The sequence below is a fragment of the Ailuropoda melanoleuca genome, chromosome 16 (assembly GCF_002007445.2).
Source record: "Ailuropoda melanoleuca isolate Jingjing chromosome 16, ASM200744v2, whole genome shotgun sequence".
In the NCBI taxonomy this organism is placed as follows: Eukaryota; Metazoa; Chordata; class Mammalia; order Carnivora; family Ursidae; genus Ailuropoda; species Ailuropoda melanoleuca.
In genome coordinates this window covers 11962471-12034065 of record NC_048233.1, presented here as the reverse complement: position 1 = coordinate 12034065, position 71595 = coordinate 11962471, and the positions used below count along the sequence as shown (strand labels likewise).

The 71595-nt window shown below is 42.4% G+C and overlaps 3 protein-coding genes across 6 annotated transcripts in view; 1 reads left to right on the top strand and 2 right to left on the bottom strand.

The window, feature by feature from the left end:
• The window catches only part of CDKN1B (cyclin dependent kinase inhibitor 1B), a 5072-nt gene extending 2955 nt beyond the window's left edge, over positions 1-2117 (bottom strand). Inside the window, exons 1-2 of one of the 2 annotated variants that reach the window (XM_019798305.2) lie at positions 1173-2117; positions 496-653 (exon numbers count right to left, since the gene is read on the bottom strand). In XM_019798305.2, the coding sequence (XP_019653864.1) occupies positions 526-653; positions 1173-1647 (603 nt within the window). In that variant the 5' untranslated portion in view covers positions 1648-2117 and the 3' untranslated portion in view covers positions 496-525. The remainder of the gene's footprint in view (positions 1-495; positions 654-1172) is intronic. The other variant, XM_002917979.4, reaches the window with a different exon arrangement.
• Positions 2118-19373: 17256 nt separating this feature from the next.
• Positions 19374-55831, top strand: GPR19 (G protein-coupled receptor 19). Of its 3 annotated transcripts, XM_011223369.3 has the most exons (4): positions 19374-19753; positions 20102-20187; positions 31406-31562; positions 54500-55831. In XM_011223369.3, exon 4 carries the CDS (start codon positions 54522-54524, stop codon positions 55767-55769), a length of 1248 nt encoding a protein of 415 aa, XP_011221671.1. In that variant the 5' UTR covers positions 19374-19753; positions 20102-20187; positions 31406-31562; positions 54500-54521; the 3' UTR covers positions 55770-55831. The 3 variants fall into 3 exon arrangements, with proteins under 3 accessions (XP_011221671.1, XP_019653867.1, XP_019653868.1); XM_019798308.2 differs by lacking the exon at positions 31406-31562; XM_019798309.2 differs by lacking the exons at positions 19374-19753; positions 20102-20187; positions 31406-31562 and adding an exon at positions 53294-53387.
• Positions 55832-65575: 9744 nt separating this feature from the next.
• Positions 65576-71595, bottom strand: part of CREBL2 (cAMP responsive element binding protein like 2) — a 26065-nt gene continuing 20045 nt past the window's right edge. The window contains exons 3-4 of the mRNA XM_034645611.1: positions 71548-71595; positions 65576-68736 (exon numbers count right to left, since the gene is read on the bottom strand). The exon at positions 71548-71595 is cut by the window's right edge and continues 97 nt beyond it. Of these exons, the coding sequence (XP_034501502.1) occupies positions 68732-68736; positions 71548-71595 (53 nt within the window). The 3' untranslated portion in view covers positions 65576-68731. The remainder of the gene's footprint in view (positions 68737-71547) is intronic.

Genomic DNA, 71595 nt, shown 5'->3' with positions numbered 1-71595 from the left:
GATTAACCAAATATGACCTATCTGTACCTAACTTTTCCCTCAAATTTTAAATTTAATCACTTACATGCCATTTTCCCATGTATGGCTCAAAATCTGTTACTGACTTGACTTGAACCTCTGGGAAATGAGTTCTCATGAAGTGGGACTGTGGCATATCCCAGTTCTTGTTCAGATGGGGGAAAGAACCTATTGTTCCCAACAAGTTTTGGTGGGATTCACTGGGAACTGACCTTCCTACTCATCAGGGCCTCGGTCACAAGTACTTGGCTAGGACGCTTGCTCTGGTTATTCCGTGTTTCAAGGAAAAAATGATCGCAGGACGTAGAAAGTGTGAAAAAGTTACAGTATCCCCACCAGTGATTCCCAGCCTTCCCATTCCTACTTTTTGACCTCAGGAAATATAAACAAAACAAAAACCCACAAGCTGTAGTCTGCCAGCCACCACTAAGATCGGGTATCTCGGGGTTTGAAAGCCCGATTCGGGGTGTCAGTTACCTGCTCCTAGTAATCAACCCACCGAGCAGTTTACGTTTGACGTCTTCGGAGGCCCGGCTTCTTGGGCGTCTGCTCCACTGAACCCGCGTTCGCGTTCGGGGAACCGTCTGAGACATTTTCTTCTGTTCTGTTGGCTCTTTTGTTTTGAGGAGAGGAATCTAAGGGCAAGAGGGAATTTTAAAAAGAACACACACAACCTTTATTAGAAAAACAATGGCTGACAGAAGTTGGCACAATAGTCAGGGGATGAAAAACCCACACCTCCACCCACAGTCCTGAATCCGTCATTCCCGGTGGCCTTTAGGGCACAAAATGAGGTTGTTTTCACATAACAGAAAGTGTATTCTACGCCCCAAAGCTCTCTCTCCATTGCAAAGAGGGAGGCCGTTGATAAACACCCTAACGCAGTCACAGACCTGACCGCTGGCCAGCGGGGAGGAACTGCGATGTTTTCGGTTGGAGAAATTATCAGATAATACCACCTCGGGCTCCTGACTTAAAAATCATCAACAGACAGGCAGGCGGCCGGACAGCATTTAAAACCTAAGATTAGGGCAGTTGGCTCCCCCAGAGCTGAATCGAAATGCAGTGAAAAGAGCGGGGAGGTTAAGACCCTCCAGCGGGCCAAAGCGGTGCCCCGGACTGACCGAGATTTTTGCTTGGGGAAGGGTCCTTACCGTCTGTGGCAGGTCGCTTCCTTATCCCAGTGCACTGCTCCGCTAACCCGGTCTGGTTGTCCGGCGTATCAGTCTTTTGGTCTACCAAATGTGTGTCCTCTGAGTTTGCCTGAGACCCAATTAAAGGCACCGCCTGGCGGTTCCCGCTGACGTCCTGGCTCTCCTGCGCCGGCACCTTGCAGACGCCTTTGGGTGGCCGCGGGGGTCTGTAGTAGAACTCGGGCAAGCTGCCCTTCTCCACCTCCTGCCACTCGTATTTGCCCTCCAGGGGCTTGTGATTCTGGAAGTCAAAATTCCACTTGCGCTGGCTTGCCTCTTCCATGTCTCTGCAGTGCTTCTCCAAGTCCCGGGTCAACTCTTCGTGGTTGACCGGGCCGAAGAGGTTTCTGCAGGCGGAGGGCTTGGGGTACTCCGCCTGTCTGGCATCCATCCGCTCTAGGCTCGGGCTCCCGTTAGACACTCGCACGTTTGACATCTTCCTCCCCGGTCTTCACGACCGCCTCGCGCGCGCGCTCCGAAAACAAAACTGAACAAAACAAAACGCCCCGACCCAGCCCGAACCCCTCTTATAAGCCCTGCGACCGCGCTCGGAGCCAAGAGAAACAAACACGGACAAGTAACTGCCCGAGCGTCAGGGGCGCGCTGGCTTTGGGGGAGGGGTGAGGGGAAGCCCCGGCCAGGCAGCCGAGAGCCGCCGCCGATCAAGTGTACCGGCGAGCGGGAGGGCGGGGAGGGGAGGGGAGAGGAGAGAGGAGGGGGTGGCAAAGCCAGTCCAAGTCCGGGCTGCTGCGAGCCCGCGGGTCCCGCCAACCGAGCGGCTCTCCAAACCTTGCCGGCGTCGGAGTCGCGGAGCGGCGAGGCAGTGGGGAGAGGGGAGGGGGAAAAAAACACCCCGAAAAGACGAGCCCCCTTTTTTTAGTTGCCCAATATGGCGGTGGAAGGGAGGCTGACGAAGAAGAAAATGATTGACACCGCAAGTCTATTTAAACAGAGGAGGAGATCCATTGGTTGCGGCGCCGGGAGCCGCCCCGCCGAGGCTGGCGAGCGCGGCCTTAAGGTGGCCCAGGCGGCTGCGGCGCCTCCCCGCCTGCCCGCGCGCGCCCAGTCCGACAGCGCCGCCCGGAGATTGGCTGGTCGCGTGACTGCCGGAGGTGTGCCGCTGCCAGCAAACCTGCTCCGGCTGGCCTCGGAGAAATTAAAAACGAGACAAACAAACTCGCCAAACGGCCGGGAAGCCGGGGAGGGGCGGGGGCGGCGGGGCCTCGGGTTCAGGTCCCGGCGCTGCGTTGCCTGGCGCGCCCGCTCCTCGCCCGGGGAACGGAGGGGCAGGATCAGATGATCACCAGGGTGGCTGGCGGCTGCTTTTACGCCTCGGTGGCGATCTTGTTTTCCCGGCACTCGCCGAGCCTGGGGTGCGGGCCGCTGGGGGCGGAGGCAGGCGGTGGGAGCTCTAACCCCAGCTGGGCTCTCGCCGGTGGCCCCCACCTCTGGCACTGCGGGGAGGCAGGGTGGCCTGCGCGGAGGGGCTGGGAGCCCCCCTGCCTGGGTGCCTCAGCTGGGGGTGAGCAGTGGTTAGCTCACTCTTAACCTAGAAGTCTCTGCTGTTCTAGGGGAGGCGGGGAGCTTTGGGAAGAAGCCAAGGCGAACATAGGCTCAGCACTTACAGTGTATTCTGAACCCAGGCTCTCCCTCAATAAAAATAAGGATTTCAAGATCAAAAACTCCACTGGTCTCCCAAGTCCCTAATAAACTCTGTAGCTGTCTCAGACACACTTAGGTTTCAAAAGCGAGGTTACACCCCTGACCCAGGTTCTGGCTTCCTGAGCACAGTTAAAGCCGTGGACATGGGCTGCGTGTGGGAACTCGTCTCCTCTTTTTATTTTTCAATTCTTTCCCGGGTTGTAGCCGTTTCCTCCACCTGACTCCACCGCCAAATACAACAGCTCTTTCCTTCCTCCACCTTTCTCTCCCCCCAGATTCACTGCTCCAACCCTCCCAGAACAAAATTTAGATGCGAGTGAATGCCTTTACAGGGCTACAAGTCGTCGAAGGGTGAAAGTAATCTGCAAGTCCACATGATGAAATGATTCATAAAACCCACCACAACTCTATCCTCACGTCTGACATTATTACTTGGGCGTTTCTCTACTCCCCCTTGCAACTTGACCTACCAGTATGATCCTGAGCAGGAAGGTGGGACTGAAAACAGTTTGGTGGGGGCTGTCATATCTGACACAGAGCTCCAAGGGTCTTTTCCTGTCTCCTCACTGCACCCCACCCCACCCCCATACGTATAATCTTGGTTTGGGCCAAAGTCAGTACATTTTACTGGAAACTAATCTCCTTCAGTTCTAATCATGCACAGCAGCAATGTTTTCTTACGCATCTCTGCTACAGATGAGTTTGATTTTTAACTTGTTTTCTTAACCACATATTGTTCGTGTGGTGCCTGCCTCACCTCAGCACTCCAGAATGTAAGAGCTGGCGGGCCCTGCAGAACTCCCTGTGGCTCAGCCCTCTCTTTTTACCACTGAGGAAATTGAGAGCAGGAGAGGTTTCCTGTCCAGGGACACGTATCCAGTTGATAGCAGAGCTGGGGGCTGGAGGCAGGTCTCCTAACTCTCTGGCTGGTTCCTTTTCTCTTTCTTCCCTTCCTAATGGTTCAGGTTTTGTCTGGATTAGCCTGTCCCGTAGTCTGCAGGTCCTCCTCTCTTACAAGGGATTCAAAATGGCTCCTGCTCATTCCCTGGGCTGCCTGCAGATGTTTTCTTGATGTGGCCTGTGGTCACTGATATTTACATGCAGCTGTCACTGGCCTTTCCTATCACTATGCACGAGTTCAACTAAAATGCAGATTCCAGAAGGACAAGGGTGATCCCCAGAGAGCAGTGAGAGGAGAGAGGCAGTGCCCTAAACTTGTTTCAAAGTCAGGCCTTCCTACCTGACTGACAGAAAACATTTCACCTGAGATCCAAGTAAGAGGTCTCATCTTAATTTTTCCAAATCAAATGCGCTACTTAATTTATTGGATTGGAGAAGGGGGCGGGGGGAGAAGGATAGGAAAATGAGGGTAGGCCTCCATACCGTAATTTATACCCTATTCCTTAAAGTAGGTCATTGTTGACATTTTTACATAATTGCTAGACTACACAGGAATTCTATAATATATATAAGGATAAATTCATGTATAAATACACAAACTACCACACATATGTAAATGGAGATATTCTGGAGCATTACAACATACCACAAGAGTTTGATTTTATTAACGGAATTAATATCTTACATAAGAGTAGAAAATCATTGTTCCCATCCCCTACACACCCAGAGTCTGTCTTCAAGTAATATGTAGGAGCACCATTTTGTTGCTTTGTTAATCTTGGAAAGTAAATGAGTCACGGTCACGCCACCTTAAGACGACTGGCTGCCAGCCGAAAGGCTGTGCTTACATCGACCTTGCTACGATCTAAAGTGTTTTGTTTACAGTCCAGGCACCGGAGATCGGTATGGCAAATAATGAGAAGGCAGGCGTCTGCTGTAGTAGCGATGGAGCATGAAAAAAAAATACTATGGAGTCCCCAAGGGAAGAGGGAACGTGGAGATCAGAGCGCCATCCTCCCGCGGATAAGCCAGGGAGAAAAATTCCAGAAAAACAGTGTGAAGGCGGAGCTTGGGTAGAAGGCAGAAAGTTCCACTCGCACTGCTCTAAAATGGGCTATGCTTCCCCAAGACCCAGAATCGAGTCCTGAGTGGTGTTTTTGTTGTCGTTTTCACTCCGGATAGTTTCCTTCTTAGAACTGAGCAGTGTCATGTAAGCCAGCCCAGATTTCCGTGTCCTTCACAAACCGAGAGAGGCAGACCCCAGAATAACTTCAAACACCTGTGTGGTAGTCAAGTGACCAAATGGGGAGGTAGGGCGAGCTGGCATCCCAGATGCGGTCCTCTCAGGGGGAAGTTAAGCAGCCCCCACTGTTTCTGCGAAGGTACTAGTTTCCTGGCCCAGCGGCCCCTCCCACCACAAGTACCCAATTTTAATCCTTCCTCGAGGATGTTTATGAGGCAGCTTTCGCTCAATTTCACTATTCTCCTAAACTCACATACTTTTAGAGTTTGAAATTTTCACAGTGCACTGTTTCTGAGATTTTCATTCAAAGCAACAAAAATCTACTGGGCACCTTCTAATTTGCTTATCCTTTTTTTCTCTCAACAAATATGTGTTAACTGCCTTCGATATATCAGGCATTATCCTAGGCACTGGGGATACAGAAGGAAAAATCAGATTTAGACTAGGGTGAAGCTTACGTTCTAGTAGGGGGTGGGGAGACAGAAAAGAAACACAAAAACACAGGAGAGAAAGATATACTATGTAAGGAAGTGATACATACTCTGGAGAAAGGATAAGCGGGGGCAAGGAAAAGAGAGGGCTGTGAGGTCCCAAAGTGACCAGAGTGGCAGAGAAATGCCTCACTGAGGAAGTGGCCTTGGAGAGAAGTCCTGGGGACTTGAGAAAGCAAGTCATGCAGAGATCTGGGGAAAGGGTATCCCAATAAAGGGAACAGCAAATGCAAACCCTCTGATGTGTTTCAGGAACAGCAAGGAGCAAGAAGAGTGGTAGCAGGAACTCAGACCATACGAGACCATCTAGGCCTATGTGGAGTTTTTGTCACGGACTGAGTGATATGGGAAGCCACTAGGACATTGGGAGGTTTTAAGCAGTGGAATGATGTGCTCTTACCATGTGTCAGGTATTCCCCACAGCACCGTTCTCAGCAGCATGGGGCTTAAAAGGATGATTTAAATTACAATCCCTGCCTTTAGGGAGTATACGTCAGGTGTGTGGGAGGCCTCCATGTCCACAAGAAACTGCAGAGGTAAAGCAGTACGTGGAAGAACAGGGTACAGAGATGGACTACAAAGGAGGGAGAAGGAGGAAGCCTTCAAGGAAGTGATATATGAGTACCTATCTTCAGATCTTGAAGAAGGAGAAAAATGTCAGGATTATAAGGATGTATTGGTAAGGGTGGTAATTGGGGGATGGGATCAGGCAGTTGGCAGGCCATGGATGGCATGCTAAAAAAAAAAAATCTTTTATTCAATAAGCAATGGGAACTGATGGAGCTTTTGGTGAAGTGAATAACATGATCACTGTCTAGGTTTGTCTCTTGGACAAGGGCAAGCCTGGGCCCTGAGAGACAGTGTCCAGAGACAGAGCTAAGTGGAAAGCTAGGTAGACAGTCCCATTAGGTGTTAATCCAAAAGAAGCTGGTTGTTGGGCAAAGTATAGGCGTGAGGCAAGAGGGTGGAAGCATGGGTCATGAGACCAGGGTGAGAAGGTTTGGAACAGAGGGTGGGTGGCAATCTGGCAGGATCACCTGAGCTCTAAAGCCATAGCTGCAGATGCTTTGCATGTGGTGATAACAGCCTCAACGGTAGGTGGAGAGGTAACAGCTAAGGGGCCCAAACTGTCTTGGACAACCAGATCCGTGTAGTAGGAAGTGGCATCTGACAACAGAGTAAAAGATGGGTATGAGCCTGAAGAGGCTGACTTAGGGAGGTAATTCTGGTAATTTTGGAGGCTGAGTGCAGTGGTTCCAGCAAGGGATACAACAGCATGAAGCAGTGCTGTGGAGGAGGGAATGAAAAGCACAGAACAAATGTAGGATTGCTTAGGTGGTTAGAAGAGCGAAGGGGGTTGGGGAAAGAGAGAAAGGGAGGACGACTGGAGGGACTTACGCTTGGTTAATTCAGAGAGTAATGCATTAATGAAAAGCAGTGACACAGAGGGAGGGTGTAACAGAGACGGCTACAATTTGGATCCCCCCAAATCCATTCTTGCTTCCTCGCTTTGTCTCAGAATTATAATTGGGCTTACAGCTGCCCAGCCACACTATATTTCCCAACCCCTGTGCAGATAGATGTGACCTTGTGATTAGGTATTTTCCAACAGAATGTAAGGAAAAGTTATGTGTCTTCCAGGTCTGGTGCATGAAACCTGTCACATCAACCTCCTGCTTCTGCCTCTCTCTTCCCCCCCTTCCCATGGGCTATAACGGTGACTACTACTGCAACTTTGGAAGCCACATGTTTTTCATTTTGCTTTTGTTTTAAGTAAGCTCTACACCCAATGTGGGGCTTGAACTCACGCTCCCAAGATCAAGAGTCGCATGCTCTGCTGATGAAGCCAGGGAGGTGCCCCTGGAAACCACGTGTTGAAGGGGATAGAGCCACATCGACCTGGGTCCCAGACTTGACTTGAAAAAAAAAAACAAACAAATTTCTATTTCAATGAACTGCTATATTTGGGGTCTATTTGTTGTAGCATCTTGCAGTCAATTCTAATTAATATAGAAGGGGAAGTTGGGGAGATAAGAAACAGGGAAGATTAAGAATTTGATACAGTCGGTATATGCACTGAAACTGGATCCTCAAGAAAAGAGAGAGAGGCTACGTTTGTTAAGAAGGCAACAGAGATAGTGTTAGAAACATTAATCTGAACCATGATGTGAAGGGAAGTCATGGTTTGTGAGGCTCTGTGAGACCTGTCCATATTTACAAATGTGCCATTCATCATATGGCCACATCAGAAACTTAGTAGATTAAAAGTTACAAAGTTATGGGAATAAGGATGTACGAGGTGTTCTCAATCCCTTATGTTTTTATCACACTGGAAGTATGTAACATTCATTGTTTCTTCACTGTCTCATGCTCTTTTCTCAGACAGTCTGTTCCTTTAACCTCTTCTGCTGAGGGACAGCGGATTACATGACACTGTTCCCGTTCTGCTCCTGAAGTTGACCAGAGGAGGGAAGAGGAGGCGTCCTACCTGACCTAAACTTGGGCAACCAAATTCTCTCTCCTAAAAATTTGGAACCAGGCCTCAGAAACTTCAGTTAATAAATTGTAAGTTAGAGGTTAATACGGTAATGCAGATTTGGAATTGAAAGAGCTGTTTTAAGAAAGGTATCTTGGACCCTTATATGCTGGATATGCAGATAAAGATTGCCTATAGCATGTCAGAAGAAAGAAACAGACTTGCCAAGAGGGGCAGAGAAGAGAGACCATGGGTTTTAGAAAGACAGAAAACTCGTAGCAACCAGACTCCCCAGTTTCTGGATCCTGCAGCTCATGAGGTCTCACTCCCTGGATTTAAGTTTTGTGGGGCAGCCCTGTGTTTATAAAACAATTTCCCCCCTTTGTTTCCCCCCAAGCTTCTTTGTTAATGGGTTTCTGTTAGTTGAACCCAAGATGTTCCTGATGAATACAATAGTTTACATATTTGAAAGCAGCTTTTCTGGTGTCATCACATTTGGCCCTCATGAGACCGCAGTTATGAGACGAATGCTATTATGCTCTCTCGCAGATGAAGCCCTGAGACAGAAGGCTGAGTGTTCCAAAGCCACAGAAGAGAGCAGAAAAGGCAGGAAGACAAGTGTGCCTGCTCTTGTGAAGCAGAGTCCAGAGTGCATGGTGAAGACACTTGTAGAAGATGCAATGACGTGGTAGGTTTGTGAATTTTATGACTGAGGCATCATTGCCTAAACTTACCTACAATGCACTATTGATAAAAAGAAGTTTCTGGGGAGGAGGACGCCTGGGTGGCTCAGTCAGTTAAGCCTCCAACTCTTGGTTTTGGCTCAGGTCATAATCTTGTGTGTCTTGCGATCCAGCCCCAGGCTGGTCCCTGCGTGTTCAGCAGCTCAGTGAGGAGACTGCTTGAAATTCTCTCCTTTTGCCCCTCCCCCCACCACACATGTGCACACTCTCTCTCTCAAATAAATAAATAAATAAATCTTTAAAAAAAAAAGAAGAAGTTTCTGGGGGAAATGAGAATTAAATTCTTGGAAAGAAAAGTAGCACCTTTGAAAGAAACTGGATACAAGAAGGGCTTCAAATTGATAAGTGGGGTCATGCTTTAAAGAAAAAATACCTCAAGCATTTCTACTTAGAGACAAATTGTCATTTTCAAGTAAAAGTAAGCAAATGCAGATTTACTAGCATTGCTGGTTTCGTAAGTATGGGAAATAAATTTTAAAAAACCTGGATTCGTGACCACACACCTGTTTTATGTGATTTATTTACCGGATTTATTCAGTTTCCAAAATTGAAATGTAAGTGGACAACTTCTGTGACTAGAGTATGGAATTTGGGACAATAAACATGTCACTACCAACTCACTATTTTCAACTACATTCTATTCTTTAAATTAAGAAAACATGAAGGAGAAAACGTCCCTCGATTATGATCTCAGTCTTCAGTTTATGCACACTTAAACCTAAAAAAGAGAGAGGAGAGAAAGTGCTCATTTTCTACTCCTGACCACTCTCTGAATAATTGTTCACATGAATATTTGTTTATTCCTTCATTCATTAAATTTTTAATGAGCCCTTACCAGATGCCAGGCTTTCTGGGGACACAGTAGAAAACAAAGATAGTCAAAGTCCTGCTTTCATGGAATAGAGCTTACACTCAAGTGTGGAAGGCAGACAATACACAAACAAATAAGCATAGTGTGTCATGTTGTTACAAGTGCTAGAAAGAAAAATAAACTACTTCAGGGTACAGAGAGTAATGACAGCAGATGCTATATTAACAGGAAAGGATTCGTTGATAAAGTGACATTTGAATAGAGACCTCAATGAAATGAGGGCATTGACTATGTAATTTTCTATGTTCCAGGCAGAGGAAATAGCAAATCCCAGGGCCCTGAGGTAGGAATGTGCCTGGAATGGCTGAAGAACAGTAAGGGAACTAGTAAGCCAGAAATAAAGTAGGGGCTGGGAGGTAGGAAATGAAATCAGACAGTAAGTAGGGGCCCCAATGATGTATATTTTATAAGCCATGCTAAAGACTTTGGATTTTATTCCAATCAAGATAAGCTGCCTTTGAGCAGAGAGTTTTGATGGGACTTTGGCTAACTTTGATCACTTTGCTGAGTGGGAAGTACTTCAAAGAAGCAAGAGAGAAGCAGAAAGACCAGTTACCAGACCATTGCAATAATCCAAAAGGAGGTCATGTCGGCTCAGACCAGGATGGTAGTAGTGTAAGCAGAAAAAGGATAGAATTGATAGAGGTGTTTTTAAAGACATAGCCAATGGATTTGCTAAAAGGTTGGAAATGTGTGTATCAGAGAGAGGAGTCCATAATGACTGCAAAGCTTTTTGGCCTAAGCAGCTGAAGAAAAGTTTGGCCATTTGCTTTAATGGGGCTGGCTGAGAGATGGACAAATTTTGCTTTGAATGTGTTAAGCCTGAGATATCCATAGACATCCAAATGGAGATGTTGAGTAAGCAGATGTATATATGAGTCTGGAATTCAGGGGAGAGAGGTTGGTGCTGGAGATACAAATTTGGAAATTTTCAGCATTTAGGTGATGGGGCTAGAAGCCATGGGACCAGGTAAGTTCACCAAGAAAGTAAATTTAGAGGAGAAAAGAGGACTGAGAAGTAAGCCTTATTGTATTACAACTTTTAGAAATCAAGAAGATGGGAAGGATCTAGGCAAAGGAGACTGGAAAGGAGCCACTGATTGGATTGGAAGAGAGCCTAGAGAGAAGTGACCCGGAGACCAAGTTAAAGAATGTGTTTCAAGGAGAAAAATCAAACGGTTCAAGTGCTGCTGATAAGAAGTATGAAGACTTGGGGCGCCTGGGTGGCACAGCGGTTAAGCGTCTGCCTTCGGCTCAGGGCGTGATCCCGGCGTTATGGGATCGAGCCCCACATCAGGCTCCTCCGCTATGAGCCTGCTTCTTCCTCTCCCACTCCCCCTGCTTGTGTTCCCTCTCTTGCTGGCTGTCTCTCTCTCTCTCTGTCAAATAAATAAATAAAATTAAAAAAAAAAAAAAAAAAGAAGTATGAAGACTGAAGACCTACCATTGGATTCTGCCATGGAGGTCACTGGTGATCTTGGTAAGAGTAGTTTTGGTAGACTGGAAGATATGAAAGCCTGACTGCTATATACCCACATGAATAAAATATGCACACCTATACCTAGTGTAAGCAGAGGGTAACTAGGTTCTAATATCAGTTAACCAGTCTGGAAGCATTGGCAGATGGGGAGTAAACACATTATAAAAGTGCCTCCCATTGACTATCTTCTGTACTTGTTTCTTTGTATGGTTTCACGATGCTTCTTTCAATATCTTTTCTGAATTTTCCTAAAAATTGTCATGTCGACAAACTTCCTTAAACCTCTTTGAAAGGAATCATTTTGGAGAATGTGCTAAGAGAATTAGCACAGAATTAGCTTTGCTTGTAAGTCTCATATTTCAACTAGCTAATGTTCTGCTTAGAAATTCATTGTAGAACAGCATCTTCTGTTCCCACCATAATAGACTGTCTTATTTACCAAAGAAACAGTGTAAGGCTCTATTTTAAATTCTTAGCATATTAAGAGGGCAATGAGTTGCATTTTTATTTATTCCTGACAAAAAGCCTTTCGTCACTCTGTCATAATGGTATTCTCCTACAAACCTCAAACATCTGCTTAGGATCTTCCTATATCAGCGGACCAATTATATCTCCAGTGTCAAATGCAATTTGTTGCCTTTTTCCTTAACACGGGATTAGATTTTCTGGCCTAGAATGTTTTAGAGTAGTTTTCCATCTCTTTACTGAAGAAAACAGGAACATCCAAAATAGTTAGGCCCTCTGTGGCCACATGAGGACAGAAGAGGGTAAGTAATAAGATAGAATTCCCCCCCAGAGCATTCATCAGGCAGGAATGTGACTGACCTGCTGCGCTGTTTAAACAGCACAGGAGGGCAGCACAAGGCCAGAACTGTCAGCCCTAATCCTGCCACTATCTCAAGCCTCAACCATATTTGTAATCTACTTTTTTTAAAAAAGATTTTATTTATTTATTTATTTATTTATTTGACAGAGATAGAGACAGCCAACGAGAGAGGTAACACAAGCAGGGGGAGTGGGAGAGGAAGAAGCAGGCTCATAGCGGAGGAGCCTGATGTGGGGCTCGATCCCGTAACGCAGGGATCACACCCTGAGCCGAAGGCAGAAGCTTAACGACTGCGTCACCCAGGCGCCCCTGTAATCTACTTTTTAAAATGCATACACAAGAGTTTTAATGCCCACCAGATTTCATTGAACTCTAAATCTGCATAGATTCTACCTATGAAACATTTTCAGATTGTCTTATACATTAATGATACGTACATTACTCACATACTGATCTGAATTTAACATTTATTTGCTCATAGCAGAGTGTTTTAATAACTGTGTAGTCTGTCAAGGTAAGTATTGTAACCCTTAACAAGTGAGGAAGCAGAAATAAAGATAAAAGGTGACTTGTCTATGGTCACACACAATTAGGTGTAAGGTCAAGGTAACAACATAAATCTGATCCTTTTCTACTGAACTTAGCTCTTTCAGAAAGACAGCCCCCTAACACACACAAACACATATACTGCCTCCATGACATAATCGCCTTGACTTTGGATATAAATCTACATTCTTTAATCTTTCGTATCTCCAATTCTAACCCTATAAACAAATAAATGCAAAGTACGTAGCACCCAATAGTGGCCAATACACACGTTCCAGGATAGCTCAAAGAGATAACTCCCATTGCATTCTTTTTTTAAAAATATTTTATTTATTTATTTATTTGAGAGAGGGAGAGAGTGAGAGACAGCATGAGCAGGGGGAGAAGCAGAGGGAGAAGTAGACTCCCCACTCAGCAGGGAGCCTGAGGTGGGGCTCGATCTCAGGACCTTGGGACCATGACCTGAGCCAAAGCCACCCGGGAGCCTCCCTCTCATTGCATTCTATTAGGTGGTCTTAGAAATTGCAGTCATGGAACCCATCAAGTCTACGGGCCCTTTCGAGAGAAAGTACCCCACCTACATGCTATGGCATGGGCTCCTGACCAAGAGCTGTGATTTATGATGGGGCCTAATACAGAGAACTCCGCCCAAAAGCAAGATGGTAATTAGCTAATTCAATCTTACACTCTGACTCAAGATTTAGAACTGGGAAGTATAGTAAGAATCAGAAGGTCATGGTGAAAAGAGAACAGACAGCTATGGAGAGAAGACATGCAGAGACCCTGCAGTCACTATATGTTGGAATGACCGGCCATGGACTTCCATGGCAAAGGCATCAAGAATTCCCATCATCCCAAAGGAACTTCTGATTCCTGTGTACATTGGACCCTTTCAAGGCCCCATAGTTTGACTTTCTATTTTCTAAGGACTTGGCAGTATGGCTAAGATTCCTATAATACATGGGAAGACGCACACACATATTGCACACATTAGTCAGGGCAACAAATGAGACTGTTCCTTACAACCGTCACCCACAGATAAGTTCCATAACCAGTATAAACACACATTTTAATCCCAGCCAAGCTCACATGGAACCGTATGCTTATATGATCAAAGCTGTACTTCATTCACTCAGTATCTATTAATTACTTATCACATATCAGGCATTACATGGGTTCTGGAGTTACAGAGACAAATGAGCAACACCGACAAATAAGCCAAGCTCTCTGTACTTGTGGGGCTCCCAGCTCAGCAGGAAAGGCCTGGGAACATTATACAAGAAAAAAATTAAACAAAATTTAGGAAAACTATACACTGATTGCCTAAATGGTAGATTCTCTTTTGCTTGTAAGTCATTAGGCTAGAGCTCTTCTACCGGATTCCAGTTTATCAGTCAACATGAGATTTGTGTCAACATACTGTGTATCCAAAGTGAAAAGATGAGAGCAGAATTAAATCATCATTCTTGAGTGCCTTGATCACTGGGATGTAGAATGGTATAATTAGATGGACAGGGTTAATAATTACTCATTTCATCATGACCATTATTTAACATGAATGCTGGCTTCTCAGGATTTTAAATGTGGTTATGGTATTTTAGATTTAAGAGTTAGCAAACCCTTGCTGATTTCTTATTTTGCGTGATTATCAAATTAGAGAAGTAAAGAAAACACAGGGAGTTTAAAGAGGAGGAAGGGGAAAAGGCACCGAGGAAAGGGAGAAGAAGGGAGATCAGAAAACTAGAATCTTTTCAAACATGAGTCATCACTATATTGATGGATCCAGATTTATCATAGGCCTATATTTACTGTGGTTTAGTCATATAATCACTTAAAATAATTAAAAAAAAATCCACCAGTACATCCTCTAACATGTTTAGTTTGATTTTCTTAAAAAAATACTATTCTCCCTGGTCAAAATAAATAATATTCTCTGCAGAGGTTTCTATTGTACTTTTTTTTTTTTTTTACTAGAGATGTGAGTCAAATACCAATTCATACTTTAAATTTTAAAAATATTCTATTATTTAAATAACCATAGGATATGGCACAATTAAATTCAACAAATACTTAAGTGTGCATAATTTGTATGACCAGTCACTAGAGGAATTTCGAAAAGCGAGTAAAATACAATCACTGTCTTCGGGGGGGGGCTTATTCTATATATAAAAATTAAACGAAGAGACAATAGCATTAATGCAAGGCCAAATATGTGTGCTTTAAAAAATAGTATAAGCAAAGTGTTATGAAGTTTTTAGAGGTGAGATCAGGGAAGGCTTCAGAGGTTGCTTTTGAAATGGGTCTTAAAAACTCAATGGATTTTTACTGGGTGGGGGGGTGGTAATTGAGCTAATCAAATGGGACAATTTACTAAATGTTAACTTGGTAACCAGAAGAGTCATCTTAGGGGCGCCTGGGTGGCTCAGTGGGTTAAGCGTCTGCCTTCCGCTCAGGTTGTGATCTGATCTCTGGGTCTGGGATTGAGCCCGGAGTCGGGCTCCCTGATCAGCAAGGGAGTCTGCTTCTCCCTCTCCCACTTCCCCTGCTTGTGCTTTCTTTCTCTCTCTGTGTCAGATAAATAAATAAAATATTTTTTTTAAAAGTCACCTTATTCCCCTGTTGTTGTTCACTGGCACTGTTCAAGATAGCCCATGATCATATACCAATCCTCTAAAAATATAAGATTGAAATTCTCTCTCCCTTTTGCCTACTAGCAATTCTATCTCCCACCATAAAAGCTTTACATGCCAGATATAGTCATTATTAGTGCATATGCAATTGGTAAATGGGGGAAATAATGTCTATGTAACTCAGAAATTACATTGATTCATTCATCATTTTTCCTGACATACTTAACATTTTGAAGTGATCAGGGGCAAGCCTCTTCAAAATTAAGTAGAAAACCATAGCAATATAAAGACGTTAGGAAAAAAGCAGACAATCCCTCAGGAATGCCTTTCTTTAGTGCAAATAGACGCTTGTTTGGATCTTCAAGAACCTTTAAACTTTTCACAACAATAACTTTTATGGTGAAGATGCACAGTGTAAATGAAAGGTTCTCCTATGTGTATGTGGGGGCACTGATTGAGAGGGCTAAATCTTGGATCATATTTTTAATTTTGATGAAACTGTTTTTAATTGGAAGCAAATGCCCTTCAGGACCTATATGTATAAGAAGGAAGCACGTGTTCCAGGGTTAAAGGTTCTAAAGCAGTGCTATCCAATAGAAATATGAGACATGTAAACAATTTTAAGTTTTCTAGTAGCCACATTTTTAAAGAGTAAAAAGGAAGAGGTGAAATATTTCAACACGTAATCGATATAAAAACTATTAATGAACTATTTTACATTCTTTTTTTCTTACTAAGTCTTTGAAATCTGTTGTATATTTTACATTTATAGCACGTCTCAGTTTGGATTAGCATATTTAAATGCCCAAGAGCCACACGTGGCTAATGGATACCATATTGGGCAGCACAGCTCTAGAGGATGACTGTGAAGTTGAACACAAATGCCAGTGGAGATTTAATTGGTATTATTTTTTATTAGCATAGTAACTTTTATTGTCCTCAAGTAACAAAGTTGCATAGGTTTTGAGGGCCTGCTTCTAAGCCTATATTTTCTGTAAGTCCTGTCATTTTTAGCACACCATTTTCAAGAACACTTGTTTTTCCTGTACATGGTTTCTCAGCCTTCCTCTCAGCTATGGGTAGTCATATGATATAGTTCAGAGCAATGTAAATGGAAGTCTGTGAAGTCATATGGGAAAATTTTTCACCCTGATAAGAAGAGAGAGGCCACAAGGAGAAAGCTTAGCAGCCCCCCACCCCATCCCTTTCTTTCTGTTTGAAACATTTGATATAAGAGCATGATGTCTGAAACTATGGCCACCATCTCGTGACCATGATAGAAGACTCTTTAATTATGTTGAGGATGGCAGAACAGAAAGGCATCTTTGCTTATCAGAGATGAAAATGCAGTGAAGCAGCTAGCCATGCAAATATGGGGGTGGGAGAGAGGCTGAGGCAGAGTTCCCTAGCAGAAGGAAGAGTGCTTTAGCAGAGAAGATGTCCTCAGTGGGCTTTGCTTAATATTCACAACTGAGGTTTACCCTTTTTTCTTCCATCCCTCTCTCCTTTGCTAACTGATGAGAACATTCTTTCTTTAGGTATGACAAGAGTGCTGGAATTACTCCCAAAACTTAAAAGAGTGCAGAGTTAGAAGCAGCAGCAAAATTTCCTTGAGGTCCCTTATTGTTAAGGTTTCATGCACAAACACTGCACTTTGGCTGTTACATATATATTTAATACTTCTAAAAATGTTTAAAGTTATCTATCCTGAAAAAAAATTTCCATGACTCAGTTAATACGATTATATTGTGTTGATTCAACCAATTTTGAGTAATTGATAATGCATATCAGATTCATTGTTCAGCAATTTCTTGTCTCTGGGTCACAGTAATTCAAGAACGCAGATTCACATAAATATGTGGATAAAAATGGCGACAGTTTTTTTTTTTTTTTTTTTTTACTGCTTTATAGTGTCAGGATAACAGGACAGTGTGCCCAGAATGCTGCTAAAAAAATGGTATGGGTCACTTTTTCAGCTACCGATTGTAGAAATTTGGGTAAGCATATTTCCTGCTGAGTCATATGACAGACTAAATAGGTAACCAGTCCATTCGCGAGTTTCTTTAACTCATCAAAGGATTTTTTTTTTCAGTAAACAAAGATGAAGTTTTATTTGACCACTTACCAGTCTTACACTAACATTTTTATCACATGTAAACGAACCAGGCGTCTCAAAGGATTCACAGTTCTTTATCAATTCTTCATCCAATTCCCATACTTAATTTTCATTAGAGTCATCTCATCCAGTGCAATAAAAGTATTCAGTTTGTTTTACAGTTGTTGATTGCCTTAACAAAGTAAGCCAGCCGTCTTTATGAGTCAGTCGTAATCATTAAGGTGAACAAAGAATCAATTCACCTTATCTACATTTCTTTTCCTTCATGAAGAAAATGTCAATTCAATCCTGGCTTAGAAAACTGGTTATCACCTTCCTCAACCAAATGAGTGTACTTCTCGATAACAGAGCAGGATTTTAAAATCACTTCTGATTTTGGTATAAATACGCCTTACAAGGTAAGTATCCGAACCGCCAGATTTACTAAATTTTACTATCATATCGAACATTGCAAGAATATTCCAGAGGCTTATTTGTGTGTGTGTGAGAGAGAGAGAGAGTGCGCGCAAGCACCCATGAGAGCAGGGATTGGGGGGGAGGAGCAGAGGGAGAAAGAGAAAGAGAATCCGGAGCAGACTCCAGTGCCCAGTGTGGTCCTACCCCGCCAGACCCCATGGCCCCAAGATCACCACCCCAGTCACTCTGAACCAACTGAGCCACCCAGGCGCCTCCAGAGGCTATTTTTTTTTAAGGTGAAGGCTCTATGTGAACCATATAGCAAATATCCAAAGCCTTCAAAATTTGGCCCCACCTGCACACGTCCATATATTTTCTCTACTGAATTTCATGCTACCTAAAAATCTCACCTTCTTTTGTAGAAATTTTCTTCTATCCCAAATCCAAGCCTTCATCATTTAAAGCTTAACAAGTAGAGTGCAATAAAATTGCCAAATTGCTAACATCTATGCTTTTATTCAATTCTAAGGTATTCAGATTTAGCTGAATTTACCAGTTGTTTGTTTCTGGGCACATTAAAATGCCTCATTAGAAATTCTTCCATAAAGATACTTTAAAATCAGCTTGCCTGCCTTTTTGTGTGTGTTTTCAAACAGATTCAGTTATAAATCTATAACACTAAGTTCTACCAGATCTTCTCCTTTTCTAAGTACCTTAGACTTCTAAACTATCTGAAACGGATTCCGAAGGGAATTTAAAACAATCTCTTAAAATTTGCTTGTTGCGCTGTGCTTTTAATGGCTATTGCTTCTACAGTTACGTCTCTTTTTAGTTTCAAAATTTGCATGGCTGCCCTTTTGACTCTGCTTCAAGAGTCAGTCTTAATCATGCAGGTACTGCTCAGGGTTTGCTAGAGCAAGATGGCTTTCGGGCTAGGCTTATTTGCATCTTTTTCATAACAGAGTGCTTATTTTAAATAGGTACCTAAATACTGCCCGCGCTCTGGGGTTTACTGCTGGGGCTTGTCACTTCTTAGTAATGGTCACAGTGGTGCTATCACCTTCGTCACGTTCATTATAAAGCTGTCCCACGGCAGGTCTGACAAGGCAACGATTTCTGAATATATATTCCGGGCTTTCATTACCGTTCGTATTTTCACTAGTTTCGGACTGAACACGTCAAATGTCCTGTTCTTAACTTCCAGTCCGTGTTCCTGACTGAAAGCAGGACTTTCATTATGAATTACCCATCAAGATAGAAAACGCCGGCGCCGGGTAGCGGGACCGAACCCAGCGGGCGCCCGAGTTGGTAAACAAACTCCGCGCAGGCGCAATGACAGCAGGAGGCTAAACCGGTGGGTTGGTAGCCACCGGGGGATTTTTCGTAAAGCTTAAAGTGGAAAAACAAAACAAAACAAAACGCCGCTTCTTAAGGGGATAGAGTGCGTGGCTTTTTCTATTTTTACTTATTTCTGTCTTTTGTTTCTGAGGAACACGCGCGGCCTTCAGGGCCTTGCAGAGAAGTCTACAGAATTCCTCGTCCCCGAAGAACTGCGGCTAGCGTGTGGGCTGGTTATACCAGCCTCAATCGTCCTCGCCGCGGAGCCCTGCTTTCCTTTATTTGTTTACAGCACAAATCCACCCGGGTTGGGGGGTTGGGGGGTGGGGCAAGGCCGCACAACGCCACAAAAAATTTCCCAGCCTTGAGGCTTCCCCAAACCACGCGAGATCTGCCCGAGCAGAAAGCGGAACCTCGGAGGGTACGTGTGCGCATGCCCCTGACTAAGCCTTTTTAGCGCGAAAAAGTTTTGAAACTTTCTGTGGTGTTAATAGTAGACCAAACCTGGCACTCCAGAAAGGTCTGAGGGATTCAAGCACACAACACTACATTCTTCGAGACTTTGCAGTCACAACTGCATGACTTCATGGTCGTCCCTTCTTTCCGTTCATATATATTGACCGTGAATTCTGTGTGAGAGGAAGTTTCAGAGAATCCAGCAGTAAAGGAGTGGGGGTGGGAGAGCGAATCCGGGTTTTAAAATGAGGATGATGACTTTGAAGTGTTTGGAGAGATAACTCGGGGAGCGACTTAAAGAAATAAATCTGAGGGGGCCATGATTTTTTTTTCTCACTGGAGACTCAGGGAGACTGTGCTGAACTAAGGTAATGCGGTGGGAAGGAGAAGGTAGGATAATTTGAGAGATAAATGAAGGCAGTAACTACAGCACACGGGAGAGGTGAGACTAGAAAGACAACCGTTGGCAATAGAAAAAGTTCCTTAAAATAGTGTGAACCTATGCATGCTTGTAAACAGAAAGGTAGAAATGATTAGGCCATGATTTGTAAGGTGAAAATTGGGAAGTCCCTGCATGAGGGGAACAAGGAGGATTCTAGAAGCCGTAGTCCTGAACAAGGGCTGAGGTTAGGATTAGAAAAAATGGTTTAAGGTCACAGAAGTCAGGAATTTGGGAACTGTCTTGAGAGAAATGACTAATCTTATCTCTTTTGCAGGATACATGGGACACCTGCACAAGCATTGGATTTTGTCCTGCAACATCTGAAAGGTACCACTCAGACACCTGAAGTGCTCTCTCCCAGTAAGTCCCCTGGTTCCTGCCACCTCCTGCCCGCCCTATACCTCAGCCAGAATGAAACGTGGATTTTGTGGCGTGAAATGGTGGAATTCAAATGTGGATTTCGTGGCGTGAAATGGTGGAATTTAGCTACGAAGTCCCTTAGACATACCACTGGTGCATTATAAAAAACATACTTCTAGTTCTAGCTTCCCAGTTCACTAGGTATTAGAGTCCATCTTGATACTGGCAGCAGTGTTATGCAGCTTAGCCACTATATGTTGATTCTTTGTGTACCGTCTGGAGTACAAGGCAGAAGAGGGATGGAGTACATAATTTTACTAGCCCACCAAAGCAGTGGATTGTAGGTAAGTAGTATAGCTTCATCTGTAAGAAAAACTAAATATAGAAAGCCACAGGATTTAAGTTAGCAATGATGGACAAAGGATCCAGGTATGAATTATAAAATGGCAGTACTTCAATAAAGACTTGGTAGTCCCCTATCAAAAGTTCTCCCTTGGAGCATTTTAGCAGCCTAAAGTACAGCCTAGTAGCTGGGCTCTGTGTGTGCCATTAATGGGAAAATGTTCCAGAAAAAAAATTCGTGGATGCAATAGAATAGGATTTCTGGGATAAAGCCTGCATGTCTTGTTTTAGGAAGTGGGATCATCTAGCTGTAGATGACATCTCAATATGGTGTCACAGAAGGTGTGTGGAATTGGGAATCAGACCTTGGGTTTGCCTTGGTTGGTTATGCCAGTTAACTCTGTGTGACTTCCCTGTGCCTCAGTTTCCCTCTTTGTAAAATAAGGATAACAGTGCCTACCTCATAGGATGATTGTAAAGATGAAATGAGGTACTGTTTAGAAGGCTGCATGAGTTACTACATAGAACTTGATGTATAATTTATGATCAACAAATGAAAGTTTCTTCCCTGAGTCTCCCACATTTCTGCATGCCAACTACCCCTCAGATATGGAAGCTCTGTGTAGCATAGAGCCACCTGTGTTTAAGACAGGTTCTCTACCTTACCTTCACATTAGAATTACCTGGGAAGGTTTTGAAAAATGCCCAGGCTTCCCCCTAGATCAGTTAAGTCAGAATCTCTGACAGTGGAGCCTGGACGTCCGTATTTTTTAAAGCTCTTCATTTTGCTACTGAAGTTAGAACCACTGCTTTAAGAGTTCCCTCTAGCATGCCAAGGTGGCTCAGTCGGTTAAGCGTCTGCCTTTAGCTCAGGTCATGATCCCAGGGCCCCAGGGAGCCTCTCCCCACCCCTGCTTGTGCTTGCTCGCTATCTTTCTCTCTCTTAAAAAAGATTTTATTTATTTGAGAGAGACAGAGAGTACAAGCAGGCAGACTGACAGAGGCAGTGGGAGAAGCATACTCCCCGCTGAGCAGGGACTCTGATGTGGGACTCAGTCCTAGGACCCTGAGATCATGACCTGAGCTGAACACAGACGCAGAACCAACTGAGTCACCCAGGCGCCCCTAAATAAAATCTTTAAAAAAAAATGAGTTCCCCTAGAAGATGGAGAAGAAAATTAGATCTGTGGTTTAAGACCGTCTGTATAGTTATATATTTGAAAAATTCCTAGAGGAATGAAGGCTAGTGGTTGAGATGGGCAGATGAGTAGGGCATAGTGAGCTATATTCAGGAAAAGAGACCATTATGATAAGAATGTGGTAAGCATCCGGATTTGGGAAAGGCAAGTGATGAGGTCATTAATACAGGCCCCAGGAGTATAAGGGCCTTACTGTAGAGATGGAGGACTTTGAGCCTCCCAAGTTGATCCTTTGAGCTAGCAGGCAACACAGATGATGATGTCTTTATTGCTTTACCATGTGGTGAATCTTGGTCTGATGTCCGTAGAGGGGTGCGGCAACCTTTTACAACTGGCTCTGCTCTGTTGATTGGGGAGGGGCATCATGGCATCACTGAAGTGTATGTATGTGGGTGTTCCTCTCTAGTGGGAAGGTGCTTGTGGGAAAGCATGTGCAGCAGGCCATTGACAATGAAATCTATCAGGGTTGTTGTGGCTGCCTGAGGTTCTATGACAAGAAATACCACAAACAGACCGCTGTGTAGGACTCTTGCAGTTTATAGGAGGGTGAGAACTGATTAGACTATTCTTGAACTCTCACCCATGTCAAGGGCATAAAAAGTAAAGATGAAGACTGGTAAAGGGGTCTCACAGAGGATATCTGAATGGAGTTACTGGAGTGCTGTTAGACAAACAAGTCAGAAAAGTGGCCACACTTTTTCCCTAAATGTAAGCTTCCCTCTGTAGCAGGCACAAACTGGGAGGAGGGGGAAAGCCTTTCAGTTAGGCTTTTGTCAGCAAACTGTGACTATTATACAGAACTGGATATTTTAGTTACTCACTTTTCTTAACTAAAGTGACCAGAAACAGGAATGGGACTGCCCAAGTTTTCATTCAGGGATGGGAGAAGAACCAACCCCTACAGAGTGTTTTCACAGGGACAGTGGAAAGTAAAAATTAAGTTGCCTTAAGTTAGTCCCCAAAATCCAGTTTATTCCGTATGCTGGAACATTACTGTTGAGCACCTTCTTTGTTTTTTTTAATCCTAGAGGTATAAGGATGAACTGGATGACATTCTTCCTATAAGAATTTATGAACACAATGCAATATAATATATATAACCACAGAAGTAATGTGTGAGAATTAAAGAAGTATTATAGTAAAAAGGAAGATATGAGTAACTTATTTTGGAGGGGGAGAGGGTAAAGGAGCAGAGAACCACACACAAGATGAAACCCAGCAGGATTTGAGAGAGGAATAGATGTTCCCAAGGTGGACAGGGCAGAGGACACCGTGTGTCAAGTCTCAGCTATGGAAACAGCATAGTGTATGTGTGGGAGAGCTGCAAGCAGAATGAAGGGTGTGCATAGCCAGGTGGGTGATTAAAATAGAGGTGAGCTGGAGGCCACAGGTATTATGAGTTTAGAGTGGGGTGTTGGGTTCACCCATGGAAAGTTAATGGAATTGTAAAAACACATACACACACACTGAGATGCCAGTCATTTCCTCTATCAATCATTTCCTCCCTTTCCTTGCCCTGTCCTTTTATAAAATTTGCCAGTCAGAGAGTGCTGAGAGGGTAGTATGGGAGCTCCTTTCCACCCCGCTGCCTACAACTGATTGGATCCAGCTGTGTATCTGACTTAGGCTGAGTCAAACAGACTCTGCCTCCTAAGAATATAGATCAGAGCATTGAGAGACTGGGTCAGGTATTTGTCCCCAGCTTTACTGAAATATGATTGACAAATAAAAATTGTATATATTTAAGGTGTACAGTGTGGTGTTTTGATATGCATATACATTGTGAAATTATTACCATTATCAAGCAAATTAGTATATCCATATCACATAGTTACATTTGTGTGTGTGTGGTAAGAACACATGAACTCTATCTTAGCAAATTTCAAATATGCAATACATTATTGTTAACTATGGTCACCATGCTGTGTATCAGGTTCCAGAACTTCTATATCTTATAAAGAAAGTTTGTTCCCTTTGACCAGAATCTCCCTATTTCCTCCTACCCCCAGGCCCAGTAACCACTGTTTTACTCACAGTTATGATGAATTTGACTTGTTTAGATTCCACATATAAGTGAGATCTTGCAGGATTTGTCTTTCTATTTGGCTTATTTCACTTAGTATAATGTCCTCCAGGTTCATCCATGTTGTCACAAATGGAAGGATTTCCTTCTTTTTAAAGGCTGAATAATATTTGTCTCTATGTGTGTATCATATTTCCTTTATCCATTCATCTTTTAACAGTAAGTGTTTGTTAAGTGACTATTTCCATATCTTGGCTACTGTGAATGATGCGATGAACATGGGATGCAGATATCTCTTCAAGCTATTGATTTTATTTCCTTTAGAGATATTCCCAGGAATGGGATTGCTGGATCATATGGTGGTTCAGTTTTTAATTGAGATTGGGTTACTGTGGTAGGAGCATTGAAGTTGTCAGCTCATGTACGTTTCAGAGCTAACTCGGCCTGTTGGGGTCAGCCTTTGGGGGCCAGTAATGCAGTGTAAAGCAGGATAAGCTGATATCAAAAGAGAAGCAGGTGAATGTAGCTGATGAAGAGGGATTAGGAGACAATAGGCATTGTAGCCTCATAGAGAAAGAGACAGAGTCAGTGGCTGGCTTGGCTCCCACAGCTTTCTGGTCCCTTATTTCAGCCCTATCTTAGGTCCATCTTCCTGTTCTAGAGTTCTGTACAGTTCTTCTGAGTCTTTATAATCTTCTTCTACCTACTAAGCTTTCTTCCCCCCAGACAACGCTATCGAGTGGCTAATTGTGTTCTCCCCTTTGTAATGTCTGGCCTCATGAAACCACATACCTTCCACATAAGGAACACACATATTTACCAGGGACACTTATTTCACTTATTACAGCTCAACTACGCCTAGAAAGAGTGGGTGTCTTGTTTTTTTTTCCTAGAGTTTTCACCTGTGTATTAGTTATCTATTACTGCATAACAGAATAACCTAAAACTGGGGTGCCTGGGTGGCTCAGTTGGTTTAGCGTCTGCCTTCGGTTCAGGTCATGATCCCAGGGTCCTGGGATCGAGTCCCACGTTGCGTTCTCTGCTCAGTGGGGAGTCTGCTGCTCCCTCTCCATCGGCCCCCACCCCTCATGCTCTGTCTCTCAGATAAATAAAATGTATTAAAAAAAAAAACCGCGAAGTACCCTAACACTTACTAACTTAAAACAATAATAAACATTATCTCATGATTTCGTGTGTCAGGAATATGGGAGCAGCTTAGCTGGCAGTTCTGACTTAGGGTCTGGCAACATAGTTGCAGTTCTGATGTTGACAAGGGCTGTAGTCACCTGATAAGGGCTGGAGGATCTGCTGCCATGGTGACTCACTCAGCTGGTTGCTCTTTGGTGCTGGTTGGTGAGAGGCCTGTTTTCCATATGTGGGCCCCTTCACAAGATGGCTTGAATGTCCTTCTGACATGGTGGCTGGCTTCTCCCAGAATGAGTAATCCAAGATGTTAGAGAGCCAGGCAGAAACTATCCTTATTATGATCTGGCACACAGAATCCCTTCTGCCACATTTTCTTCACTGGAAATAGGCTACTAAGTAAGGCCCACATTCAAGGAGAGTGGTATTATATATCACTATTTGAAGGGAGGCATATCAAAGGATTTGTGGACATATTTTAAAACCACCACTACACACACATACACACAAACACACACACACAAAACCCCACCACAATTATTAGGTTACAGGAAAAAAACCCAAAACTAAGTGTCTAATTCAGTTTTGAATATAGTTCAATTTCATTATTTAAACAATTCCTTTAAGTAGTATAGTCTCCTTTGGATAAAAATGTTTCATGTTTCATAATGCCTCCCAAGGAGGTCCGGCATCTTCTCTAAAGATAACATCCATTTATATGGGGGGTGGAGAGCAATAATGTACACATCGTTGTGGAATTCCTGAGAGATATGGTATCCCCTGGCTTCATTCTGGACCTAGAGTATGTAGTGGCAGTTTTCTGGCAAGATACCCCTTGTTGGCCTGATTGCTGGGGAGCTTGCTGGTCTGTGATGCTGAAGCCTGCAGTTGGAGAATTCATGGCCCGTTTTTGGCTGTAGGCAAATCTTCCAGGGAGTATTGGCTCCTTCCTCTTGCAGACTCAGCTTCCCCTTGGTCCCTGCTGTGGAGTCACCTCACCTAGCCATGGCAGCCCCCCTGGTGTTAGCACCCATGCCATCCATGCTTGAAGGGAACAGGAACAGCTTAGGATAGTTGACTGCGCTCTCTCTCTCTCTCTGACTACACTGTTGGAAACTTGCCATTGGCCCAGACAGCCATGGAAAGTGCAGAGTGAGGTATGAGGGGCCTGGGCAGTCATCCCAAAAGAGGAGCAAAGGCAGAGATCCTCTCAACATGGAGGTAACTCACTGGCATGCAGAATAAGGGCCCCGTAGTGATATCCAAGTCCCAATCCCTGGAACCCATGAATATGTTACCTTACAAAATAAAAGGGACTTTGTAGGGACTTTGTAGATATGATTAAGTTAAGGGCCTTGAGAGGGGAAATTACCCTGGATTATCTGGGTGGGCACAATCTAATGACATGGGTCCTTGAAAGAACCTTTCTAGTCTGAGGCCAGAGTCAAAGGCAGATGTGACTATGGAGTAATGGTTAGAGAGGTACAAAGCTGTTGGTTTTAAAGATGGAGTAAGGGGACTATGAGCCAAGGAATATGGGTGGCTGGAAAAGGCAAGGAAGTAAATCTCTGTAGCTTCCAGAAAGGAATGCAGCCATGCCATCACCATGATTTTAGCCCAGTGAGACCCATGTCGGATTTCTAACCTACAAAACTGTAAGATGATACATTTGTGTTGTTTTAAGCCACTAAGTTTGTGGTAATTTGTTATAGCCACGGTAGAAAATGAATACATTCAAATCCAACTTTGGCCTAGAAGGGGGTCAGGCCTGGTTTTCTGACAGCTTTAGTCTCCTTTATCTCTCTTTCTCGTTAAACCAGAGCTGGAAAGGGACAGACTCCCTGTGCCATGTCCTTGTTCTACCATAGGGCAGTATTTATTACTTTTTCATTCAGCTGACAATGTTTAAAGATGAGTACAATAAGCACCCATACACTTTTCACCTAGATTCACCAGTTGTTAATGTTTTGGCATACTTACTTGCCCTTTCTGTATATGTACATACATGTATTTTCTTGTTGTTGAATGGTTTGAGGGCAACTTGCATTTGTCTTGACACTTCATCCTGAATATGTCAGCATTTCCTAAGAACAAGAAAATTCTCCCATAAACCACAATTCCTTTCTCCCACCTAATTTAAATAACAATTCTGTGGTATCATCTAATATCCATTTCACAATGCAAATTTCCTAAATTGTCCCAAAAATATTTTTCTTCTTTTTTTAAAATTTTATTTATTTATTTATTTTTAAAAAGATTTTATTTATTTATTTGACGGAGAGAGACAGCCAGTGAGAGAGGGAACACAAGCAGGGGGAGTGGGAGAGGAAGAAGCAGGCTCTCAGCAGAGGAGCCTGATGTGGGGCTCGATCCTGTAACGCCGGGATCACTCCCTGAGCCGAAGGCAGACACTTAATGACTGAGCCACGCAGGTGCCCCTGTCCCAAAAATATTTTGTAGCTACTTTATATCCATTCTCTCTCCCTCCCCAGTCAGCATCTCAGCAAATCCTATGTTGTGGTCTTTCATCTCCTTGAATCTGTAACAGCACACGTTGCAAACAGCACACCTTTTAAATTTTTATTTCATGACATTGACTTATTATTATTATTTATTGTTTTAGAGAGAGCATGTGAGCCGTGAGGGGGGTGGACAGAGGGAAAGGGAGAGAGAATCTTAAGCAGGCTCCATGCCCAGTGTGGAGCCTGACATGGGGCTTGATCTCATGACCCTGAGATCATGACCTGAGCTGAAATCAAGAGTCAGACACTTAACCAACAGAGCCACCTAGGTGCCCCATGACATTGACTTTTTGATAAGTCCAGACGAGTCCTCTTGTAGAATAGTCTGTATTCTCAATTTGGCTGATTATTTCCTCATAATGTCTTATAACTTTTTCTCCAACCCCTGCTCTTTTAAGAAAAACTAGACATTATGCGTAGAGGTTTGATTAGACTCAGGTTAAACATTTTTTAGAAAGAATACTTGATTAGTAGTGTTGGGTAGGTCACATGGTTTCACGTTTGGCACATGATTTCAGGTTGTCTCACTACTGGTGATGCTAAAATTTGGTCACCTGGTTAAGATGGTGGCTCCTACCCCTTTCCAGTCTCACCATGGAAAAGGATACATTTCCCTTTGCAGTTTGCAAATACTCTACAAACAACTTGTTCTCAACAACTTTTCATTTGAGAGTTTGAATACCCATTTTAGCCCTTGTCTGAATAGGTTATTTCATTGGGGGCTACAAAATGGTGCCCTAGCTATTATACTGTGCATTCATTAGCTGGTATTCTTCTGTAGAAAGAGCTTTCTTTTAAGAAAACTATTTTAATGACTTTCTTGGTAGCCAGTTGGGTAGTGGTTTGCTTTCAATTTTGTTGAAAGCAATCAGAAAACTCATGATTTTTAAAAGAATTTGTTAATTATTGAGGCTGGTCACTAGTACCTCAAGAGCATCCCCAATATTTCTAGTTGTTCCTTCAGTTCCCAGGAGCTTTTTAAATTCAGGCAGTGCACCACTGTAGGGTTTGAGGTAAAGGTGGGTGAGAGTTCACCGTTCTATGGTAAAATGGAAGGAAAACTAGTAGGTGAGAACCGAGAATCCGTATGACATCCTGACTACACAGGTTTTCAGGAAGATCAGCTTTAGAAAGCGTACTTGTGGAAGTTGAGGATCTAGAAATTAGTTCCCATAAAACTGTCTGCATGCTCTTGGACCTCTTGGAAAGTTTTTGTCTGCCCCAGTCTGAAGACCTCTCTAGAGCACCAAACACTAAGCAAATTCTCCCATGTTTGGTTGATGACAAGTAAGGGCATAAATAAAGGAATTTCAAGAATGACTTTCAAAAGAACAGCCTGGATTTCAAGGCTTTTGTCTTGCTGCACACTCCTGTTTTGAATTTCAGAAGCTGAATATATTAATTCATTCTTTCTTTCCACTCCTTTTGTAACTTGAAACAGTGCCACACTCCCTATTTCCAAGGCAAATTGATTCCCAGGCAAAGGAGGGAAAAAAAATCACATAAATCATTTTCAAAATATTACCCCAATTACAAGTATTGTGGAGTTTTAGGAGTTTGGATGGAAGACACTGTCCTTTTCTTTTCTTCCAAATGACCAGGAACAAGTTGGGTGATTACAAATTTAAGATTTTTTAAGCAGAATTAGTATATTACACCACATGTTTTATAAAAATCCTTAATAATATTCTGGATTATGATTCCTAGAAGAATTATTACTATTTAATCATTAAGCTATGATGTACACATGCAGTCATCCTAAAAGGAATGAATAATTTGGTTTTTTTTTTTTTTTTTTTTTGGTCTCAAGTAATTTGAAGCAATCTTTTTGATTTCTCCTGTCGGAGGCCCTGAGTAGTGAATCACATCACATTACATTTGACAAGTTATTTTAGCCTAGTCCATTATTCACGATGCAGAATAGTGTAGTATAGTGTGCCTGCTCTGGAATCAGATTAAATAGTTCCAAAGCCTTGTTCCCACACTAGCTCTGCAGTTCGGAGCACATTCCTTATCCTCTGGAAGCCTCAGTCTCATCTATAAAACAGGAGAGTTTGTTATAGTACCCAGCAAGTATCAGAATTAGCAGAGTTGAAATTCTCTGTGAGTCTGATATAGAAAAACTGGAATTAACCTGATTCTTCTAAAATAAAGGAAGTAAATATGTCTCGAGCTGTGAATATTGAGCCAGGAAGGAACTTTGATTTCTTGAAATTATACTGCAGCTCCCCTGTGCAACCTCTTTTATTTTATTTTTTTTTTACAGAATTTGCATTCCTGCACGTGGAAAGTATTTCTGTCCCCCAGAATAAATATTTAGAATTGCCATGGTAAGGACTCTGAGTTAGAAACAATCAGTTCTATGGCAGCCTAATGAGACAAACGCAGAACTAGCTTAAATTCCTGATTTGGGGTAGTCCAACTTCTGTTCCAAAGGATTGACCTTAAACTAGTCAAATTTATTTTTATTCAAAATAATCCAGCAACTCACATTAACACGTTTGTCCTCTCTCCCATAACATTGTAAAGAGTCACAAATTATTCCTTGTGTCAGCAGTCTGAAGTATCTCCCAATTAAGGCTGTTGGGATTTGGATGAATGGCTTCATAAAAGTCAGAAGCCCCAACGTGAAGAGAAATCGGTTCCTGTGTCCTTCCCCCCTACTCTGGGATGGCACTCCACAGTCATTCTGTGAAGCTGGCATTTTCATTCAGTTGCACCTAATTAGATTTTTAGGGGAAAGAAGCAGTGGAATATAGAGGGAGTGACCATTGCAGTGTCCATACTAATTTCCAGAATCCTTTTAAGATTTAGGGTCAGCAACAATTCAGTAAGGAAAGGACCCATTAGGTAAATTTGGCTCTGAAAGTGCTAATTGAAAGTCCTCCTCAGCAATTCAGTCCTTTTCCCTCTCCCTTTCTTTAGTCAGCAGGGTCCCATGGTGACCGGTTCTGAAAGAAATCATCCCCTTCAGTAGTTACCTAGCACCATGGCAACAGGGACGTCAGCAAAGCAGGATAGACCCTGCACAAAACAGCTTCTACCAGTCTCCCTCCCTGCCTCTCTAATTCAGCCCTGCCTGAGGCCTAGGAATGGGGCTAAGCACATCTTGGACACACACACACACAAATCCTATGTGTTTCTGTGTTTTGGTTTTTGTCCATAAGCATAGATATATGGGCATATAGTAAACTATGTTATGAGAATTTCCCCTCCCCCCAAAACATGGAGCATATCTGAGGGGTGGGGATGGGTGGTAGGATGGGGGCTGGGTGGTAGGTAGGCATGGTATGGTCTTTGGGTTTAATGATATGTAAGAATTATGTTTATATTTATAAGGTAGCAATAAGTTGATAGTAGGGGAAGTCAGAGCCCTAATTATATGGCCTGACTTATATTTAGACATAAGACCTCAGAGAAATATTTTTAAAATATTTTTATTTACCTGAGAGTGAAATAGACAAATGGCTTTAATGAGCGCTGAAGGGGGTGTAATGCTGTCCTTGGTGCTGAACACTCAGTTGTCTCAGACGTGCTAAGGGGGCTCCAGAGGAGAGTGAGGGAACACCTTGTCACGTTAGGGTGTTGATGATAAGAAAGAAAGAGAGAGAGACTGGGAAGAAAGTATCATTTTCCTCCCTACCAGGCAACTCTGAATGTCAGAATAAAATGTTCAGATGAAAAATAAAACAAAAAAGAAAAGTGGAGAAGGCTGGAGGTTTGGTTGAATTTTCTCCTTTTCATATGGAGATTTTTGGTCAGAGCCAATCAGGTCAGAGATTTCTGCTGCTTTGCTCCTGAAAGGAAAAGTGGGGGAGGGGAGATAGAAGATGGCCACATTCTCCCCTTGAGCCACATGATCCATTTCCCATGTGACACATTCCAGAGCCTTGGAAAGGAGAAGGGAGGGGCACCAAGAGAGTGGGGCTGGGGGCGGGAAGATGGTTTAACAGTCAACCCAGCACAGCGTCATCTTGTCTTCCTACCAGGAAGCAGGCTATGAGCCAAGGGGAAGGCAGAGGACAGAAATGAATGTGCTCCCAAGCTTTCCTGGTGGTGTATGGCATTCTCCAAACTCCTATGCAGGGGCTATTCCTGACCGAGAAGACCCAAGGAGACCATCTCTGAAATCAAGTCCAGATGAAGGTATGTGCTAGGGATCCCGTGGTATCGCGGCTGATCTTTGGCTTATAGGACATGATACCTTCTTTTTTCCAGGCAATTTGGAGATTTTTTGTCCTGGCTGAGATTTAGTTAGGGGGCTTCAGATTTGATACAGGTCTAGAAAAGATGCCTAGATAGTTCTGTAAAATGAGTGATTCACCAGAGTAAGTGCCTGTTGAAGAAAAACTGATGGAAATTGTGTATAGTGATAATTAATAAAACAAAGCACTAATTGATGAAAATGATTTTTTTTTCTTTGAGTCCTGGAAAGAGGAAACAAATAATATTACTGAAATCAACTAAATTTCATTGTCACTGCAATAAAATCTTGTTTTCTCCCTTTTCAGTTGCTTATTCTGTGCCCATGTTCCCAGAGGAGATTGGCAGTGGCTTAGGGAGCCTGAGTGGGCAGGCGTGCTGTTTCTTTGTGCTGTGCAATTGTCTTCCTTCTAATGTTCCTCATACCGGGAGAGCTTATGATTATTTCCATCTCTGGTTTGGGATTGTAGAGTGCAACTGACTTTCAAATCTTATAGAATAGCTATCAAGAAGGCTCCCAGGAAGTTCTCAAAGGAATTTTCCAAAGTTACAGGTTAAAATAATCTGCGATGTACTCAAATCTTGGTATCTTTGACCATTTCTACCCAGCACAAAGAGGGAAGCTAGCAAATTTAAATTTTATTTCATTTTTAACAAATACTTACAAAGTTCTTGCTGTGTGCGAGACATCATTATAAGCACAAATCATCAGTCATTTAGTCCTTATAATAATCTTCTGGGAGAGGTATTAGTACTCACATTTTGGTAATGAAGAATCTAAGGCACAGAGAAGTTAGGAAACATTTCCAAGATCACACAGCTAACAAATTCTAAAAACAGGATTTGGACCCAAGAAACTTGACCCCAGAGTCCATGATTTTAACTTCTTCCCTGCTTGTGTTATTTCAAATGATGTCAACAGTTGATTTGGCTACAAATTTTGATCAGCTGATGCTACTAGAAGATCAAATCAACTTGCCTGGCTGAAACAGATCCCCATTGGAATCTATATGTAATCTTAAATTATCCCGATAGTCACCGTCTGTTCCCCCCAAATAACCCAGTAAGTAATTGCCTGTTCTTCTCTTCCCTTTGTGCTGTATAGATATCTGGTAGTAAAATACTGTGTTACTATGGTGACCAAATGATGTCCAAAGGCAAAAAAGAAATCTAGAATTACATCATGGTTGATTTTTTTTTTAATTGAACTTAACATTCTTTCATCCTCTGAACCTAGTAACAATACCAGCCTAAACATACTATTTTTAAAAAGCACTTACTTGGTTTTCAAAATAAAATAAATAGATTAAAAACTTTTAAAAATTATGAATACAAGCTATGGTGTCAAACGGACTAGATTTGTTGCTTTAAAATAATATTACCATACTTCAAGGGACTAGATTACTGTCTTTGCAAATTATTTTAGGTTTTTAAGGGAAAAAGAGGAAGTTTTTTCTTAACTCTAGAAATTTTTGAAATATAAAGATTTATTCCTTCTGGTCTGTGTAGTTTCCCTTCCGGCTCTTGACAATAAATGATGACTGATCTCATTCTTACATGCTATGGGAAAACTAAGGGAAACTACTAGGTTAAAGATGTAAGGAGGAAGAAAAGGGATAGAAATCTAAAATTGTGAAATTCTTTACTAAATGAGGCCTTTCCCTTCAGGGTTTCACTGAAGAATACTTTGAAGAGTGGTTGTGTCCCCTACAATACTGAACTTTTAGTTCTTTATATTAAGCTCTGAATCTCTGCTGGAATCTCTGTTTCCCTGGGACAAGTACCATGTTTACACTATTATAGTCACCTGAAGTGAGCTTCTTGAGTGAAGGGACCATATCTTCCATTGTTGGGTTTCTGGTACTTTGCACCAGGCCTGGTTTATGGTAGGCTCTTGATATCCACTTGTAAGAGCTCTGAAAGCATTCTGCTGGGACCTGTGTAGGGGCCCATCCCTACTTTGTTTGGCATGTGCTCATAGGGAGGACAGTGAAGAGGTGCATGTGCAGTGGGAGAGACCTTCACAGCTGCCAAAATTATGTCTGAAATTTATATATGCTAGTCAGACTGACTTTGGAGCAGTAGCACATTAGAGTTCAAGAAGTATCCATGAATTCTTTCCTGGGGATTACAAATCCCCCTGACATTTTATTTATCTTTAGAATGAAGTTCTTCTGGTATTTTTACTTATATCTGGATATAGAGGCACCCTAACAGTCTCATTTTCTTCTGGCGTTTGCCTGGCACCATCTCCCAACACTGAAATTGTTCACCTTGGGTTGAGACTGAAAGTGTTGAGGTCAGTTCCTGCCCCAGGCAGGCCTCTCCTAATCAGCTGTGGCTCCCAGTCCTCAGAATGCTGAACCGGGAGCTCACAGGACTGTAGGACTCCTTCCCAGAGAACCCTGGAATCATTAGTGTCAGAGTAGATTGGAGCCTGGCTGCTTTCCCAAACCATGGCAGCTAGGACTTGAGTGCGAAAGATTGTCTCAGGGTATCTGGAAAGGTTGCTTAGGATTTGAATTCAAGTTAGCAGGCTAACTGGGGTTAAAATAGTCCTCTCTCGGAGCTCATGTGCAACTCTTGATCTCACGGTCATGAGTCCAAGCCCCACATTGGGTGTAGAGATTATGGTAAAAAATAAAAATAAAAAATGAAATAGTCATCTCTCTTGATAGTATTCACAAACATAACCTGTTCTATTATTCCCACCTAATTAAGTCATGAAGGAAAGGAAGACTAGGGTTTGTAGATAAGGTGTGGGTCCTTGACTCCTATCCACTCATCCGCCTTGCCTCCAGTGTTACCTGCTGAGTGAGTTGTGCAGAGGAACTAGTGAGGTGTTGTATGGTGACTAACATGACATAATAAAACAAAACAAAATTTAAATATTTTCAAGAAAAAGCAAGCAAGCAAGCAAACAAGCCCTACTGACAGCCCAGTATGGCCGGGCATGAGCTGCATGCCCACCACACTCATGCAGGGCTCCTCAGAGAAGCGGGACAGGTGTCCTCTGCAGGCTTAGGTCTGGAAGCCTCTCCGGGGTTCCTGCTCATCTCTCTTGAATCTGTCAGCTTCACGCAACCAGCTGAACAGGAGAAGATCAAACAGAAAGTAGAGAGGTGTCCTCTTATGGAGGGGCCTTGCCAAGTGTGCTTTCAACTTGGAGGCCAGAATGAAAGAGGAGACAGGAAGGGGGCAGCGAGCATGGGGGACAGATATGAGAAAGTGAGGCCTAGGTCCTGCCTTTCAGGCATAGTCACTTGCGTATGTGTACGTCGGGAAGGAGGAAGCAATGGACAGAAGAACCAGAATATGGACACAGCTGCGCCTTTGTGAACCAAGGCAAAAAATGGCACAAGCTGAGAGGTGGTCTCTCCAAGAGGACAGTTTCAAAAGTAAAAGAGAGCTACTGTAATGAATGTATTTTCCTGTTTATGGAGTTGTTTTCCCTCGCTAAACGTTTAAAGCGATCATCTCATGGAGCCTGTCATTCGGCATGCTTTCCCAGGCACTGGATGTCTGTCATGTGTAATGTTGTTAGAGACTCTGTGATATAGGTTATTAGCCCCAATTTCTGATCAGGAAACTGAAGCTCAGAGACATTAACTAACCTGCCTGAAGTCCCACGCAGCAAATAGAGCCAGGATCTGAATTCTGTGCTCTCTCCTCTCTATCACAAAGTTCTTTCCTCTGCATTCTTTAAAAATATATATGTTTTTGGATATTAGTCTAATATAAATACAGTTCTAGAAAATTTGGGAAATGAAGAAAAATATAGAAGTGTAATGAAAAATAGGGGCACCTAGGTGGTTCAGTCAGTTAAGCGTCTGACTCTTGGTTTCATCTCAGGTCATGACCTCATGGTTGTGGAATTGAGCTGCATGTTGCACGTTGATCTCCATGCTCAGTGGGGAGTCTGCTTCAGATTCTTTATCCCTCCTTCTCTGCCCCTCCCCACTCGCCTGCTCTCTTGCTCTCAAATAAATAAAAATCTTTAAAAAAAAATAAAAGAAGTGTAATGAAAATAAAAATCGGGACACCTGGGTGCCTCAGTCGGTTAAGCGTCTGCCTTTGGCATAGGTCATAATCCCAGCATCCTAGGATCGAGTCCCACGTCGGGCTCCCTGGTCAGCAGGGAGTATGCTTCTCCCTCTGCCTCCTGCTCCCCCTGCTCCCCCTGCTTGAGCTCTCTCTCTCTCTCTGACAAATAAATAAATAAATAAAATCTTAAAAAAAAAAAAAGAAAAAATCAGTCATTATCTTGCCACCTAGAAACAGCCACTGTTAAAATTTTGGTATATTTCTTTCTCAGTCTTTTTCAATACATCCAGAGATAACAAAAGTAAACATTTATCGAGCACTGGCTTTTTTTCAGCCATTGTTCTTAGCTTCTTTCTTGCGTCATTTATTTTATTCTCACAACAAATCAATAAAGTGGGTACCATTATTATCCTAATTTCATTGGTAAAGACAATAAGGACAAAGATGTTGAGTAACTTGATAGAGGCTACACAGATATTAAGTGATCTGGAACCCAGACAGGTTGATTTACAGGAGGGTTTCTCAGCCACAGCACTATTGGTATTTGGGGCCAGCCAAATCTGTGCTGTGGGGGACTGGCCGACTTTATTGTAGAATGTTTAGCAGCGTCCCTGGCCTCTACCTACCGGATGTCAGTAACACTCTCCTCCCCTGGGTGTGACATCAAGAATGTCTTCAGACATTGCCAAATGTCCCCTGGGAGGCAAAATGACCTGAGAACCACAGCTCTAAGAGCCCATGCTTCCAATCACTGCATTATATAGCCTCTTCATATTTAAAATGTGCAGAAGTTATTTTCTTCCACATCTAGAGAAGGAAACACACCTTCAGGTTTGGGTGCAGCCTATGAAACCTTCTGGAATATCAGTGGCTTTATAGACCATTGGTAGGAGATTAGTTACTTCCAGAAAAATGCTCCTTAGTAGACTTTTATAACAGGTTTATGCTGTCCCACCATTGCCCAGTTGGAAAAAATAACCATATTTCTCTCTCTTACTGCCTCTTCCTCAGTTCTCTGTGACAGGCACCCTTAGCCTTCAAGAATTCAGATTTCAGGGACACCAGGATGGCTCAGTCTGTTAAGTGTCCGACTCTTGATTTCACCGCAGGTTCATGATCTCAGGGTCCTGAGAGCCCCCGCTTCAGTCTCCGCACTCAATGGGGAGTCTGCTTTTGATTCTCCCTCTCCTTCTGCCCCTACCCCAGCTCGTGCGTGCTCTCTCTCAAATACATTAATAAGTCTTTAAAAAGAATTCAGATTTCAGGTGTACACTTACAGTATAGCAGGGCAATGCTTATCAACCATGGTGTCCAAATATGTCCCAAAGAAAGGATGTCTGTTGCAAATAATTGCTTGCTAATTAATCAAATACCAAGATTTGCTAGTGATTTTTTTTTTAATTAATTAGAATAAAGTTAAGGATATCTACATAATTATTTTCTTCTCCACATGGTTTCTTAGGTTGAGGATTCTGTTAATGATACAGGTCAGCTCCTAGAGTTGCACGTAATTCTGGATATATCTGTAGGAGTGTGTCACATGTATGAACACATTTGTCACATCTTTCTCTAAGGAAGAAAGGCTAAAAATGGCTGATGTTGGTGATTTGGGTCAACCATGACTGATGCGCAGAGGGGATTAAAGTAAGAAGCACTGAGAGATGATAGTATCATTTTAACTTACAAGATATCTAAAAATAAATGGTACTAAATATATATATTAACCATGTGAAACATGCAAATAGACATTCAACATATTTTCAATGACAGCTGACTACATACAGTTGCATAATTTGTCCATGAAAAATGCACATTAATGTAAATTCAAATCTAACTTTTGGTTCATGAACTTAAAGGTTTGCTTTATTAGAACACCCTGATTGAAGACAGTGGTTCAGATCAAATTTACCCTGAGTGTTGCTGTGAATTTGATGTAAGACAGAATATAAATGCTTCTGAGAAACAAAGTTCTTAGTAACTCTCTGTTTAGTGTTTGTACCCTGTGCTTAATGAAAACTTCACCTTCTTTTCAAATTGCTATAAACTGTACCTACTGTATAGTTTTTTGCTTTGAGTGTGATGCATCTGGTCTTTGCCTCCTCACTTCTTTCTTGTTGAAGTTGCACAACTAGAGATGTTGATACTGAAATCCGAGCTTGAAGATGAAACTGAATGCTAACCTCCAAAACAACTGTTTGCCTCTACTTTAGACTCAGTGCACGCACAGCAGGTATTCAAAAAATGTCTGTGGTAATGAATTAAATTGAATTTGGGGAGGTACAGATCCCTTGGCCAAACTGTCTCCTTCCGAATTTGAAAGACTCCTTACTGGGAAGAGAGGTGTGGGAAATTGGTAGAAGACAGCCAGGGGTTCTAGTAAGTGTCTCTCCCCTCTGAAGCTTGGTTGTAGATAGAAAGGAAGAGAGACACAGGTGTCAAGTCCTCTTTGACCAGACCACTTCTTGCAGGGAATCTTCAGTAAGAGATTGTTGGCACTTCCAGGAAAATTTTTGGGGTGGGGGGTGCTTACCTGGCCTGTAGGAGAAATTCATCCCTCTTTTGGAGACCCATACTGTTGATCTTGGATCTCAGAAGCTCACAGAAGCCCCAGCAGCCCTAACCAGCTTCCCTCTCCTCCCGTCAGAATGCATTCTTGGGATGAGCTCTCTGCCATGTGAAAGTAGTGAGTTATAAATTAAACAAACGTGTGTTGTTCATCACAATGTCTACCTATCAATTTTAGTTCATAACACTAAAAGGACCTCAGAAATCATCTAGACCAACTCATTTATATTATAGCCATGGAAACGGAGATTCCGAAAGGTTGATTTACTTAAGGTCCTTACTGTGATATAAAAATAACACCTGTTTCTCTTGTCTTGCTGTTCGGTGCTTATATTCAGAATTAGCCCCCAGTCCCATGTTTAAGGTAAACCAGAAAGCACTACACTGTCCAATCTCGTCAAGGTTTCTGATCATCTAGATACTGGTGGGGTAGTGGAAAGTGATAGGATGGCTGGTGTGAATTTTAATGTTCACGCTGAATTATCCAAGAAATGGCTATATTGAATTAGTTTCTATTACTGCAGAACAAGTTAGCACAAAATTAGTGGCTTAAGATAACAGCTATTCTTTTTTTTTTTTTTATTTTAAGATTTTATTTATTTGACAGAGAGAGACACAGCAAGAGAGGGAACACAAGCAGGGGGAGTATGAGAGGGAGAAGCAGGCTTCCCGCTGAACAGGGAGCCCAATGTGGGGCTCAATCCCAGGACTCTGGGGTTATGACCTGAGCCGAAGGCAAACGCTTAACGACTCAGCCACCCAGGTGCCCCAAGATAACAGTATTTCTTATGTCACCATTCTGCAGGTCGGAAGTCTGGATGGGTTGGCTGATTTCTCTGCTTTGAGTCTCATAAGGCTGAGGTCAAGGTGTTGGCAGGACTGTGTTCCTTTTTAGAGGATGATTCCCCTTCCAGGCTCTTTACAGTGGTTTGCAGAATCCAGTGCCTTGTGGTTGTAGGACTAGGGTCACATTTTCTTGATGGCTGTCAGTTGGAGGCCATCTGTAACTCCTAGTGGCCTCTCCCTGGTTCTTGCACGTGAGCCTCTGTATCTCAGAGCCAGCATGTCAGCTCCTTCTCATGCTTGGAATCATTCTCTGACTTCTTTTGCCTCATCTCTGCTTCTAACCAGAGAGGATCCTCTGTTTTTAAGGGCTCATTAGTTTGTGCCTTCCTGGATAATCCAGCATAACCTTCCCATTTTAAGTTTCATAACTTTAATTATATATGCAGAGTCCCTTTTGCTGTGTAGCATGGACATCTTTAGGGGGCCATTCTGCCTACTACGTACATTACTTCCTTAAATAGCGGCAAGGCTCCATCCTCCCAGGCTAATGGGAAAGTTGGTGACAAACATTTCTGGGACTCTTCCTCTTCCTAGGTCCTGGGGCTTGTAAACCCAGCAAAATGTATGGGGTGGTCCCTCTAGTCTTGGATCTCCTCTGATCATAGCAGAGATGTAATTATGGTCTGAGCTGGTGTGTGTCCTTGAAAGCTGGGAGGTCTGCGGCTTTGGTACCTCCCCGGGTCAGTGGACTGTACTCCTTGCTAGGAACTCCGTGCCTTGGATCCAGCCCCCTACCTGCACTCCTCCATTACCACTTGTCACCTGGAGTGCAGTGGAGAAGTGAGGCAAGGGTCCCAGGCCTACCTTTTTCTTTCTTTCTTTTTTTTTAAAAAGATTTAATTTATTTATTTGACAGAGATAGAGACAGCCAGCGAGAGAGGGAACACAAGCAGGGGGAGTGGGAGAGGAAGAAGCAGGCTCATAGCAGAGGAGCCTGATGTGGGGCTCGATCCCACAACGCCGGGATCACGCCCTGAGCCGAAGGCAGACGCTTAACCGCTGTGCCACCCAGGCGCCCCATCTTTCTTTTTTTTTAAACAGCTCTATTCATACAGCATAACATCCACTCGTATTAAGTGTACAACGTGGTGATTTTTGTTATATTTACAGAGTTGCACAACCACCACCATAATCGAATTTCAGAACCTTTTCATCATCCCCAAAAAGATCTCTTGTGACCATTCAGGCCTGCCTTTTGCATGACTCCAGGGGCCACAGCCACATCCTGGTTCAGACATCCTTGTTTCTCCCTCCTACGCCCTGTAGAAATCCTCTCAGAGAGCTCAGCCTCCAGAAAAAGAAAGCCAAGGAAACAGCGTTGTCTTGGGCCCAGTGATACAACTCTCCTCCAAGACAAGGCAGCATTTAGGGTCTGGGTTCATACTCAGAAGGGAATAGGAAAGAATCAGCAAGGAGCACAGCACAAATCAATACCCCCATGACTTATCTTGCCTCTACGTTGTGGTGGAGTCTTCCAGTTGCAGTTACCAATGGACAGCACTGACTCCATGGAGCAGTGGCCTGCAGGTGAGTGAGTCAGACCTCCTTTTCCCCTGCTTCCTTCCTCTTCTAAGCAGAAACAAAGGCATTCTTTGCTCCCTGCTTAAATGACCCAGTGGGGACATAGTGTGGAGTGCAATGGCAGAATAGGGGAACCCATCTGGTACAAGAGAGCAAGGAAGTTCCCAGAGGCACTTCATCCCTCCAGGCCCCGCTTACCCCTTTTTTTCCTCTTTCCTGCCCTGCCCCCCACCATGTGATAGGTTCTTTGGACTGCAGAGAAGTCTGAGTTGCCTCAAGGAAAACAGCTTATCACAAGTACTAAGGCCAGGCCTAAGGAGTCTGAAACATTGTTCAGGATCTGAAAGGTGGCTGGGGATCCAAGGCAGCTTGGTGACTCGGTTTCCTTGTCCTATCGTCTGTCTGCCGCAGGAGCCCTAGAAAGTCTACCATAGATGGCCCTGTTCTTCTCTGTCTTGGCTCCTGCTGCTTCCACTGCTTCCCTGACCATCCAGCCCCCAAGCGGGCCCTTCTGCCATGCTCTGCTCTTTTCTTTCACAGAACTCATTACAACTTACTGTTTTTATTTGTACTTCTTTATTACTCTTCTCATCCCTCCACAGTGTGGTTGGAATTAGACCGTGATCTTCATGAAGGTAGGGACACAGTTTTATTAGCCACTGTATACATGGTTCTTAGCGCAGTACATTCTGGCACAGGGTATGATCCTAAATTGTATTTATGGAATGATGAATGAATTAATGAAAATGGGCAAAGAATATGAATAGACATTTTTCCAAACTTTAATATTCATCTGCCAACTGGATATCTCTACTTGGGTATCTAATAAGAATGCAACTCATGCAAAATAGAATTATTGATTTCCAGCTCCCCAGACTTTCTCCCCCCATCCCAGACCCTCAAACCTAGGGAGTTATCCCTATCCCCAAACCCTGTCACACATCAACAAATCTTGTTGACTGTCCCCCAAAATATTCAGTATCCATCTACTTTTCTCCACCTACATTGCTACTAGGTCTAAGCCGTCATTATCACTTACTTACGTTATTGTAATAGCCTCTTAACTGGTGCCCCCACTTCTCTTAGCCACCTACACAGCAGTTAAAGTTGGATTTTTAAAACATAAATCAGGTCATATTCCTATCACTCCTTTGCATTAAACCTGAAATGGATTTCACTGCAGTAGGACTAAGACCTGTGTGCCCTACAATGCCATGTAATCAGATCCCCTGCCTACCTTTCTGATTATATCAGGCACCGTTTTCTTCCACATTCATCTTCTCTAGCTACACAGCAAGCTTATTCCTGCCCCAGGGTCTTTGCACAAGTTGCTTCTGCCCAGAATGCTCTTCTTATTTTCACATGGCTGGCTTCCCACCACTGGAGTTTCAGCTCTAGTATCACTTCTTCAGAGAACCCTTCTCTGGCCACTCCATCTGAAATAAGACCCTGCATCAGTTGGGATGATTTTAGAGGCAAATAACAGAAAACTCAAAGTGGCTTAAAGCCGTAACATATTGCTTATTTAGTAAGTCTAGTTATGTCTGTTCTAGCAGCACCACCGTGTCAGGACACTGGGTAGTATCTTTGTGAGTCTCAGGACTTCCCTTGACCTTCTAAGATACCACCCAGTGCCCTGACATCTTCACATGACGGTTTACCAAGGTAAGAAGCAAGGGGCAGTCATGCCCACAAGAGAACACTCTCTGCGTGCCTCTTTCCTCTTACCAAGAAAGAAACATTTTCCCAAGAGCTTCCCAACACCCTCCTAGAGATTTCCTCTTGTCTCAGTGCCAGAAGCAGATGTGAACATCCCTAGCTGCAAGGGATGGTGGGAGGTGGTTATCTGGCCTTTTCAGCCTCTTGAGAGAGGAGGACAAGGGAGAAGTTGGGAATGGCCATTAGGTGACCAACCAGTCACCTGTCATTCCATTTCCCATGGACCCTTGGTCCCTCATTCTGCTTTACTTTTCTCCATAGCACCAGCCATTTCTTTACCATGTATGTATTTGTTTTGCTGTTACTTGTTTTCCCACTAGAGATAAGCTCCACAAAAGCAAGGGACCTTGTCTGTCTAGTTAACTTCTGTACTTCCAGCAGTTAGCACAGTCCTGGTTCATACTATGTATAAAAAGAATATGGGGTAAATGTATAATGGAAGACGATTTTTACATATATCATCATAACAAAGTAGTCATTTCTTAGGGTGAAGTTTCTTCGTGTTTATTTTGTGTGAACAGTAGAGAGAGGATGAAGTTCAATATTATTAAATCTGGAGCTGCATCCCTCCTATGCAAGACTCTACTAAGTGGCAGTAGGGTGAGAAATATTGGCCAGTGTCCTTTGTATGTACCCACAGGGGGGTGCCAGTATGACCTAACATTTTCTCCTGCAACACTGTAAAGAATTTTGGGAGGACTGCGGCCAACAGAAACCATGTGGGGTAAAGCTTGCGCTCCTTTCTGTTACATTCTTTTGAGTGTGACGTTTATTCCAATGCTAGCTATCCCTGCACAGACCCGTCAAGTAGGCGCTTCCTCACCATCAGTCTTTCACCCTTTACCCACTCCCTGCCATGATGGCGCCCCATCCTCATTCTCCCAGATACTGATTGCCCTCAAGGCTTTCGTTTCAGCATCTCTTCTGTTTTTATTTCCACTAAGATCATAGATCTCAGAAGTGAAAGGGGTCTCAGAGATCACCATTCTACTGATAATATGTAAAAATATGTACCCTTTAAGAAGCATTTACTTTTTGGGGATCCCAGGTCCTGGGGTGAAGCCCTGTGTTGGGCTCCTTCTGCCCCTCCCCCCCCAACTCATGTTCTCTCTCTCTCTCTCTCTCAAATGAATAAATAAAATCTTAAAAATAAATAAATAAAATAGTTTTTAGAAAAAAGAAGCATTTGCGTTTTAATAGGGACCTTGACTTTAAAAGAATTAATGCTCAGATGGTAAGAGAAGTTGGGATAGAAGCATTCCTTGTTTCCCAGAAATCACTCCTACGATGCTGACTCTTTATTTCTGATATTTTAGAATTCATGTGAAGGACAAAGAAAGGTAAAGGTGGTGGAAGAGTAATCTAGGTCCTTGGACAACCAGTACCCAAATATAAAGATGGTATGCTCAGTCTGATCTTAGGAAACTGCTTGATCCCAGTCAGGAAGCAGAGTGAAAGGCACAGAGCTGGAAATATTATGGAGGAGTATTTAAATATATTATATAATATATAGTAGGAAAGGGGAAAGGGGCATTCAAGAAAATTCTAGACTTATATGCCTGTGATACTAGGAGTCTCAGACGGTGGAGGGGAAGTTCTTTTCATTGGAAATATGAGGTTCTTTTGCAAGTATTCAAAATTACCTGATGGAGGTAATTTAGCAGAGTGGATTTTAGATGCTTTTGAGAAATATTCAATTCGTTGTATTACATGTTTTGGTTTAGGGTATAAAAAAAAGTTTTATGGGCTAATATGTCACTAAAAAAAATCATGCCCAACTTGGAGAAAGGTTGTGTTGATTTATTTGGATCTTAGTGATTTTTCCCTTAAAACCAACAATGTGAATGATGATTAGGTACCTAGGCTCCTCCACAAAAGCCATTCACTCTTAACACAGTTAAATTATGTGACTAATGTTAGTATCATCACTATAGTATGTGATGTGTGATGTGGTTACTGAAATTTGCTTGTCATATGGCTCTTAAGACTTTTATGGGCTAACAATAGTAAGCGTGTTAATCTTTAAAAATTTTTAATAAGTTTTCATTTAAATTGCAGTTAGTTAACATACAGTATAGTGTTAGTTTCAGGCATACAATACAGTGATTCAGCACTTCCATACATCACCTGGTGCTCATTACAAGTGCCTCCTTAATCCCCATCTCCTATTTAACCCACCCTCCTATCCACTCCCCTCTGGTAACCATCAGTGTATTCTCTATAGTTAAGAGTCTGTTTCTTGATTTGTCTCTCTGTCTTTTCTCCCTGTGCTCATTTGTTTCTTAAATTTTACATATAAGTAAAATCATATGGTATTTGTCTTTCTCTGATTGACTTATTTCGCTTAGCATAATACTATCTAGTTCTGTCCATGTCATTGCAAATGGCAAAATTCCTTTCTTTTTTATGGCTGAGTAATATACAGCTATATATCTATATATCTATACGCGCACACACACATCTTTTTTACCCATTCATCAATCAATGGACACTTGGGCTGTTTCCATAATTTGGTTATTGTTGATAATGCTGCTATAAATATCGGGGTGCATGTTTCCCTTTGAGCCAGTTTTTTTTATTCTTTGGGTAAATAGTTTGAAGTGCAATTGCTGGATCATGAGGTAGTTCTATTTTTAACTTTCTGAGGAACCTCCATAAGAGTGCCAATTTTTTTTTTAAAGATTTTATTTATTTATTCGATAGAGAGAGAGGCAGCGAGAGAGGGAACACAAGCAGGGGAAGTGGGAGAGGGAGAAGCAGGCTTCCCGCGGAGCAGGGAGCCCGATTCGGGACTCGATCCCAGAACGCTGGGATCATGACCTGAGCCAAAGGCAGACGCTTAACAACTGAGCCACCCAGGTGCCCCAAGGGTGCTAATTTTTTAAAAAAGATTTTGCGAGAGAGAGAGGGAGAGAGAGAGAGAACGCACGTGAGAGCAAGCAGGGGGAGGGGCAGAAGGAGACCGAGAGGGACAAGCAGACTCCCTGAACTGAGTGCAGAGCCTGATTCGGGGCTGGATCCCAGGACCGTGAGATCATGACCTGAGCTGAAGTCAGATACTTAACCAACTGAGCCACCCAGGTACCCCAAGAGTGCTAATTGTTTAAGCAATTGGTATGTGCCAGACACCGTGTTAGATAATTTATAGAACTATACAGGGATAACACTTACTGAGTATTTTTCTCATACCAGGCAGATTGACTTGTGTTAACTCATTTAACTCCCATGCATGTATTATCTCATGTAACCTTCATAATAATCAAGTGAGATAGGGACTAATTATCCTCATTTTACAGATAAGAAAACTGGAGCTCAAGAGGGTTAGATAATGTGTCCTGGGTGACACAACTAGTTAGTGTGTGACAGAGGTGGGCTTCACACTTCAGCTGTCTGACTTCAAAGCCTGCGTACATGTCCACTTTGCAATATTCCTGTATTGTGAGATGAAGAATAGGTGTTTTTCAGCATAGGATTACATTCTGGGTGTCAGTTTGCCAGATTTAGCTAATAAAAAATAGAGGACACCAGTTGAATATCGTATGGGATATTGTATGGGCCATATCTATGCTAAGAAAATGTTGTTGATCTGGAATTTACCTTGAACTGGGCATCCTGTATTTCATCTGGCAGCCATACCTGGGTGGCACATTGTGAGAACGTGTCTTACCCTCTCTGGTTTTCCTGTGCCCCCAGCAAAGTCGTGCTGGCGGTTGCCTGTGTCTTCTGTAGTTCCATGAAGGACTTAGCTCAGTGTGCACACCAGAGCCATAACTCAGGACCAGATAGCAAGAGAGCCACTCAGGAAGCTTCTGAAGCCTTCTGTGGCCTCCTTCGCCATTTGTAAATTCAGGGCTTCAGGAGATGTCACCCTGTAAATCGTGTCCTGCTGGAAGTGGTAGGCTGGTAAATGTGGGACAGCTGGCTGCATGGGGTGGGGAAAAAACCTCATTTGTGTTCCTACCGTGATTTATGCCAACATGATGTCGTTGAACTTGGAGTTGGGAAGAAATGTGTACAACTGGTTCTGGGGAACTCAGGCAAGCCAGTCGCCCACCGCTGTTCTGGGCATTTCTTATTTTCATGTATACACAAAGCCTACATCACCATGAAAGGTTTAAGAGAAAATCTCTACCACCGTGGTATTCTCTAAGTTACAACAATTAAAATTTAAGGAGACCATTTCTTACCTGGGCTAATACTGATCAAACTTCTCCCTTCATTTCACACTGGTTTAGAGTTCTGCTTTCATCCTGCGTTTAAAGGTTGCAACAGTTAATCATCTGTCATAATGAATTTCCAACAGTCTTATACTCTTTATTCTGAAGAAAAGCTGTATTTCCAGACCAACATGTCTACTGCACTTTTGATGCCAAGCCTCTGTGCAGTATGTGGTGGGAGTGATTTTTTTTCCCAAATGTTCACGATGTCACATATTTCTGAGCTAGCATATTGAACAGATGTATCTGTGGGTAGGCAAGAGGCTGTGGCAGAATAATTTTACATTCCTCTGTTTGATTGAGGAGTCAAGAAAGACCTATCCGTGTACAGCCAGTTTGACCCTCTGATTTCAGATCCCGTCTTTTGTGGCCTCCCACACATGGAACCTCAGGGGTGGTTAAGAGCATGGGCTTCGGAGTGAGGCAGTCCTGGGGTGAGTCCTTTATAACTGTATGATCTTGGGGAGGAACTTCAGTTTTTCCTATCTGTGAAATAGAGCTAATGATATCACCTACCTCAAAGGTACCTGACCCATGATAAGCACAAAATAACTATCAACTCTCCTAGTATAATAACTGCTGTCCTCATAACTATTCTTATTGCTCATTAGAAAACAGCCTTATCTTACGTGTAAGCTTCGGTCCAGCAGATGCTTACCATTCTACAGAAAATGTTATAGTTTTTTTTTTTTCCCAACCAAATCATGTAAAAATTCAACATTCTAAAAATTCTAGTTTGACATTAAATTTTTGAACAAATGTCAGAAATAAAAACGGTCTTCCTATGTTGTGAGAATGTCTTTGAATCTTTATAATTTCATGAGGGAAAGAAATCAGTTGTTAGGGTTCTTTGAATCAAGAACAAGCCTAAGCGCAGTTGATATGCTTGGCCAGGAATTGCCCCTGGCAGAGCTGTGACTACACAGTTTGTCAGCCGAGCCCCTCTGTGCCTCCTTGTGGTCCTTTCGTGTGTTTCTCATCGTTTATACATTCATCCACCTATCAGGGTGATTTTCAAAAAGCTAAGATCATGACTCTTGAGGCACCTGGATGGCTCAGTTAGTTAAGTGTCTGACTCTTTTTTTTTTTTTTTAAGATTTTATTTATTTATTTGACAGACATAGAGACAGCCAGCGAGAGAGGGAACACAAGCAGGGGGAGTGGGAGAGGAAGAAGCAGTCTCATAGCAGAGGAGCCTGATGTGGGTCTCGATCCCATAACGCTGGCATCACGCCCTGAGCCGAAGGCAGACGCTTAACCACTATGCCACCCAGGCACCCCAAGTGTCTGACTCTTGATTTCTGCTCAGGTCATGATCTCAAGGTCATGGGATCAACTCCGTGCTGGGCGTGGAGTCTGCTTAAGATTCTCTCTCTCTCCCCTTCTGCCCCTCCCCCCATAAATGAATAAATAAATAAGTAAAGTAATGGCTTTTCCACAAATAGAGGATGAATGTATGTCAGAGATTTATCAACTTACTACTGAGGAACCAGTGAGATCATTAGGCTGGTTCCAAGAACATTTGAATAAATAGGTATTTATAGGGTTTTGTTATTTTCATTATTTGTTTTTTTAAAGAAGGTGGACATAAGATTGCTAGATAGACACAAAACTGGTTAATGTCCTACAGAGCAATAAGTTCAAAACCTTGGGAGTTAATTTTTCTGCTAGACAGAAATCTGCACGTTAACACATACCTTCAATGTCTGGACTCCCATCATATAATAAATAGCAAAATCAAGCACAGATGTATTCTCCCAGAGAATTAAATAATTCTTGGGGAAGCCCATTTAACAATGTACTAGCATGACATTAAAAAAATATGTTATACTCTCTTTGCCTTATTTTCAAGTATTGGATACTTTTTTTTTTAAAGAAGATAAGGTACATTAACTTATGCTAACATACTTTTGCTTTGATTGTATTTATTTATTTTTTTATTTTATTTTATTTTATTATATTATGTTAATCACCATACAGTACATCCCCAGATTCCGATGTAAAGTTTGATGCTTCATTAGTTGTGTATAACACCCAGTGCACCATGCAATACGTGCCCTCCTTACTACCCATCACCAGTCTATCCCATTCCCCCCACCCCCTCCCCTCTGAAGTCTTCAGTTTGTTTCTCATAGTCCATAGTCTCTCATGTTTCATTCCCCCTTCTGATTACCCCCCTTTTCTTTATCCCTTTCTTCCCCTACCGATCCTCCTAGTTCTTATGTTCCATAGATGAGAGAAATCATATGATAATTGTCTTTCTCTGCTTGACTTATTTCACTTAGCATTATCTCCTCCAGTGCCGTCCATGTTGCAGCAAATGTTGAGAATTCGTTCTTTCTGATAGCTGAGTAATATTCCATTGTATATATGGACCACAGCTTCTTAATCCAGTCATCTGTTGAAGGGCATCTCGGCTCCTTCCATGATTTGGCTATTGTGGACAATGCAGCTATGAACATTGGGGTGCATATGGCCCTTCTCTTTACTACGTCTGTATCTTTGGGGTAAACACCCAGTAGTGCAATGGCTGGGTCATAGGGTAGTTCAATTTTTAACTTTTTAAGGGACCTCCACACTGTTTTCCAGAGTGGCTGTACCAACTTGCATTCCCACCAACAATGTAGGAGGGATCCCCTTTCTCCACATCCTCTCCAACAATTGTTGTTTCTTGCCTTGTCTATCTTTGCCATTCTAACTGGCGTAAGGTGGTATCTCAGTGTGGTTTTGATTTGAATTTCCCTGATGGCTAATGATTTTGAACATTTTTTCATGTGTCTGTTAGCCATTTGTATGTCTTCATTGGAAAAGTGTCTGTTCATATCTTCTGCCCATTTTATGATTTGTTTATTTGTTTCTCGTGTATTGAGTTTGAGAAGTTCTTTGTAGATCTTGGATACCAGTCCTTTATCTGTGGTGTCCTTTGCAAATATATTCTCCCATTCCGTGGGCTGTCTCTTAGTTTTTTTGACTGTTTCCTTGGCTGTGCAGAAGCTCTTTATCCTGATAAAGTCCCATAAGTTCATTTTATCTTTTATTTCTCTTGCCTTTGGAGATGTGTCGTGAAAAAGGTTGCTCTGGCCGATGTCATAGAAGTTGTTGCCTATGTTCTCCTCTAGAATTTTGATGGATTCCTGTCTCACATTGAGGTCTTTCATCCATTTGGAGTTTATTTTTGTGTATGGTGTGAGAGAGTGGTCAAGTTTCATTCTTTTGCATGTAGCTGTCCAATTTTCCCAGCACCATTTATTGAAGAGACTGTCTTTTTTCCACCGGATGTTTTTTCCTGCTTTATCAAAGATTAGTTGCCCAAAGAGCCGAGGGTCCATTTCTGGGTTCTCTATTCTGTTCCATTGGTCGATGTGTCTGTTTTTGTGCCAGTACCATGCTGTCTTTGTGATCACAGCTTTGTAGTACAGCTCGAAATCCGGCATTGTGATGCCCCCAGCTTTGTTTTTCCTTTTCAACAGTTCCTTGGAGATTCGGGGCCTTTTCTGGTTCCATACAAATTTAAGGACTATTTGTTCCAGTTCTTTGAAAAATGTCCTCGGTATTTTGATCGGGATAGCATTGAAAGTGTAGATTGCTCTGGGTAGTATGGACATTTTAACTATGTTAATTCTTCCAATCCATGAGCATGGAATATTTTTCCATCTTTTTATGTCTTCCTCAATATCTTTCAAAAGTGATCTATAGTTTCTAGGATATAGGTCCTTTACGTCTCTGGTTAAGTTAATTCCAAGGTAACGTATGGTTTTTGGTGCTATTGTAAATGGGAATGGATTCCCTAATTTCTCTTTCTTCAGTCTCGTTATTCGTGTATAGAAATGCAACTGATTTCTGGGCATTGATTTTGGATACTTTTTTTTTAACTTTTTTTTTTTTTTTGAGAGAGAGAGAAAGTGGGGAGGGGGAGGGGCAGAGTGAGAAGGAGAGAGAATCTTAGGCAGGCTCCACACCCAGTGCAGAGCCTGCTATGGGGCTTGATCTCATGATCCCGAGATTATGACCTGAGCCGAAACCGAGAGTTGGACACTTAACCGACTGAACCACCCAGGTGCCCCTATATAGAGATATATTTTAATAAGGGCCTTACTGCTCAACTCAGTGGGGTGGGTCATGGGGCAGTCTCAGAACTGGATGGGAAGACTAGGTTGAGCAGGAAGGAGGTGAAGGAATCTTTCCTATTGCTGTTAAAATTACTGCATATGGGTGACCCAGCCATAATAACTAATTAAGCAGCCCTTGTATTTCAGAACCCCCCCCCCCGAAGAAGGACTTATTTCTAAATTAATGGAGCAGGGGAGACCTTTCTGAAATTTTACTTTATAATATGGCAGACTATTTTTTTCTGGAGTGGGGATTGCAGAAGCCCATCTGAGGACCCCTCCTCAGCTACCTTCACTCCCCCCTCAGTGAGAATTCTACTTCAGGTAGCAGTCGTCCAGGGTGACTTCAACTTCGCCTGCCCGGCTCTGCTCAGGAGTCTGTTTTGCCCGTCTCCATGGTCACCAGTGTTTCATCGCCTGAGAAGACACACTCACTGTCTGTCTCTTCTCCTAGTAGAGCCCCCTAGAGCAGGTGTCATGCATTTCAGTTCTCTGTCCTTATGGATTCGATTCAGGAAATACTTAATAAACAATTATTCATGTAAAGAAAAAGAAAAACACTCTTCCCCTGGGAGCCCACAGCTTGGTGGGGGAAGACAGAAACATGGAAACAGTTCTAAAGCAGGGTTTCCTGATCTCGGCTGCACGTTAGGATCTCCTGGGGAACCCTGAAATTTCCCGCTATCCAGGCTGCACTCCAGACCAGTTAAATTAGAATCTCTGGGGGGTAGGACCAGGGCAGGGGTATTTTTCTAAAGCTCCCTGGGAGAGTCCAGTGCATTACTAAGTTAGAGAACCATTGCTGTAAAGCAAAACACACTTGGGAAATGCTGGAGGAAAGTGCTGTGTGAACGAGGATACCACAGCCATTCTGGATATGCTAATATTCTCATCCACCGTCTGACTGCAGTGCAGCCCATGAATGCAAAAAATGTAACCTCTCATTGTCACCTTGGGGAAAAGTTAGGTCAGTTTGATCGTAGGGCATTTAGAAATGATAAACTCTGGGAGGTGTGGTTTGCAGAAAACAATGACTCTAAAGGGAAAAGGGCCCAGAAAAGATCAACCCAGAAAGATGACACCCCCCCCCATCATTCATGTGCTCTCTCTATCCCTTGGAATGTTTTTTTCACTCCCCTGTCCTCCTGAAGAAGTCCTAGTCTCCACGTCCCCAACTCAGACCTCACCTCTTTTGTGAAATCTTTCATTTCCTTCTCCTAACCCATGCAAAACTGGATCCTTGTTTTTCTCTGCCACTTAGCTCCTTGTCTTGTTAACATCAGTTCTAATTATTACAGAATTTAGTTATCATATGGTCGAGCAGCTTGTTTATACATTTTCCCTCTTCTTGGCCTTACTTATCTTTGTTTCCCTAGCACCTAGCGTAGTGTCTTGGTTTATTGAATGAATAAACAGAGCTGCAGCGGTTTTACGTAGTTCGGAACAGCCAAGCCATCTTAGGGGAGACCTGGACTCAGCTCCTCAAGGCCCCCTTGTCCAGTTTCCGAGGAGCGGGATCCTCTGCTTCCCAGTGGTGGGGCTAGAAGAGTGGGCAGACACGGTCACTGGTGACAGGCAGCTGGAGGAAGTGATGGCAGATGGGAGGCCTCACAGTGCTTTAGTTGTGGTGGTGAACTTGAGTTTCATCGGCAGGGTTTTGCTATGAGAGGAAGAGAGAAACAAAAGTAAGTTCAGAGCTTTCAAAATATGTTTATTCACTACAGAATAGTGCCTGTGCCACCAACTCCTGTTTTATTTAGGCCACAGCCATCCCCAGAAAGTTTAGAACAGCTCTTTCTGGCTGGGAAAATTGCTCATCTGTTTTGAACTTTAAATCTTTATTTTATTCTGTTTTATTTTATTTTAAGATTTTGTGTGTAATAATCTCTACACCCAATGTGGGGCTCGAACTCATAACCCTGAGATCAAGTCACACACTCTACTGACTGAGCCAGCCAGGCAGCCCTAAAATTGAAACCTTTAAAAAAATGTTGGGGGGGCATTTTGTAAGTTTAACGCATATGAAGGTGAAGAGATTATTTCAATTTTATAAGTACAAGGGTCATGCATTCCAGATTTTCTAGGACAGTACTAATTTTAGATCTTATGTTCAGTTTTCAGACTGCATATCCTGATTTTTTTATGTGGAAAGTATGGTTGCTATTCTTACAACTATCAACCAGCCAGCCATGCTTAAAGGTCTTCTAGTAGTCAAATGTGTAATTATCTGACATTTCTTTTGAGAAATAAGTAGGGTTGCCTCACGGACAAAAAAAGCCTGAAGATAATATGGGACTGGCATTTACTACATTACTGCCCTGAGCTCCAAATTTTTGTTGAATGTGGTTTCTTGGGGAGGACAGTATATATTAACACTCCTCTCCCTGCCACAAATTACCTCAAAAGTCCTTCAAGGAAAAGCGGCCATTAAGAACTGTTCTTTCATCAGGAACTGTCCTTAGGGCACCTGGCTGGCTCAGTGGGTGGAGCGTGCAACTCTTGATCTCAGGGTTATGAGTTTGAGCTCCACGTTGGGTGTAGAGATTACTTAAAAAAAGGAAATCTTTATTAAAAAAAAAATAAACACCTGTTCTTTAATCCCCCCTCTAAAACTTCAGAAACGTTTCTTCGTGAGGCTGGTCACAGGAGCCCACGGGGGGACGCTGGGCCCTGCTGGAGCCTGCTGCTGGAGTGCCCTCCCCTTGTCCGCAGGCCACACGGAACTGCTTTGGTTATTTTGGATTTAGGTGCTGTGCTTTCTCTTTTCTGCTTCATAGAGTCAGACCAAATGAGACCTTAATAAGCCAACTGCAACCCTAGTCACCCCAGTTTTAACTGAATAGCCCACAGTTATAGAATTGTTTTACCTATTAAAAAGGATAACTTTTGTCCTCACTGAATAGTTCCCCCCAAAATTAAAATAGGGGCTAAACTTTATAATATTCTTCTTTATCTAAGGATCATCAGCTTTTGAAAAGTTGCTGAGTAACAGTTATAGTTGGTTGCTTTTAATCATCCAGAGGCCAATAAGCTTTCCAGTAACCTGGTTACATTCTTCAGAGGACATCTTGTATGTTCTCCTGTTCTCCCGTCAATATGTCCTTTTATGAAACAGTAACAGCAGAAGGGCATCAAGATATGTCATGGATACGTGCAAAGCTATTAGAACATGAAGCACATCATCTTTTGGAAAACAGCCATTTGCAGATGTCAGTACATTAGGCACTTTAGTGGCTCCTCTGAAAGTGTTACATACAGTGGCCCCATGTACTTCCCTAATGCTTCTGTACTGGAAACTGCGTAAGGAAGAACGGGGCCATTTCCACGAGCCAGCCAGGCTGTATGCACAGACTCCTGGGTGCTATTTCCATAGCTGACATCTGTGTGTTTCCGCCTACCCATGTTTTCCACTGACAGCCTCTTTGCTTTAGTGTCGCGACATTTAGGAACTTCTCATCTACTCGCCCCGCATTCCCGTGGCTCTTCATGTAGGGGGTGGCGCCCTCCCCATGAGCCAGACCTGAGCACCCTCACCCTCTGTGGTCCCCAGTGAGTGAAGGCGACACGGGTATGTTCGGGGGTGGGGCTTGGCACGAGTTCTACCTCACTTGACGCAGGGTCAAGAGAGGGGGAGGCCAGGGAGAGCCTGAGCCGGGATCAGCTAAAACAGCTATTGAAACGAAAGAGACATGGAGCCAGAGCTGTTTCTGGATAGTAGGCCAGTTTTCCTGCCAAGGCACACGTCCTCCTCTCTGGCAAAGGACAACCCATCTAAGTGTCAGATGAGATCGTTAGCCTTAGGAGTCTCTCTGTATGACACCGTTTTAACAGGAGGCCTCCTTCTTCTTTTCTTATCCAGAACTGAGAGGAAACAAGTGAGTATGGTTTTTGCTCACAGAATGGATAACAGCAAGCCGCCCTTGGTTATTCCCACACTGCTGGTGCCCCTCCAAAACCACAGCTGCACAGAAACAGCCTCACCCCTGCCAACCCATGACCTGACGAAATTCCATGAGGAGCACGGCTGGATGAGCAATGGAACAGACCTGCAGCCTGGGCTGAAACCCGGGGAGGTGGCCACAGCCAGCATTTTCTTTGGGACCCTGTGGTTGTTTTCTATCTTTGGCAATTCCCTGGTTTGTTTGGTCATCCACAGAAGTAGGAGGACTCAATCCACCACCAACTACTTTGTGGTCTCCATGGCATGCGCGGATCTTCTCATCAGCGTGGCCAGCACGCCTTTCGTCCTGCTTCAGTTCGCCACTGGCAGGTGGACGCTCGGCAGCGTGATGTGCAAGGTCGTGCGGTATTTCCAGTATCTCACCCCAGGCGTCCAGATCTACGTTCTCCTCTCCATCTGCATAGACCGGTTCTACACCATTGTCTATCCCCTGAGCTTCAAGGTGTCCAGAGAAAAAGCCAAAAAAATGATCGCGGCATCGTGGATCTTCGATGCCACCTTTGTGACCCCCGTGTTCTTTTTCTTTGGCTCCAACTGGGACAATCACTGCAACTATTTTTTCCCTTCCTCTTGGGAAGGAACTGCCTATACCATCATCCATTTCTTGGTGAGCTTTGTGATTCCGTCAGTCCTCATCATCTTGTTTTACCAGAAGGTCGTGAAATATATTTGGAGAATAGGCACTGATGGCCGAACAGTGAGGAGGACCATGAACATTGTCCCAAGGACAAAAGTGAAAACGATCAAGATGTTCCTCATTTTAAATCTGTTGTTTTTGCTCTCCTGGCTGCCTTTCCACGTAGCTCAACTATGGCACCCCCACGAACGAGACTCTAAGAAAAGTTCCCTTGTTTTCACAGCTATCACGTGGATATCCTTTAGTTCTTCGGCCTCTAAACCTACGCTGTATTCCATCTATAATGCCAATTTTAGGAGAGGAATGAAAGAGACTTTTTGCATGTCCTCGATGAAATGTTACCGAAGCAATGCCTATACTATCACAACCAGTTCAAGGATGGCCAAAAAAAACTACGTTGGCATTTCAGAAATTCCTCCCACGGCCAAAACTATAACCAAAGACTCGATCTATGATTCATTTGACAGAGAAGCCAAGGAAAAAAAGCTTGCTTGGCCCATTAATTCAAATCCACCAAATACTTTTGTGTAATTTCACAGAATTCTTTCAATTATTGTTATGTGCCAGAGATTAAAAAGCTTTAACTCTAAAAACAGCAGCTTTTTATGTTTTTTTTAAATCAACTTCTTGAGGGAATGTTTTGTTTTGTAAAATGCATTTAATTATTGATTATAATTTCTGTGGTTTTATTTTGGTTGCTTTTCGTTTTAGAGGGAGCTTTCACCTTGAGCTATGGTCAGTAGTCCTTTTAGTATATTAGTTACACACATAAAAAAGAGAATGCTTTCCTACTTTTTACTTATGCTTATTAGGTCCAAAAAGCATAAACCATACACACAGTCTTTGATTCATGACTCCACTTAGTTTTATTCTGTCTGCTTTTTCTCCTCCCTACTGAAATTTTGTAACCGTGGGCTTCTGCTCCAAATGAAATCTGTGTCACACATTTCGGAGACTTGTATTACTCCGACTAAGTAACACTGAGGGAGTGTTAGTATCGTAATATATTTTTACATCGCCTTCTTCTGAGTAACCACTGTCCAGATCTCCTGTGGAATGCACTCCATAGGATGGAATATACTGGAACTTGCTAGGAAACCTTCTGTGATTGAATTTTAATCAGGATTCTTAGGGAAAGAAAATTGATAATCAAGTTGCCTCATTTCCCCCTCTTTCTCTTTTCCATTCTCCCTTAACCTAAGCAACTGATGATGCCCTGAAAATTCTGAAGTCATGATGTTTTTCTCACATCTGTGTCCCATCTAGGTTGCGTCTGGAGCATTTACTTCCCTTCTTTGAGTTAAACTCAAGCCAATGAGTAGGTGTCCTTGCTAGGTAACCCCAGAAAATGCCAGCGGGAGAAACGACAGGTGGCATTTCTCTGGGCTCTGCAATTCGGGCAGAGGTCTTTGCTGCCCGGCCCTACCCTACACACGAAGACGGGAAGCACAAGGAGCACCTTCTTCATTCTCCTAGAAACTCAGACGTGAGGTCATTTCCCCAGCCAGCACCTTTCTCCCCTCATCTCTTTCTAGGAAACATCATCACACCTTTGCCAAGCCAGACTCTTCTTTGCCTGTGATATCTCGAGGTTTTCTCTGCTTGTCAGGTGTCAGTTATTTCAAATCTAAGGCCAGCACATTTTAAAAACATTCTTATTTAAACAATAAAAAGCTTACAGACACGGCCCATATGCATTTTCACATCCCAGTTAAGAGCTGCAAACAATAATTCCAGTTGTTTAGTGATTTTACAAACACTATCTCATTTTATCCTCTCAAAAGAGTTCTGCTATGTACTTGTCATCTTTGCTCCACCTGGGATGCCATGGTATGTGACTTGCCCACATTGGAGTGTGACAGGGCTGGTAGTCACACTCGGGTCCTTTAACTGCAAATATGTCACTCTTCCCTTGACATTACAGAAGTCTCTCTAAGGAACACATGAGTGGCCAAACCCAGCCAGGCCTCATTGGGCCTCCTGGCTGCCGCCTTGGTGGAAATCTAAGGAAGGTCTAAGAAAATCTGGCCATTCTTAAAAGGAGAGTCGGGTGAAACTTGATGAGCTGGCCCTCACCTTCTCTTTGGCCGTGGCTCGGTTCTTGGAGTTGTGGTGCTGAGTGTCAGAGATACAATCGCAGAGAAATGAGACAAGACTAGGTTTGATATTCAGGGCCGGGAACAACCAACATGAAACATCTCGTCTACAAAACATCTACAGAGACGATGTTTTTAAGTGAGGTGCTTCCTTCAATCAACAGATTCAAGAGATAAAAAGAACATCTCATGTTTTTCTTCCTTTTCTTCTTCCTCCTCATCTTCTTACTTATCCCATCAGCAGATGGCACTCTAAAATGACAAAATGAGCTAGACAGTTCTTTCATTGGCTCTTGAATTCTGAGGTTCAGACCTGTTAAAAAATAGAGAAGACCTTTGTATTTTTGTCCATTTTTTGTGCAAACTTTTATTTTGGTCCCTTTAAATGGCATATTTTTGAAGTTAGATTGTAAAAAGTTAAATTTAATTCATCTCAATTTTATCAATATATATTTTTAGGTCTCAGTTTAAACTAAAAAATGAGTACTAAGCTCCATTCTGTCTTTAATGTTCTGTGAGTTTACCCCAGTAGGTGGAAATTCAGTGAGACAATCTCATACGAACTCTTGTTATAGAAAGTAGTTTTTTTTTAAAAAAAAAGAGTCCCCAAATAATGACAAAAGTGTGAACCAAATCATAGGCTCATGACCTACGATAATTCAGCTGTATGCTCTTAGCATGTTGATAATTCACTGTATTTTGGTTCAGGCTTGTTTAATATTCAGGATTCCTGTTGTCTCACTTGATCCTGAAATCAGAGGACACTGGATATAATGCACAGATTATGAAGATTTGCGTAAGTCCCAGCAGGACAAGCACAACATTCACCATAACTCACATCTACCTGGCAAGAATCAGAAATTCACAGGGAGGCAGGTTGTTGGAGAGGGTGAAGAATGACCCCAGTCTCCATACCGGGTCCATGATGAGGTGCACCATGAATCTGGATTCATGTGGCCTCCAAACAGGAGTTGAAGAAAGGTGGGCAGGGTGCGGAGTAGAGCCAATCCTCATACCTGGCTCCCAGAGACTGTCAGAGGAAGGGACAGGGGTGCATCCTTTGGGTGGAATGCAAATTTCTCCTTCTCTTCTACTCTTCAGTGGAAGCATGAGTCCAGAGTTCACAAGCACATCTTGCTCAGATGCCCTTCCCTGTTGACCTTACATCACAGGTTTTTACCCAAGATGCCTGAAGCTGCTGCCCTGGGTCAGAATTCCTTGCTCAGGAAGGACAGTTTTACCCAGGGGGACTCCATCAAACATGTGGGAGCAGAGTCATTTGCCAGAAAAGGTGGGCGGTTTTGCCTCTGTTGGTGGGCATGGTCTTTCCCTTTCTCCCTCCCGCCCCGCCAGCCTTGCTGCCACCAGCTCAAACTCATGGGTGAAGCTGCAAACCAAGGTCAGCTGGAGCTCCTTGCCCAGGATCAGCTGCAAGGATAAGCGCCTCTGGGGAAGAACTGTGTGTAAAAGCAGCAAGGAATTGGAGCTTTGGGGTTAGAAGGGACATTGAGAGACCTCACCCACGCCCCTCGTTGTTTAGGGGAAGAAGTTACAACCAAGAGAGGTCAGAGTAGGGGCAAACTAAAATGCCTTCTACCAACCCGTCCAACATTCTTTTAACTTCACCATCCTGCTTGCTGTGGCATGATTCACTTATTGAAGGAAAAAAAACCCTCACCGTGTGCGGAACAGTACGGGGAGAATAAACAATTCACCCCGGTTCAGCTAAAGGGCTAATTCATCTGGAGCAGAAACAACCTGAGTGCTCTAATTAGAGAACCGACTCTGTAGAACCGTTTTTTGCAGAGTGACCGCTTGGTGGCACTGTGGCTCGTCGGCAGAGCCCTCCGCCACTTCGCTGCCTGTCACACAGGCCGGTTGGGGCCCTCCTGGTCTTCTAGCAACAAGACAGGGGACATTGCTGAGCACAGGAGCAGCTGTAGATGAGCTAATCAATCAGTGTGTTCAAAAGACGGAGCATCCAAACACTGGAGGAAATCCCAAAATAATTAATGCTCTTTACGGACATGAAATCACCAATCAAAATAGTATTTTAAATCCATTTTACAAATGGTATCATTTTCGGAAAACGCCATCAGACACCAAAGTGGCGGTCATGCCGCCCACACTTACCCAGGCCTCTTTCTCCCTTTTCTGCTCCCTGTACCATTCCACTCAGAGAATTCATAGCCCTTTTCACAGCAGTGCAATCCAGGCTTGCCCTAAGAATAACTGTTCCTATGCTCCTGGTAAGTAGGCAGTTACATTTACTTTAGGTTACATTTATTTTAGGCCCTTCTCATTCCCCTCAGACCATCTTTAATTTTTTGGTCCCACTACTGTCTGGACCATTCTGAACTTTCTGCTTGGCTGAACACTTGTGTTCAAAAGTTCTATATTCTTTTCCAGAAGAAGCCTCTTTCAAAGATTGCTTTTAAAAACTTCCCATTAACCCTGAGTTATACAGTTAGGGGCTCTACAATTAGGATTCACCTAGAATTTGAGAAATGGGCGATTTTAATTCTGCAGGAAAAGACTGCCAGCAAGCTCTGGGCCCTACAGGGATGGGTGCATGTGTATCTGGCGTCAGGATTATGATGTAGGTCTAGAAGCTTGAGAACATCATCTGGTTTTCAGCAGGCAGACAGTCAATAGAGTAGTTCTGGCTATTTGCTCACAACAGCTAGATATAGATTGAAACTCCTCTGGGGGAATTTTGAATGAATCCTCTCTATTCTGCTTCCCTGCTGTGTCTTCCAAAGACTAGTCTCTTTGAGAAGACTGGATTCTGCTGGTAGGCTGCTGAGTGTGCTAAGGTGAGGACATGGCAAAGAGAGCTGGGCAGCAGAGAAGTCAATGTGAGAAGGTGTGTGGGAGAGAGGCGAGCAGCACCGTAGCTGAGAAGAACAGATGTATATTCTGTCTGTCTGTCTAGATTCGTTTACACTTTTGGCTCTCTGATTCTCCAGGCAGATGCATTCTACTTGAATGACTCTTTAAACATTAGTGAAAATTATGGGGCGTCTGGGTGGCTCAGTTGGTTAAGCATCCAACTCTTGATTTCGGCTCAGGTCATGATCTCAGGGTCCCGGGATGGAGCTCCGTGTGGGTTCCACACTCAGCAGGGAGTCTGCTTGAGATTCTCTCTCTCCCTCTGCCTCTACCCCCTCCCCACCCCCCTTCCCTCTCTCTCTCTTTCTAAAATAAAATAATCTTTAAAAAATAAACATTAGTGAAAATTAGGCACAACCTTCCAGTGATATATCCAGCCAGCAAAGTTTTCCTTAGTCACAAATAGTATGATGGTCGCTTTCAAAGTTTCCGAAGTCAACTTCTGTGTCGAAGTTCAGGTTCTGCTTACCATCTGTTTAAACCAGCAAATTAGTGTCAAACCACAACTTCTCCATTTTTAAGATGGGGAACATGGCAGTGCCCACCTGTGTGAGGGCTCTCTAGAACCCTAATAGCAGAACCAGTAGGACGTAGTTAGATGACAGTTTTTGGAGGAAGTGGCTCAGGCCATCGAGGGGACTGACAAACTTGAAATGTGTAGGGCAGGCAGGCAGGCTGGTCACTCAGGTACGTGGTTGGTATTGCCGTTTATGAAATCTATAGGACGGGCCAGCAGCAGGATTTGAAGCTGTAGTCTTGAGGCAGAATTTCTTCTTCTCTGGGAAACTCATTTTTGTTCTTAACACATTTAACTGATTGGGTAAGGCCCACCCATGCTATCGAGAATAATCTTTATTTAAAGTCAACTGATTGTAGATGTTAATCACATCGACAAAGTACCTTCACAACAACATCGAGATTAGTGTTTGATAACTAGGTACTACAGCTAGCTAAATTGATGTGTAAGACTAACCATCACGCCACCTTATAGAATTGTTGTAGTCATAAAATGAGCCCAAATCCATATAAATCATTCAGTGCATTGCTGAACTCATAAGAAGCCCTTAATAAAGGTTTTTATGGTTATTTTACTTTAGTCATAGCCAACCCAATGAATTTTTCTGTCTTTAAAGATACTAGGCACCTATTGCCCTGTATTAACATTGGTAGAAACAGGTTTTTAATGCTACTCTCAAATTGTGGCATTTTCTCCTTTAGCTTTTTTTTTTTTTTTTTTTTTTAAGTTCTGCTTAGATTTTACAGATTCAAAGCAGAAGGAACAATTGGAAGCAGGAACTTGAATGGAAGGGACATTCCATGGTGGTATAGCTATTTCTCTACTCACCCCAAGGGAAATTATTCCCCCTTCAAATATTTCTTAAGAAGGGATAGTCTAAAAACAGGGTACACAAAAAACTTGAGAATGTAGACTTTTATCATCACTTTTCTGTTGGGGTTTCCACTTACATGGAAGAGAAAACTGATGGGGGAGAATCAGTTTGACTGTTAACTGTTCATTCTAGCAGAATATGAAAAACCAATGAAATGGGACTTACTTCATTGTAGGCCATGGTTAATCAGAGGCAGCTATGTAGCTAAAACATGTAACAACTGTCTATTTTCAGTTAAACCATAAATGAATTATACTATAACTAGAAGCAAATATCAGTGAAATCAAGTGAAACCAAAGTGAGGGTATTAAAAAAAAAAAGCTACTTGGTAATTGGAGTTGAAGGGGAAAGCACAATGAAAAACCAAAGACTCACACTTAAGCACACAAATAATGTAAGGAACATTTAAGTTTATTTTGAAGAAAAGTTTAAACTAACAGAATGGTTTATGACTTTTTAATTTTTTTTTTTTAAGAAAAGACTTACGAGTTTGCTGTTTGGGATGATTTATGAGAGGGTAAGCCGAGGGCGAAAGCCAGCCAGCCTACTGAGGACGGTAGAGCAGAAGGAAGGAAATAATCTGTCTTTAATGACTTAACGTGTCCTTAATGACATTGTCAAGCCGCCGTAGCTTTCACTCTCATGATTGTTTATAACAATTTCAGTTGGGTATTTACTCTCACCTGAAAGACTCCTAACAGATTTCCTATTCCCGCTCTATATAGATTATCCAGTGGTGTGAAGGTGGCTCATACGTGTTGCAAGAAAATTTTTAAATTTTCAAAAATGTTGTCTGCTGGTTGATAACACAGCATGAAATCAACCAGTGTAAGAATTTTTCCACCTCAGAAATTGGTAAATACTACAAATCAGAGCTTCCCCAGCCAAGAGTCATTCATTCAACATCTACCAGCACACAACAGGCTACTTCTTTTTGCTCAACAACAATGTTCCTAAAAAGCCATCTGACTCAAAATGCCATTGGTACCTATTACACTTGTAGAGATACTCGATTTTCACTTTATCTGACAACAAACGAATGAGCACATTTTAACTTGATGTTGTCCTGTCACTCCCCAGATACAGAATGATGTGGTTCATGATCTGTAAAACATCTAATTTCACTCAAGGCGGGATAAATGGAAAGGAACTCCGTGATCAGCCCTTAGTAAAATTTGAAAAAGGACCTTCTCCTATTTCACACTTGCAGTATCTCTGGCTGGGTACCGAGTCAGCGAATCAGCGTCTCCTGAGCCCAGTCGTGCTAGGGTGGCTGCTTTGTGCTCAACACTCCCTTTGCCCACCTCTCCTGGCTCTCTTCACTCCGCCCCATTCCAGGGAGGGTGCTGCTAGTGTAGCTCTGCTTTAGACACTGCACCCGCTCCTGCTAGGTGGGGTTCTTCCTCTGCCTCCCTAAAAAGGCTCAAGGGCATTCAGGTTTTCTGTTTTCTGTCTGGAGTGGTAAAAACATGGGGCTACTCTCGCAAGGGAAGAGGCACTGCCGGCTTTCGTTTTGTATTTGACACCTACGTGAAGGCCTCCTTTTGGGAGAAGGCTTGGCCATCCTGTTTTTGGCTTGCTTCCTTCCTTCCTTTTTCAATGCTCTTTCTTCTCTTTATGTGGTAGTTGGGGCCTAGGGCTGTGTCCTGACCAGATGTTTGAGGGGAAATATATATATATATATTATGTAATATATACACTCCCCCCGCCCCAATCCTATACCTTCTCTCCTTGTGGTGCTGGCAGGCATGGTCTTCATTCCATTGAAGTGGTATGATCCAAAACTCTGTGTGGGCCTGTTTGGTTCTGACTGTCCAAGCCTACCCAGTGTAGGCAAAGTTGTCATTTTCAGCCTGCTAACTTGATTCCGTGTTGGGTCTGGGCTGTAAAGTGCTTAGCAGGCATCGCTTTCTGTCTCAGCAGAGGGGCACTGAGGCATGGCAGGTTTGGAATTGGTTCTGTTGAACTACGAGAAGGTTTTCCTGCTCAAGTATGTATTTTACCACAGAGTCAAAATGGCCAGCAGGCCAAAGCTCACTGTCCAACTCCAGCCCAACCCCCAGCCCAGGGCTGTTTAGGGGTCATGTCACAGCCCAATAGGCGAATGAGTCTGTCCACTTTGACCCCAGGGCTTGCTTTAAGAATTCAGCTGATTTACCTCTTAGTCACTTCTAGAGTTGGGCTGAGTATCTCTCTGCGATCCTTAACAGTTTCGAAGTCACAACTGTCATCTGTCTTGTGAAGTACAGCTGACCCTTGAACAATGCAGGGGACAGGGGTGCCAACACCCCACGAAGTCAAAAATCCACAAAGAACTTTTGACTCCCTTCAAACTTAACTACTAATAGCTTGTTGACTGGAAACCTTACCGATCAACAGTCAACACATATTTTGTATGTCAAATGTATTATATTTTCTTTTCTTGCAATATAGTAAGCTAGAAAAAAAATTATTAAGAAAATCATAAGAAAAATACAGTGTCGGGGCGCCTGGGTGGTGCAGTTGGTTGAGTGTCCGACTCTTGGTTTTGGCTCAGGTCCTGTCCTCAGGGTCGTGGGATCCGGTGCCGTGTCGGGCTCTGTGCTCAGCGTGGAGTCTGCTTATAACTCTCTCTCTCCCTCAGCCCTTCCCCCACTCTGTCTAAAATAAATAAATCTTTTTTAAAAGTTATTTAAAAAATACAGTGCTGTATGTATCGAAGAAGATGTAAGTGGACTTTCGCACCTCAAACCTGTGTTGCCTGAGGGTCCAGTGCAATCTGATTTTGATATGGACATCTCCGAGCTGCCTACAGACCCACAAAAAGAGCCCTTCCAGCTCCATGGGTCTTCTAATCGTACATTTTTGAGGACTCTAATATGCGTGCTCTGGTCAGGGCCATTCTAGCCTACACTAGGCCTTTTTCAGTGGTGTGCTGGAAACCAAGTCTGGCAGGGGGGTAGTGCAGGGAGGACTCCCTGATTTGTAGCATTTACTGATTTCTATGGTGTCAGTACTCCAATCGTTGCCAATTAAAAGCTACCAACTGGATGTCACTCAACGTGGAGTTGAGAAGAGATGCACACAATTGGCTTTCCTCTGGAGAGCCAGCCATAAGCCAGCTGCAGCATAGCACTGTTTTGCATTTTTAAAAAAGGCACCCTCTGGGTAGAGGAATTAAGAAAGGTACTCCCTTAGGGAAAATTTTAAAAAGGCACCTCTCTGGGCAGACTTGCGCCACAGGTGCCTTGGTGAGGAGATAGCAGGTGCCGTTTCCTCTGCACATGGCCCGTTGCAGGAAATGTGAGCTAGATTTTAGGTCCATTCACCTCCTCAACTGGGTGCCTTTGTGCCGTGCACAATTGGCACAACCTTACATGGCAGTCTTGGCTTTGATTCATGACTACTTTATAGTTAAGTAAAATGTGATGGAATAAGGGAAAAGAGAACCAAGTTACCTCGCAGCCTGAAAACCTGCTTTATGCAGATTATAGGATTATTACCAGTTGGAACACTAATTGTTTTTAAAATTAGCTTAATTAACAGAAGGCTATTATTGCTAAAAATGGCTTTCAATTATACTATTCCAGGGATAGACATAATGATAAAGCTAAAAAGACTTCAGAAGTGTGATACCTACAATGCTACATGTTTAAATTCAAGATCATTAAATAAATATATTTATCTTCAGTGATTTAAATCCTAACAATAGTCAAACCCAGGCATATGTGACTATTTTAAATTTAAGGTAGTTCTTTACTAATTAAGAAGGTGTTCATAACTCCTATTTAGCCTGCCAATTATTCTGTGAAAGTTATCCTCCCCCCTTTTTTACAGATGACGAAACAGACTAAGAGGTGAAAGAATTCAAGGTGATTCAGAAAATGGATCCAAGACCAGTTCTTCTGCCTAAATCTCACTCTTTTTACTACTCTGTGCTAATACAGACATATTTCAGTATTGTGAAACAGACCATTTGAGATGTCTCTGGTGAAGATATTTTATTTTTCATAAAAATATAATTGTACAATGCTCTTCAGAGAAAGAAAAATTCCCTCAATGCCCCCAAATACCACGTGGATTAATAATCTTCCTCTCTTTTAAAACTAAATATGTAATTGATAATATGCAACCGATTTCTTGTGAAATATAGTTATTTATGTTTTTTAATTTTCTTTGCCTTTAACTAAAGCTAAGTCCAGTTTAAACCTATGCTTTTTGTAATGAGCCAAATCAAGTCTATCATAATTCAAAGATGATGAAATAAAATGCTAAATGGTGATGCTGATAAATACTGTCAATTAGCTGGTACACAGTGATATGAATTTGCTGCAGTAAGACAGATTCTAATTTAGATACAACAGACAGGTTTTAGATAAAATAGGAAAAAAATTTTAATAATGTCAACTATATCCTAAAACTTGACCTGGTCAAACTTATGCCATATTATATTCAGTTGTTCTAATACATGGCAGGTCTGTGCTAAGTTAATGACAGAATATAACTGGTCTAAATACACAAATATATATTTTCCCCTTACCTTCCTTTCTTTGGGGGAAGAAAAAAAAAAAAAAGGAAAAGGAAACATTACTCTCTTTACTCAGGGAGCAAAGAGAACAGCACTGATCCGGAGGGACAGAGCTCAATGATTCTCTCACCCTCTGCTGGGTGTTGTCATTACAGAAAGCGAGAGATGCTAGGATTTCAGTATGCTGCTGCTGAACTGGAATGGGAAAAGAAATGCTCCAGCTGTTTTACTCAGTGACATTTATTAACATGCTTCAAGTGGCCAAACGTGCAGCCAGCACAATACCCGAAGCAATGAAAACATTCCTTTTTAAGACCCAGGAACTTTCTCTTGGTATGATCTACTTTAAAATAGCAAAAAGATCGGTTTAGGAATAAACTCAGTAAGTTGTAATTTACTTTCATCCAAAATTACACATCCTCTACCTGAGGACAAAGTCGCTGCTCTTGTAAAGATACTAGGGATGAGGGTGGAGGGTAGCTCAAATGACCCTGTAATTTAAAGTTACAACCAGAGAAGAAATACTTCAAGCACAATGGAGACATTCCATTGAAGAGCCACATTCATTTTGGAATGTTTGCTTTGAAAACAACTCTTCTGGGGAATTCAAAAGGTACTGAACAAAGCAACACAGAGTAAATCTTGGGTTGTTTTGCAAAATAAAAATATACATTTGAGTAGACCAGATGGCAAAAACATACCCATTACAGTCTGAACACTGTATTTCAAACACTTAAATTCTGAAGGTCTGAATATTAACAATCTTTAATCTATCTATATTTGTGATCCTAAAAAGACATTAAATACTCTTAGACCCCCAGTCCTCCAAAACATAGAGAGACCCAACAGGCTGGGCTAGTGGTATATCAGTAGTCACACAGGACTAGACGAGATCTGAGTTTGCAACCTACACACAAGAGATCTTCAGGAACTCAGGCTAAGGGGAAGCATTTTATTCAAAGGTACGGCCTAAGAGAAGGGGGGGAGAGTACCTTGTAATCTGGAACTATGTGGTCCATCTCTTGTTTCACCTCACAATCTAGACTATGAAGCCTCCTCGTAAACTGCCATTTCATAACAAAACATACTGTTTAGAAGCCAAATATTTGCTTCATTAGAGCTAAGAACAATTATAACTTAGCAGCAACAGAGAACACAATTCCTGATTTACCTATGGGAAAGAGAAGAGAGAGTAATAAAGTGTCTCAGTGGGGAAACTGAAAGATTCCTAGTCTATCTGCATATATAGTATAATGAGCTTGATTCCTCAACCATCACTCTGTTTGACAGTCAGAAAGAAAGTAAATATAACTGTGATGGGAACTGGAAAGAACCACTCTGGCCCTGTGCACCTCCTGCCAGGCCTGCCAGCCACGTGCTGTGCACAACTCCAGCTCAGTGCTTCGCTCCAGAGCGGAGGCGCTGTTAGGGCTGAACCAGATGCACACCCACAGTGTATTTCTTCCTGGCTCAGAACACATTCCTAAGGAAACTCATGTCAGGGAAGAAACTAAGTGTTCTGGTTATGCCTACAGCCATTAAATCTACTAGCAATTTCTCCCTCGTTTTGTTCCAGATCTCTTGAGGCAGAAACTCGATCTCAGCAGCTAATTTCATCCTATTTTCTTTAGAAAAATTCTCCAAGTTAGTTGAATACACAAGGCAATGTGTGTGAACATTCACTCCTACCTCCCCACATACATATACAGACATACGAAAGAAACACATACATACATACATACACACGTACGTACGTACGTACATACATACATACATACTCTAGGTTGTCAAGATGACGTGTGCTGCTGAAATGCCTAGAAGGTTACTTCCTGCTTAAAAATAAAATTTGACTAATTATTCTCCAAGTATGGATTAGGCCCTAGCAAACTTTTATAAATATAGTTTGAGAAGACAGCAACGAAAGTTTTAAATAGAGGCTGTCTTGAGGGCTTTCCTGATGGATTTTGTTAACATGTACATTATTTAAAACAGGCATATCATTATGGATTATAAAAATAGAAATGTATATATTTGTTAATACATATTCACAGCTTATGCTGGAATGGCTCACAGGAGAAATCATGGTTCATGCAGAAAATAAACATTACTCAAGTAAATATAAACAAATAAGATTAGGTCCATTAAGGCTGAGAACTTATTAATCAGCCCACTTGGTTTCTCTTTGTAGGGCAATCAAAAACATAAAAGAAGGTGACACCTAAACACACATACACATACAATGACATGAAATACATGGAAAGAATATAAATTAACCAATAAAGCAATGTGGAGTTAAGGTGCAAAAATACAATCTTCACCCACTTCTCTCTACTCCTGTGTTTTCAAGCATTGCAACATGTTCAATGCCATGGGTGGCAAGGCCAACCAGAACAGGTCTGAATGTTTATAAATTTTCTAAGTGTTGAAAGTTAAAGCAAAATCCTTTGGGATCTATGATCACACATTTTGGTAGAAATTGCAGATTTACAGAGATGACTACTGAGCAGTAGGTAGTAAATGGAGCCAAGAAGTACAATCTTGCCCATTCATCCTCCATAGGAATCAGAATATTGGCTTCAATCAGTAACTCGTCATTTTATATCATCTTCACCCTAAAAGATAAATCAAAGTTACCAATGTAAGAATGCTTGTAAGTCAATGAAGCTTGGTTAATTGGTTTTAAAATGCATTTCGTTTGTTTAGTATCTATGGAGAAAGGATTTTTAAAAATACAGACTGAAAGAAAACTGAGCTGGTTTGGCTTTCTTTCATTAATTCAATTTAGATTAAGGCAAATGTTACCTCATCTAAGAAAAGCTATCAAAAAGAAAACCCTTCGGGGCGCCTGCGTGGCACACCGGTTGAGCGTCTGCCTTCGGCTCAGGGCGTGATCCCGGTGTTATGGGATCGAGCCCCACATCAGGCTCCTCTGCTGTGAGCCTGCTTCTTCCTCTCCCACTCCCCCTGCTTGTGCTCCCTCTCTCACTGGCTGTCTCTATCTCTGTCGAATAAATAAATAAAATCTTAAAAAAAAAAAAAAAGAAAACCCTTCAATTTTATAAAAATATTTTAAGAGGGGCATCTGGGTGGCTCAGTCGGTTGGGTGGCTGACCGCTGGTTTGGCTCAAGTCATGATCTCGGGGTTGTGAGATCGAGTCCCATATCAGGCTCTGCACTGAGCGCAGAGTCTGCTCGTCCCTCTCTCTTCCCCTGTGTACTCCCCACACCCTGCTCTCTCTCTTAAAAAAATAAATATTTTTTAAAACTTTTAAAAGATAAAACGTTTATAACATGTTCTTATAACTGTTTCAAGTGCTCCCAAAGCAGTCACGATGATGAAGAAACCAATCCATGACATCTTCATTACAAAATCTTTCCAGTCTCTTCAATAAACGGTGCTGGAACTACTAGATATTCACACGCAAAAGAATTAAATTGGACCTCTATCTCACATCATACAGAAAATTAACTCAAAATAGATCAATGGCTTAAAATATAAGAGCTAAAACGATAAGACTCTTAGAAGAAAACACAGGGGTAAGTCTCCATGACGTTGGATTTGGCAATGGATTATTACATATGGCAAAGCATGAACAACAAAAGAAAAAAACAGATAAACTGGACTTCATCAAAATTTAAATGTTTAAATGATTTGGCAATGGGTTGTTACATATGACAAAGCATGAACAACAAAAGAAAAAAATAAATAAACTGGACTTCATCAAAATTTAAATGTTGTGCACCAAAGGATACTATAAAGAATGTGAAAAGACAACCTACACAATGGGAGACATATCTGCAAATCATATATCTGATAAAGGCCTAGAACCCAGAATATATGAACTCTTACGACTCAACAACAAAATGAAAAACAACTCAATTAAAACATGGGCAAGGGACTTAGACATTTCTTCAAAGAAGATACACAAATGGCCAACAAGAACAAGAAGAGATGCTCAACACCATTAGTCTTCAGGGAAATGCAAATCAAAACCACAATCAGATATGACTTCACATCTTAGGAAGGCTATAGTTTTTAAAAATGGAAAATAAAAAAACGCTGGCAAGATGCAGAGAAATGGAAAGCTTCATATGTTACTGGTGGGAAGGTAGAATATTTCGGCCACTATGGAAAACAGTTAGTGGTTGCTTTAGAAGTTAAATACGGAAATACCATATGACCCAGCAATTCTACTTCTAGGTATATACCCCAAAGAACTGAAAACAAGTACTCAAACACAGCATACTTGTATACTTGTACGCTCACGTTTCAAAGCATACTGTTCATAATAGCCAAAAGGGAGAAACAAATGTCAGTAGATGAATGGATAAACCAATTGTGGTATACATACACAATGGAATATTATACAGCCATAAAATGGAAGAAGTACTAATATATGCTACAATGTGGATGAACCTTGAAAATATTATGCTAGGTGAAAGAAGCCAGACATAGAAAGTCACATGCTGTATGTTTCCATTTATATGAAATACCCAGAATAGGTAAATCCATAGAGACAGAAAAAAAATTGCCAAGGGCAGGAGGGAGGCAGTAAGAGCAAGTAACTTAATGAATTCAGGATTTTCTTTGGGGGTGATAAAATGTTTCGTAACCACATAGAAGTGGTGGTTGTACAATACTGTGAATGTACTAAATGCCTCTGAATTATTACTTTTAAATGGTTAATTTTTTGTTATGTGAATATCACCATAATAAAAAAAAAATCCTACAGTGACCGGCTACTGTATTAGATAGAGCCTGGACTAGGTGAAGACAGGTATTCCCATTAGAGCTGTGTGACCTTGGGCACCTTAGCCAACTCCTCTGCTATTTCTTCATCTATAAAATAAAAAGTGTAATTCCTTAACAGAATCATTGGAGGGAATATATAAGATAAATACACGTGAAAGTGTTTTGTAAGCTGTAAATCAAAATACAAATAAAAGGCATGATTACTGGGGCACCTGGGTGGCTCAGTCATTAAGCGTCTGCCTTTGGTTCAGGGCGTGATCCTGGCATTCTGGGATCGAGCCCTGCATCAGGCTCCTCGGTTGGGAGCCTGCTTCTTCCTATCCCACTCCGCCCGCTTGTGTTCCCTCTCTCACTGGCTGTCTCTCTGTCAAATAAATAAATAAAATCTTAAAAAAAAAACGGCATGATTATTAACAATAACTAGAATGGTATACTCCCATTTATGGACTAAGTCTATTTTAAAAAATTTCCATACATTTATCAGTTGCTCTTCATAGATCCCATGTAAAATTCATTTCAATATTTAGAATCTAATACCATTTCACTTGCTTATCAGTGTATTACAAATGACATCAACATTTATTTAATGACATACCAAGGAAAGAAGTCAAAGGAAACCCTACCATAAGACGCTCCTCTAAATATAAACTCTCCCACTCAACGTACTCACAGGAATTGCTATTAGCATCTGTCTTCCCAGCTTTTGTGTGCCTGCTTG

What these genes read in the sequence shown, in the direction of transcription:
- GPR19 (XM_019798308.2), top strand. Translation starts at nt 54,522, where the DNA reads ATGGTTTTTGCTCACAGAATGGATAACAGCAAGCCGCCCTTGGTTATT.